Raw genomic sequence first — 63,413 nt, forward strand, 5'->3', positions numbered from 1 at the left:
TCTCTACATCAAGTTAATGTTTTGCATTGGGGAGGAGGTTGGAGCCTGCTCCAGCATGGATTTCCCCTTGAGTTACAGCTTCCTTCAGGCATCCACTTCCTCCAGTGTGGGATCTTCCAGGGGCTGCAGGTGGATCTCAGCTCCCCTGTGAACCTCCATGGGCTGCAGGGGCACAACTGCATCACCATAATCTTCACCAAGGGCTGCAGAGGAATCTCTGCCCCAGCACCGGGAGCACCTCCTTGCCCCACCTTTTGCACGGACCTGATGTCTTCAGGTCTGTTTCTCTCACATATCCTCACTTCTCCTGATGCAATAATTTACCTATATGATTTCATTTTTATCTCTTGAAAAGTGTATGATTTGAAATATTAATGTCAAAAGAATAAGACATTAGATAACAAATGAAGTAAAAAAACAAATACCCTGTTAATCTCTATAACTTTGTGATAACCCTTTGTGCATAGCTGAAGATTTGACTTAAAGCATCCATACCTTTGGAAAACAACTGTATCCCACTCTTTGTCTTTTTGGTTAGCCAGACTCTGAATGTCTAAGGGTTTATATCCAGTTGCTGAGTACTTCAAGGAGAGGACACAAATTTTCCCAGTTTCATACACATTTTTGTTCTGACCAGTCCTCCTCAAAAAATTTTCTGAAAGTATGAGTAACTGTCATCATACACATTGAAGTTTTTGTTTACTAAATTCAACTCTTGTCTCCTTTCTTAATTCCTTAGGATTGGAGCATGAATCTGGTGCATGTAGAGGTGGAGGTTTATTCCAAAGCTTGCGTGAAGCACACCCCTGCAGTAGAGGCCAATGAGAAGCTGCTGTATTGCTTAGGCCTTGCCCAAATTTCAGTCTGGTCCCATGAGAAGGCCTACTGATTGTGTTAGCTCAGCACTGTCGATGATTCCTTATGACTGTAAACAGTGGAAATTGGTGGTAGGAAACACCATGTTTTATGCAAAATATTATCCAAATAAGTCTTGTAAACAGGCTCTGAGATAAATAAACCCAGCAAGACCTTTTCTGTGTAGTCATTACTTCTGATTCTCTGAAGGTTTGGTTGTGAGGTTTTTCTTGTAGGCCCCTCCAACTATAGCATTGTTTTTTCCCAGGATCTGACTTCAGCTACAGCTAAGTTTTTCACCTCTGTGCTATGAGTCTATGAGCCTGTCTGTAAAGTCTGTGCAATAAAGTCTGTGCTATGTCTAATTCAGAAATGGAGAAAATTGCTTGGACAGATATTACACCTTCACCATGCTCAGCTTGAAGTTTCACTGAGAAAACAGTGTCTAAGAAATCTTTGCTGCCTGAGTTTTGGATGTGTTATGTACAAACATGAAGTATGTTTCTAGCTGTAGTCTTTTTTTTTTCACTTGCTTTTTCTTTCTTTATCCTCTTGTCCATGCAGCTTGCTCCATGGAATTTTGCAGAGGTAGGACTTAACTATAAAATGTTGGTGTCAGTCCAACTTGTACCTCTGCCTCACCTAGTAAATATGATTCTACTGCAGTAAAATAGGCAAGAGGATAAGGGAGTGGAACCAAAAAGCAAGACTGGTAGAAAGTGAACTTAAAGGAATATTAAGAGGTTAGCAGAAAAAAACTTGTGTGACTGAGTAGCCTTAGGTGTATAAAGCATGGCAAGCTTGCACTGAGAACACTGTCTTGCCTTCAGCACATTATATACTTTATTAGGTATTTTTTCTTGGTTTTTTCCCCCTCACTTAATCTAAAATTAAATGACAGTGTTCAAGGAGACAAGAGGGAAGTGATGGTCTATTTTCTTCAAAGGGGTAGTGTATTGCAAAGGTTATTATTTTTGCATTGTTCCTATTTTGTAATTGACACAGAACAGGAACATGCTGTTCAGAAGAGAACATGAACAATCTGAAGGACAGCTCCTTCTTAAAAACTCACTGATGTGATTTTGATAGCATATAGTACTTACAGGTTGTTGGGAAATCTAAAGTAAAATTTAGGTACAAAAGTACAGGCTCCAAACAGTTACTGTTCAGAAATTACATCTTGACATTGCAATGAATACTGATAAGAAAACATCAGCTTGATATTCAGTAGTGACCAACAAAGCAAAAAGACTTCAGAGATGATTTAGGGAGAAAGGAGAATAAAAACAAAGTAGGTTTTTTTAATCCATGGTACTATGTTCTAGAGCATACTGCAGTTCTCTTTCTGTCTTCCTTAAACAAAAGGGCAGCAAAATTGGCAAAAGAATGGTGAGATATGAAACAGCTTCCATGTAAGGGACAAAGAAATATATTCTGTTGATACACTTATTACTATCTCAAGAGAAGATGAGCACAGAAAAACATGTGGAGTGTCCTGGAAAAGGTGAATAAGGAGTAACTATTTCTTTCAAGATAAGAACTATAGGATATCTTATGACATGAGAAAGTGTTGATGTATGTTTCCTCAACCTTTGTTTTATATACTCTTATAATGTCTTGTCATCAGCTACTGTTGGAAAGAGTCTACTTTTCTAGATGAACCTCTGTTCTGTATTTTAATATCACTTTATGTTTTTTCTAAAGAAATGATCTGCAAAAACAGTAATGATCATGGTGCTTTTACCTCAGGCTCATGTTTTAGAAGCTGACTTTGAAAAAGTAGCCTGATTTTTAGGATTATTGAGTGTCTCAACCTGAACTTCCAGTTGTTTAAGGTGATGTGTGTTCTGCAGGACTGCAAATGCTTCTCAGAGAATCAAAGGATTAAAATCTGTTGAGCAAACAAATACTTCTTGTTTTTACATTTGGCTATCATTCATATGAGACATTTCAATTCCTGCTTTTTTGTAAAAAAATCCAAAAGGTCAGGATGATATGCTATGCAAGGGACCCAAGAGATAACTCTTCCTGTAATCGTGATTACTCTTTGCATTTGTTCTTTCCCAAAAGGAAAAAGCTTCAGTCAGACATTTGCCTGACTGAAAAAGGGTCAGTCAGCAAGCAAACCCCTCTGATTTTACATACACGTGATTGCTTTGCTACAAAACAACGTAAGCATAACTGCTTTATTCTACAGTATTACTTAAATGTGTCAAATGTGTTTCTGCTGTATTTAGGAGAATTTTTTATAAAAGAGTAAAATTTTGAGGACTATGCTTTGGATGTGTATCAGAATTGAGAGCCCAAAGCTTTGTCCAAAGATTTGCATTAGACAGTTACCTTGTTAAAGAAATGTGCCTTACTATGTTTGATGGGAAGTTCCATTTTGAACTTGATTTTAGTGCTATGGAAATTAATGTTTCCTTGATGTCCTAAAGCTGCAGTTGGCCTGTTATATTTTCAAATACACAAAAGGTATTCCTAGTTGCATATGTTTCTTTTTGGAGGAATCGAGGTACCAGCATACAGGGTTTCAGCACTTTCTGTATCTGTTTTTGGCAACAATTTAGAAGCATTATAGCTTGGTTCTTTTTCCAAAGGTGTTAATGCTTTTTAGATATGTAATATTCCTGAGCGTTTATCCTTATGAAAATATTTATATTTTCTCTTCAATCAGATACATAATAAATAACCATAAAAGCAAAGGACTTAAAATGCATTTCTCTACAGTGAAATTCAGACTGTCTTTCTCTAAGATTAAAAGAATGCAATTTTGCCATGTATCGGGCTTACTAGTACGTATCTGCTAATGTGAATGCAGTTCAGAAATCTGTGGTTTATGCTCTGTTCTTTCTGTAAAACTCACAAAGTTTTAACCAAAATCATTCTCTACTAAGATAAAAACAAAGCAAAAAAATCAGGACATAAATTTATCACATGGAAATATTATGTGCTTAATTTAGAAGCAATGAGATGAAACAGAAATTACCATAGATATTTCAAACAATCTCAAGTGAAGTCTAGCAGGCAATTTGTAGGAAATTATGCATTTAACAATTTTTAGTCTGCATTATGGATTGTGGAGTGTCTCATAATGAAAAATTTCTGGCAGATGCATTGGTCTGACTAGCCTAACAGTGTATCTGGCTAGATATCGTTTATGTTTCTTGACCAAACAAGCAACTAGACCCAGTAGTCCTTATGATTAGGTTTCTGGTAACTCATTTAGCAATCAGCTTCCATCAATATTTACCTTAAATGCAAGACAAATTTGCTGTTACACTTAGCTCGTAAAATTGACATAAATGTCAACCCAATTCACATTAAAATAAATATTGAAGTGACACCTGTCTCAAGAAGCCTTCCCAAGGAAAAAGTGTTTAAATACAGAAGACAGTCACAATCACATGTTTTTAATAACAGTGAACTAAAATGTAAACACAATGAGAAAGTAGTATCCATGTTTCTTAATGTGAGTGAATGGATTGATTTGGTATTTAAAACTAATGCAATATGGATTTCTTGCATTTTATCTTTCATAAAACTGCACTTTAGAAGTGTAAAAGACAAAATACAGCTTCCTTGTACCCATATCTGCTTTGTGGTTTTGCTGGTTTCTTTTTCTTCTTTTTTCCTATTGTCTCAATGATGTACTCCCTTTCATGTATATCTATACATATCTACTTCCCTACCGCTCATTCTTATTTGCTCTTTATACTTATTTTCAACTATTCTTTTAAAAATACAGTTTACTAATTCTCCTTTCACCCTTCAATACAGCCTATGCTCCCATCATCAGCAGAAGTTTTTTAATTATTTTGCTCATTCACTGTCAGAGTCTGATTACAGAGGAGGAAATCTAAAAGCCACTAAAAATGTATCAGTTTTTGGGTTTCAACAGTTTCTCATCTTTATATGACCTAGGATCTTGAAATTATGATGTATTTCTCCATTGTAAAATTTTTGATAACAGCCAAAGTGAAGGAAGAGTAAGACAGGTAGAAATTTAGGCAGAACTCAGAAATAGGTCACACTTTTTTGTAAACATGCAAAAAGCAAATGAGTTGTATATGGGTTTGTTTTGTCGTAAAGTAAGAAAAAGGTGTGATTGTTCAGTGGGCAAGAGAAGATGGTACACTGAAACTATTCCCTACTAAAACCTGGTTACAAATTACCTCTACATGCCCCCAATATGCATTTTAAACTCCCATCTTCTCCCTTAAACTGTTGTTATATTTTGTTACCTGCTGTTAACTTTGGTTGAAGCACAATATGTCAAAGTAAGAACAGGCTTTTACCAAGAGTAAACCTTCCTTCAGCCTAGGTGGCTTTTGTATTATTTCATGAATATAACTTTTTTTTTGGTGACACGGTGTGTTAAACTCCTAGGAAGTTAATTAAAATTCTCTGTGTTTTGTATGATAATTTAAAACACAGCTACTATATGGAAAAGGTATTACCACAGAGTGCCTGGGACATATGCCAGAAAGGCTTAAGTAAGGAAAGAAATATGTACATTTGCTGTCTTGTCTCAATAGACCAGTGGCAATATTTTCTAAATCACAAGGATCTTGATGGGAATTCAGAGATTAGGATATAATTTTAACTAGTAATGGGATATACTTACCACTGCTCCCTCATCTCCTAGTACCTGTTTCTTTTCAAAATGACAAAAGCTGGCTTCCTTCTCTCTTATTTTGAAATCATTAGACCATAGTGATGCCATCAGTAATCTCTTTCAAGTCTATCTTTTGCCATTTTAAAACTTTGGTTTATACGCTTGCCCAAAGTTTTATCTGCTGAAACTCAAAGCAGTATGATGAAAGAAGTCATACCAGATGGAGCTGCGCTAACGCTTTAGTGCGACATTGGGGTTTAATACAGAGACTTCAAACACTCCGGTAATCTCAGTCTGATCTTTTGTATACTTACAGGGTTTTGGGATTGTTTTATTCAAATGCATCCATCACTTGAAAAAATTACAGGTGCTCAGTGATAATTCCATTCTGCAATTACCTGAAAAGAGGTTGTAGTGAAGGAGGGAGTCTTAATCTTCTTCCAGGTAAAAAAGGACAGGATGAGAGGAAATAGTGTCAAGTTGCATCAGGGAGGCTTGGATTAAACATTTGGAATTTTTTTTTTTTTTTTTCACATAAAGGGTTTAAAGTACTGAAACATATTGTCCAAGGAAATGGTAGAGTCACCATCCTTGGAAGTGTTCAAAAGACCTGTGGATATGGCACTTGAGGACATGGTTTAGTGGTGAACATCGTGATGATGCTAGGCTGATGGCTGGACTTGATGCTCTTGAAGGTATTTTCCAAGCTTAATGATTCTATGATTCTATGATCTAGTGATTTTATGGATGACAGAAATTTGTGAATTGCCTAAGACTGACAAGTATGTATTGTGTCGGTTGCCTGAAATATTTACACACACATGAGCACTCATATACACATGCATACATGCATACATATATAATGCAATATATTTAGCTTCAGACTACTTAAAGTATGTAGAAGTGATTCTACTTTATGCTCCTATATAGTAGTACTAGCAAAACATCTACACAGATATCACTGAAATGAGCTTTTTTCAGGCTTCTGGCTGGGAATGTTGATCAGCAGTCTGTGTTTCTTCATTCTGTGTACAAGTATATGGAAAAGTAAATACTCTCTGTTCTTGGACTCCTGTCTTTCCAGTGGATAAGCAGTGCTTTCTGTAACAAAATTGTTTGAGAAATAAGACATTTGTAGAGTCTTGTTCTATTATTTAATGAGATCTGGAAATATATCCTTCTGCTAAAATCACCAGAAGGACATCTTTTGTGGAAGTACTGCATTAAGTGAAAATAATTTCTTAAAGAAGAGGAAAAGCTTGATCCTCAGTAATTCGTGGAGTACAGGGACTACCACAAATTAAATTGCATCAAAATTGTATTACAATTGGCATTCCTTAGGAATAATTCAGTATTATTTTTTGTACAGGATTATATGATGAAGGATAATTGAAAGGGTGTTTTGATATTAAAAAAAAACAACCTTCAGAAGGTGAGACACATCCTAAAACCAGTACAGCTACTACTTATTTGCTGGAATTTCATAGCACACAAATACAGTTTGCCCATGCAAATAGAGAACTGAATCTTCAGTGTCCACTTCATGGACATACATAATATTACATGTGTCGAATGGATGTCCTTTTTAGTCATCAATGCCATGCTGATAAAAGACAAACTGCCCTTCAATTTAATTCCACCCAAAGTAATTGCAAATGTGAATATTTAGTTTGCATGTGTGTTTGTTGAAAAGAGGCAAAGTTTTACAATCACACCTGTTAGAATGATTGTGCTCCTGGGAATCGAAACAAAATTAAGCTAACAAAGAAGGAATAGAAACACAGAGACATGATCAAAGTGAAGATGAAAATGTCTTATTCATACACCTAAAGGCTTTCCTCACTGTAGTTTAGTGAGAAGAGCAAGTTAGGAACTGTCTCAATCTCTTTTGTGTCTATACAGAAAAATCTCTGTCTTGAATAAAATATTACTGTAAATCTCAGTCCTGAAAGCCACGGCCTGAAGCCCAAACTGTGCAGCAGAGCTGCAGGCACAGTCCCCTCCTGAGGTAGTGCAGCTGCTCATCCCCCCGCGGTCCCTGTGCACGGCAGCTGGTGTTCCGCGGTGTCGTGGTTTGGAGTGATACCACCCCGAACCCCGCAGTTCTGGTGAAATATTGCAAGCAATGGGTCTGAGTTTGATCTCCAAGATTTCAGACTAATTCAGCTGATTTGCAGTCTATTATTTAGGCGCTAGATGTCACCATGTGCTGCAAGCACGAGCGGGCTGTGCTTGCTGGTAAACAAAGAGGAAATCGCTGGAACCAAAGTTACGTGGTGCATTGTTCATAGACATATAACCCAATTACCACTTTGTTACCACGTGTCTGAATTTTCCCAAGGAAATAATTATGTTGGCAAACGTTGGCTATTTCCCGACGTATTTCACTGGAGCGTCTCGAATCAGATCGCGGCGTTTTTAATTTTTTTTTTCCGATTTATAATGAGTTTGGCCCAACCTCGTTGCACAGGAAACGGTGGGAGGTCTGAAGCTTAAGACAAGCCCAATGTCAGATCTACATCAAAGCTGACAGCCTGGGAGGCTGAGGTGCCCTGGGGCTCCGGGTCCTCAGCAAAGGCAAGTCCTGGAGCTTCACAGTCCCTCGTAATTTCTAAACCAATTGATGCTCTTTGGTGTGTAACAGTTACAGGAACAGGTTCCTTGAAATTCAGTACATTTTTGGGTTTAGTTTGATTTTGTTTCAAATCAGACACCAAAAAAAAAAAATAATAATTTAAAAAAGCGCGTTGGAATCAGATTTTCCAGTCATCTCTTTCCTCAGATAAGACTGCCCGGACTACGACTGCTGTAAGTAACTTTGTTCGCTCTCCCCGGTCAGCTCAGTCAGCGCGCGTGTACCGACAGCTGCCCCGTGCTTCTGCCCTCTGCTACTGTAGCCTCCGATGCGCTCCATCCTTCCATTCCCTCCCCCCCCCCCGTTGCCTCTACGAGGGCAGCGCACTGTGCCTCTCCCCGATGCCTCCCGCTTCTTCATCTGCTTTTGCACCCCGCGGACCTTTCACAGCGCCCCGGCACTACCTGCGCGCTTATACTGCGGACTTTCTTCTTTATTTTATTTTTAAAACTCGGACATGGGCATTTACCGCTGCCTCTGATATTTTAGTTGTAAATCAGCTTCTCTCCACCCAGCCCGGAGGAGACCCGTAGGTCAGGGCAGGGGTGTAAAGTACCCCTCCACCTCTTCTTTGCCCCCGTAGCGCCGGGTGCTGCAGGAGGCGGGCGGGCGGCCGGGCCGGGGGGATGCAGTCCCGTCGGGAAGTTCCCCGGCCGGGCCGAGGGGATGCAGTCCCGCCGGGAAGTTCCCCGGCCGGGCCGGGGGGATGCAGTCCCGCCGGGAACCCCTCCACCCAGGGCGGGAATCCCTGTGCTCGGCGGAGCGGAGCCTCCGCCGGGCGGCCCCGGCGCTGCGAGGGGCGGGTGGGCGGTGGGGGCGGCCCCGCTCCGCCCCCGGCGCGGGGGCGGTGGGAGCGCGGGGGGCGGGGCCGCGGGGCGCAGCCGCCGCCGCTCGGGGCCGGGAGCTGGGACTCCCCGCGGGGGTTCCGGTCGCTGCCAATTGCGTAAGGGCGGCAGCCGGGGCGGGGAGCGGCGGGACTTGGCGAGCAGTCGGCGGCCTCCCGCCGTGTCCCGGGCGGGGAGCGCCATGCCGCCGCCCTGAGCGCGCCAGCGCCGGGCCCAGGTGAGAGCACGCCCGGTCCGGCCGGGTCGGCGCCAGCGTCGAGACGGGCCGGGCCTCCCGGGGCGAGCGGGCCGCCGGAGTGCGGGCCGGGCTGGGCTGCAGCGCCTGCCGGCGGGGCTCTGCCGCACTGGCCTCTTTTGTTCCCGGGGCCGGCGGGAGGGGAGGGAAGGAAAGTGTGGAGAGCAAAGGGAGGGAAGGACGGAGCGGGGGCAGCTGCAGCAGCAGGCGGCGGCGGGGCGGAGAAAGCCGGGCAGCGGCCGCCCGGGGGAGCCTCCGGGGCGCTTGGCCTGTGCCCAGCAGGTGTGGGCCCCGCGACCCCTCCGCGGGTGCTCGGCAGGTGCGGCGGGGCCGCGCTGGCTGGGCCGCGGCTTTGTTGGCGCGCCCGGTGGGATGCTGCTGGAATCGCAGTGGGAAGCAGCTGGGCTCAAATCAGCATCACGGCAGGGACTGCGCTGGGACTTGGTAGGTATCCCCGAATAATCGGGTTATCGTGGAGTGCCTTCCTGGTGACTAATAACTAGTATCTGCTTTACTTGCCCAGAGGCACGGAAGAAACAGTGGGAGTTGTACATCGTCTCAGCCCTTCCAAGAAAAGAGGGTGTGCGGTGATGAATGCCCCGCGGTTTTGCTACATCACAGCTTAGGTGAGAGCTGTGTGCTGAAGATGCTGTCCTTGTTTGTGCTTTACATGTGAAGTAGTGGGACGGATTCTTTAAAAGGGGGGAAATTTTAAATTCCTGAGTAGTTATAAAAAGAAAATAGCACCTGGGCCTTGACAAAGACTAAATGAAGATAAAGCAGTACTTCGTATTTTTGTGTGACATTAGTCAAGTTTTAATGAATCACAGAAAAATTGTGAAATGATGAGAAATGGCCTATGGGTAGCAGTAGGGAGGAAGGGATGTTCATCTTTGTTCTTAGGAGTCTGTAGCTCTTCAATGTGCTTTGTCTGCATAGATCCTATGCGCTGCCTGCGCAGATGTAAAATCTGCCTGGTCAAGTTTGTTGTGCCTGTGCCTCCTGCTCTCTCCCTACTAATACATACAAAGTCTGTATACCAGGGACTTTGAGCTAGACAAAGTGTCCAGAGGAGTAACAGTTTTATGTAAAGCACTCATAATGCCCCCATCATCAAATTTGAGAAGAAAAAAGTGAGAGGGAAGAGGACAAAGACAAGGGGTGTTGTGAGGTCCATGCTAAATGAGTGTCTTCTAAAATTCAGCATATGATCTGAACAGTAGCTGGGGAGTGTGCTATTTTAAGATGTGGATAGGTGTTTTTCAGTGGCAGACTGTAGGGTTTTTTAATTATGAATATTATCACTTTCATCCCCACGGTATTTTGTGGGGAAAATGGTGGTGAGGGTTGGCTGGAAACTTTTAGCCAGTTCATCAGACTTGTTGCTGGTTGGTGGAGACACTAACTGGTAGAAGATGGTGGCCCCTGTGTGGAAAAGCCATTGTTTTCAGAAAGCTCTGTGAAATCCATTAAAGGTTTGCCATCTGTAACAGGTCCTATGGCTAGAAGAGTTACCTTTTGGTGACACAGCTCACATTTCTTCCAAGTTGACATATCAGGGGATGGAGTAGGGGTACAAAAAGGTTGTTTTTCCTCTAAGGCATGAGTATAAAGATAGGTAGAGCACAAACTGGGGGACTGCCTTGGTTATTTTACAGCGGTTTTTTTTTTTTTTTTAAATTTGAGTTAATACATGTTTTAGTAGCTTGTACTTAAAAGGAGGGTAGAGGTTTTATTTCCTTGAGTAATGAGAGAGTGCAGTGGGACAGGTGCTTTTCAGTCTGATTTAAATACTTCGAAACAATATTCTTATCACCAAAGATGCAAATAAATGCCTGCATGCCTTGGACAGTCTGGATTAGAAATGTTCTTTAATTACAGATAACTTATTAATTTGCTTTTAATACAAAGCACAGTCGTTAACTTCCTTTATTGTATGTCTATCATGTTTCAGAAAAATTCTGTTAAACAGTTTTAGCGTGCTTTTTTCTGTGTGTTTTGAGGTTAGTCAGTTCAGCTTCTCGCCATGGAAGTCTTGTTTCCAGAAAATGAGCAGTGTTCTGCAGGTCATTATTTTTTCTCCATGTGAGGAAAAAAAGATGGACATTAGAAATACCAGGGACCTTACTTGGTGACTCAATTATGTCTTTCTTACCTGTTGAATAGGAGGTAGCCCTTTGCTTCTTTACCTGTGAGATGGCTCTTACCACACTCTGGAGCTCCATCTCCTCTTCGTTTTGCCTTGTACATGAGCTGGGGGCATGTGGGGAGGAGGAGGAACTTGGTCCCCATTGTTTGATGGGGGCTGATGCTGCAGCCTCTACAGCTGTAAGGCTAGACCCTTGCCCCACAGCTAAAGGAGCTTCTTGACTGATGGCCTACGTGGGAAACTTGTCCCACAGTGCTTGCAGCGACACTGTTCTTCACCTGTGTGCTTGAACCAACGATTTAAAAACCTCAGACAAATCTGGTAAATCTCTCTTTCTGTATATTAAAAAATTATAAGAGTGTAGTCTTAACTGTATAAATAAAGTTCATGCTTAGCATTACTAAGACAGTTTTGTAGAATCATCTAACATGTGCATCAAAACATGATTAAAATCTGTATTGTAAATTGGAGTTTCTTGATTTAAATTGTGATTTTTAGACTTGATTCATTCTCAGCTTATTTTTACAAGAACGGATTTCACTACTGATTAATGGAGGTATTTTTGGCAATTGTTTGTAGATATGGGTGTAGAAATCCACTGAAATATTTTCTTGGAATAGTAAAACTGAGAAAGAAAATGGAGAAAGAGTAGAAAACTCTATACCTTTATAAAATATGTGAGGGAGAAAAGTGAGGTGTTTGCCAATATTGAAATGAAATACTGAAGGCATTAAAGAATGCATACTTTAGAACGGATTTTATTCCTTTGGTGTGAAGTAGTTTAATGCAAGAGAACCTGTCAGCAGCTCTTCTATCTTTTTGGTGCATGGGATTAAAGAAGGGAAATGTGAAAAAAAGCGTAGTGCAGTCCTGCAGGATGACCAGCTATACCTGGCAGGATGTTGCAGTACTTAGCGGCTGGGTGCACATTTCTTGGAGTTTCCTAGAATGGAATTTACCACAGTAAGCCAAAATAAGAATGTAGCCACTAGCTCAGCAGAAGGCATACTTAATGGTGGATTACAGGTCTTTGTTTTGCTCTTTGAAGACTTACTTCTGTTTTGGGATATCCCAAATATGCTATTTGTGACTTTTATAAAAGGAAAATAATAGAACATGTTTTTTATTTTATAAGATTGTACAAAAGTTTCATGTTAAGTCAGTGTAAGTTTCAGTGTAAGTTAAGTCACTGTTTGTTTTTCACCAAGCTCTCGACTCACATAGTTCTGTGATTCCTGTGATACCTGAGAGCCGTGGAGGATGTTGGCATTCAGATATACAGGAAGTTATTCTTTGATAGTTTATTGGTAGAAACCCTTTTCACAAGACTCTTCCTTCGAAGGCTTTGTGCCCTGATGGGTTTAGCTGGTATGTGCTGTGCCGTTCTGCTGCATGTCACCATTCCTACAGCAAGTGAAAATTGTACTTAAGTTTCAGGTACTGTGTATCAGTCTGGTGTGTTAATGTAAGCTGTCACGTTAAAGTGTATTTTATGCTGACAATGTCAACAGACAGTTGCAGTGGCTGAGCTGAGAGGGATTTGATCCTTAGAGGAGGAGAGGTGATTTTGGAAAAGTGAAGGCAGAAGACAGTTAAATGAGATCTTAAAGCATAGTAGAAGAGTGACCACATTGTATCAAGCTTAGTGTCCATCCAGGCAACTGCCAAATGTCTAACAATTCTGAGGAAAAGGCGTCTGGTTACTACATAATGATGTTACTACATAATGATGCTACTGCTTTCAACCTCAAACAGCTTACTGCTCAAGGACTTCCTAAACTTGAGGCAGTATTACTTATCCATCAGCCGAGACTGACTTTTCTGCAGTCTTGTTACTCTCTTAACCTACGTAAATTCTTGGAAGTCCATAGCATACAGTACTGAGTCAGGCTCAGAAACCTCTCCGTCTCAGCCTTTTTTTTTTTTTTTTTCCCTTGGAAGAGACATGAACTCATTTGCATTCTTCCTGCTACTTCTGACTGTATGGACCTGTGTCATATATCCTCTCTCTTAGTCATCCACCACCAGGATGAAGAATCCTTTGGGAGTGCAAACAGCTAAGAAGTGCTGATGTCACAGCTGTGTTCTCACTGATATGATTTGGAGCTCTTACTTAATTTTTTAAGGCATACTCATTTACCTTGGCTCCTACAAATGCAAGACAACTTCAAAGAATGTGGGTGTGCAGCTGCAACAGTTCAGCTTTTCAAGCAGCATTGTTTTATTTGTGGTTGATGCACAGTTAAAAACAGTCCCTCAAGTAAGCAGAATAAGGGGTGACATATCATTTACTGAAGGTTGAGTTGGACTGAGAAAAAAATTACAAGAACTTAACAGCTTTGCCTAAGAAGAAGGAAATGCACATGCTGGTATGGAAGAGAGCATATTATGCTACTGATTATTGTTTTAAATATAATTTAAACATGACAACCCTCTGATTATTGAGTGGTTCTGTCAGTACACTGAGGAGTATTTTTGCTTGTATCTGTTGAGCAAAGCTAAGCATGGGATCTGACTCTTTTCCCCATTGCCTGTTATATTCTGTACTGTCATATATGCTTATAATCTTAATTCTTATAATCTATTTATGAGAACTTTTCTAATTTGAAAATATTACTTTCCTCCTCTTTGGAGGACGATTGTAGACCTGAACTCTGTTTCATCAGTGATTCAAGGTAGTGCCAGAACTGGACTTCACCTCTCTGAAGTGTATTACCATTTACACAGAAAACTTTCTGCAGTGAAGTTCTAAGATGTGGCTGTGTGGATGGGATTTGTGTTTTTCTCAAGACTGCAGATAGCTGTAGATACCACTTCTTATTGTCAATGTGAGAAGTAGTTAGGTTTTTTTGCTGTTTTGTGTGGTTTGGGTTTTTTTTCTACCATCATATTCAGGTTCTCTAAGGTGAACACAGCAGCAAATGCATCACTTTCACATGAAGGTGTTGACTTAAATGGAGCTATTAATTTACTTAAAAGTAGACTTGTACTCAGATGCATGACTGAGCTGAGGAAAAATAAAGTGTTTTCTAAACTACCCCTCCAATGTCCCTGTGAGGCTAGTGACCTCTTTTTGTTTCTCATATTACAGCCTTGGGGCTGAAATAAGCTGTGACTCATGCAGCAAGCTAATAACAGATGGGTGATTAAAATGCAAGTTTCCACTCTTGTTCTCTTAGACAAATTATTAAATCTTTCATTCCTGAAAGTATGAAACAGTAAAAATTGTTCCATTCATGTTGCTTATTTCAGCCCATGTGCCGTATTTCCTGGTGTGCTCTCTTGCATCTGCTGTATTTAAGTCGTCAATCAATTCACTTGCATGCAAAGAAACAAGTGATTTCTGCATGGTTTCCTCCAGCAGAACATGCTATTGTTTTAACAGTGAATGAAAAACATAATAGAGTTCCCCAATTTATAAGTCATTTAGAGAGGTTAACTGTATCAAAAAGAAATATAGACAGAAAAGCAGAATTCACTCTTAAGTGTCAGGTACCATTTTAGATACACTGACCATGGTTTGCTGTGGCTTCTCAGTTGTGTTTCTTTGTTTTAGTGGGCAAGACTTGAAAATACTACAGTTGTATTTGAGCAGACTAAAATAGCAGTGTCTTCTGGTCAGTTAAGAATTCTTGAAAGCTTGCAGGACAATGTTTGGAAAAAAAACATGTCCCTGCAATTTCTGCAGTAAGACACATCTCTGCAGAAGTACAAAAATCTGTAAGTTTATACATGAACTTTCTGAAAAATTAGATATTTCATCTGTTGCATCAAATACTCTCCTGACAGTTGTGTAAGTGAAAACAAGCGAGCTCTACAGAGTTTATTCACACAAACTGTGGGTGATGGACAAAAGCCCAGTTGTCACTGGAGTGGGGAACCATTTTTCTTGTACAAATACCCATTTTGCCTCTGATCTTTCAGTCTTATCCCTAATGGTGATCTACCAAACACCTTCACAAGAGGCTAGGAATTAAATTCAGGGCTGTCCTGTATACTGTAAGCCATGAATCTGATAGTGCTTTTGCTTGACATGCTATAATTTCATACTTGTCCCCATAGACATACTTGTATTCCAGAGGCTACAAATTACCTGTCTACTTCCCTTGGGAAGCAATCATCTCACCATCCTCTCCCCCTCACCCTGTCATCCTTTCTAATCCATAGCTAGTAGCTTAATTGTTTTGTATATCGTATCACCTAAACATACATAGTTCAACTTTCCCTATAATTTTGAAATTTGCTTCTGACCTGGAGAGAGACTAGTGTGCTCTAAGATTTCATTGGAGCAGCTGATGAAGATTACTTCTATCTATAGACCTTGTCTTACAGTGTAAATATAATGCATGCTTTCACTTCTGTCTCTTGATACGTGGTATCAGAGTGACTCTGGACTCTGAAAGATTTGTTTTAGGAAACATGGTCCTTGGCTCAAATGGTTGCATATCATGCAATTTTGCATGTTTTCTGTATGCCAAAAAATTAAGTAAAAAATAGTAGTGGTGGCATGCAGCAAACAGCTTGTTTGCCTAGAAGATGTCAATAAGAGTTTTTACACGTTTTTTTTAAGTCAGCTGGGATTTTTCAGGCTGTTATAAAAGTTATTGTCATTTCCAACAATTACTTAACTGTATTAGTGTGTTTTAATGTGCACATATTCTTTCCAGCTTTTGTACACAGGTGGAAAAGTGGGTTCCTACAAACATTGCTGTCTGTGGTCATAGTGAATAGGTAGGTGTAATTTCAGAATAAGGAAGTAGAAGAAAATGTGGAGCCAGACAGGGAAATGTGGAAGCAGATAGGAAAGCATGTGGGCACCCTGTGTATCTACAGGGAACTATTCTTAATGGTGAGGTTGGGATTCATTGAACTGGGGACTTCCAGGGCACTTGAAGCATTGAATTAGTATCTCCATTGTAGTTGACCAGCTTGAAGGCTTGTAAAAATGTGCATGTCGTACTTTAGGTGTTTGGTTTATATCACTTTCCGTTCAGTAATTGTACCTACTTAGAACCTTTTTAATACTGAATTTTTGTCCCTTTTCTTGGGTCTCTCACTGCACTTTGATTTCATACCAGACAAGTGCCTCTACCAGGAAAGCAGCAGTAACCATTGCGGTGCTGTGTTGCATGGGGAATTTTTTTTTTTGTTGGTTGTTTTCCTCCACCTTTCCTCAGCCTTTTCCTTAGTGGAAATTATATACTCTGAAATTAGACAGAGGGGTAATAGGTCAGCACTACAGCTGGTGGTGTTTGATAGCCCAGCTCAACAGAAGTGTGTGATTTTTTTTCTGGTTTCTCTTTTGTTTTATTTTTAAGAGGTATGATCCTTAAAACATACTTAAAGTGAAACATAAATTTCTTTGCACTGCAGGGAAGGAAGCATACTTTCTTGACAAAGTTTTCAGAAGGTGCAGGGGTGTGGGAGTTTTCTAGCATGTTTGATGGGTTTTATTTGACAGCAGAGAAGCGTGAAATATCTTGGAATATTTCTCACATTTTGGGTGGTGTCAGGTGATGTTTTGAGTTATCTGGTGAAAGAATCTGATTACTTTCCAGGAAACCAACCCCAAAATGAGTAATGGATAAAGTATGACACTTGCTTCTCGGCACACGGTCACGTCTCAGGAGGTTCAGGTGTTATTCCTTGGTTGTACAGTGCATATATTTCTAGTTTCTGGCAGTGTGGAACAACGTGGGCTTTTATGAGTGTGATAGTGGCACAGGTTAAAAGTGGTGAAGGAATTCTTGAGGAGACTGGAGATGTTGCAGCCTGTTCAGCAGCTCATTGCTGTCTGCCTGCTGGGGTTTGCTGTCTACACAGCTCAGATGCTCTGTAGGCAGATCCAGACTTGCAGGCATTCACTGTTTTCACTTAGATGCTGTGCAAAACAAAATTTTTTAAGTTTTTATTTTGGGTGGTTTAAGCTGAGTTGGCTGATGATATCAGTATGAGAATTACTTGCTTATGTTTTAGGAAGGGGTGCATGAACAAAAATCTGGATTGTGTGGAGTACCACTACTCTTGCTGAAGAGTGATATGCAAGTAGTGCAGTCATCCAGCAGATGGATGGCGACAAATACTTTGTGGGCTGAAGCATCTGAGATATTCCAGCTGAGTCTGTTCATAAGAAGCTTCCCTGGTACTGATGAGCTGGAAGCACATGTTTAAGTGTGACCTAACTAAAAGCTGTGTTGAATAATGGATTTAAAATCTTGCATGATACCCTGTTGAAGGGAATACTGAATTCCAGTTTGGGAATACTGAAACAAAGGCATACCTGAATGGCATGACAAATAGCATTTGTACAGATTGAGCTCTGTATAACTCTTAGGTAATTGGTTGTATATGGTGCAAGAACTTGACTGTTACTGAAAATAATTCAAAGCAAGCTGCAAAGTAAAATACTGCATTATTCTCAATATTACAGTACAGTTGTAAAATTGCATGGTGTTCTTGTCTGAGGTTGTACCATCAGGAAGAGATGCCCAGATCATGAGCTACTTTAGGAGACCACAGCATAGGCACAGGTTAAAGGGAAACATGGAGAAATTCAGGTGCATGGGAACTTGCAAGGAGATGGGATATTTAGGTAGTTCAACAGTTTGTGGTTTTTTGTCCTGCATTTTACTCTGTAAATGCATTTACAGAGAAAAATTTGTATTTGTGTGGTATTTGTGACATACAGACTGTATTCATGCAATCAAATAATCGCATTCTCTGAGGCATAACTGGACATACAACCAATTACTATGCATGCATTTTTGTGATGCTATCTGAAGGCTTCCACAGAGTGGAAATAAACAAGCCAATAATTTGAATTCAATTATCAATTTGTCTTTTAAAGAAGCCAGTAGCTGCTCTACAGGATAGAAGAGATCCTTTTTCAGCTAGAGAATTTCAAATAATACATGAAGAGGGAAGAAAGTGTTGCAATGGTTACTCCTATTTCAATGGAAAACTATATGGTAATTCTCTAGCATGTCCTAAGTATCTCCTTGTGGCTTTATTTCATTATTTTTATTTTGAAATGGGCAGGAAAGCAATTCTGCAGTCTCTTTTCCACCTGTCTTTGGGGGTTTCCAAAATGAGATTTGCAAACAAAGCAGAATGCTTTGTACAAAACAAAATATGCTTGAAATATGACACAAGTGTTTTCAATGTCTGTTGTAAGGAATGATTTTTTTTTTTCTTTAGGAGTCTGGCAGTACTTTGAGACCTTGATAGGCAAAATTGGTAAAATTATTTTGTAAAACTAAGTTTTGTATGGCCAATCTGGATTTAGATGATATAGCTGAGTAATTAACAAACTCATTAACTCCTTGTGTCACGCTATAATGAACCCTGTAGTTATTTTGTCGGTGTCACAGATAAATGCCATAAATGAAAAGTTTTTAAGTTTAAGGAATAAGGGTTTCAAATCATAAAATAAAATAAATCTTAATGTGGGATCAGATTTCTTAAAACTTTTAATCAACAAGTTAGTCCAGTATTTGTTTCAGCTAGACTGTCTTTGAATTAGTTGAAAAGCTCCTTCTCTGCTTAGCTTTTAACACCACTTCTAGAACATAGAAATGATTGAATTTTCACTGCTGAGAGATGACAAGTTGAGTGTAAAAGCACATGTGGTGAAAGCAAACTGTTCCACTGCTCATAACACATTGGGCAGTTAAGTCTGGGAAGAGAATATTATGTTTGGGAAATAGTTTCTCAAAGAACAGAAAGGAGAGTGGTGAAAATCAATTTGCTGTAACGAACAGGTGCAAGAAACACTGCTGGAGGACTTGGAATAATTTTTGCACTTTGGGATAGCTACTCCAGTTAATGTTTCAGTGCCTTGATTGTCATTGTGTATACATCTGGAGATGCATTGTCTTCCGTAAAAGGATTATCCAGCCTGTTCAACAGTAACAACTCTTTTGCCTTGAAACAGTGAAGTATCAAATTTTGCACCATGAGAGACAAAAGGCTCCTTTGCTACTTCTCAGAATAAGATTACAGTTGTCACATTTCTTCTTCATCAGCGTGCCTGACACTTCAGAGTAACCCTTTTTTAATGGAAGAGAAAGAGGATCTTTATGCTCTTCCATTATTAGTAGTTTTTATTTTCCTGATTCACGTTGCTATTTGATACACATGACTTATGCCTAAATCCCCTTCAGGATTTAGTTTAAAAAGTTATGTTTCAGTTAACTGAAACTTGAGCAGCCTTCTCAAAAAGTTCTATCCATAAGAAATGTTAATAGTAATGAGAAAAATAATCAGGCCAGCTTTGTGAGTACTCTACAACACTGTTGACTGGAAAACCTGAGAAAACAGTCAAATGCAGGTTTGTGTCTCTTAAAGCAGAAAAGTGTGGTGGGTTAGAACTGGTGGTGAGGATGGGCCAGATAGTGATGGCATTGGTAATCATTCTTCTTTGAGTGCTTCAGAATAAAGGTGGAAGCAGTACTAGTAACCGAAATAAATGCAGCACTCGCTTCTGGGTGATAGGTACATTGATATGGAGGAGACATGTTGCTTCCAGGCTTTGTGTCCAAACTCAAGTATCTCAGCAGTGAGGAAAACCACAAGGTTTGCTGAATGAGATGCAGATGGCTCTCTTATAGGACTGTTCCTGAGGCACGTTTACTAGCAATTAAATCCTACTGTAAGTAAAGTTTGTGGGCCCTGTATGCCTCAGCTCATTAAGAGTGTTGACTAAGTTGTGTCAGCATGAATAGACATAAAATAGTATTTTGTATTTTGTATATTTAAATGCATTTTACTGCTGCCAGTGTGGAAGGAAGACTTGTCTCTTTCAGCTTCTTTTTCATGAAGGAAAACAGTGAGGATTTTGTTCAGCTCCTGTGCACAGAAGAAATACATTTAGGCATTCTTTACATAACTGTGGGGAAGCAGGGGTTGCTAGCTTTCTCATTGTTCAGCTTATTTCTTAATCACAGAATACAAGTTAACTGTGAAAACACTCTGAAAAATACCTACTGGAACTATGAAGAAATGGTCTGTGCTTTACTGGGTTCCCACACCAGATGCTTTTGAGCTTAATTTTGTTGAAGATACATGTGCTATTGTTCCATGCTTTTTATACCATGTCAAGCACCCAGTAGCAACTGAGTGACTGATACTTCATAAATAGCCACAGCTTCAGTGGCTGTTCTTAAGAAATGTGGCCTAAAGTTGCCTGTCGTTGTTATTTCTTTTTTTCTTTTATGTATTTTGATCTCTGTTCTGAAAGCCCGTCTCTTATCTTTTCCCTATGTGTGTGTGTGTGTGTGTGTTCCAGTGACTTTATAACATGCAAGACACTGATGCCAGGGGGAGCTCCCCTGCATTCCTCCGGCCTCAGAACGGGAGCAGTCACAGGTCTTCGGGGTACATCCCAGGGAGAATTGCTCCTCTCCGTCCCCCACCGCCCTCACAGAGCCATGCTGCTGCTGAATTTACCTCGGCCAGACAAGAAGCCCGGACAAGACTTCCATCCCTACCAGTGGAGCAGCACCGCCGACAGGCAGAAGCCAACAGGCATAAAAATACTCTTATTTGCTTTGCCATTTCTAGCCTTTCACTTTTTGTTGCACTGGGGATTTTTTTGGGAATAGCTTCAAAATATGCTCCAGATGGTAAGTTCTTTGCAAACAAAATCATCCTAGAAGTTATACTACCTGTGATCATAACTCAGTAATTCAGCATCAGGATTAGTGTTGAAAGTTAAGTGCAAAAATAGGACACTTAGTGCAATTTTAACATTGAAGGAGGCAGTGTTTGGGGCAAAGATCAGCTCCTTTTTATGTTATCAGTGTCATTTTTATTATGCATGATTTGATTTACTTAAGTGAAACAGGCATAGCAGTAAATAAATCTTACTGACTGAGGGGAAAAAGCATGAATGTTTTATAAACGGAATTATTTTTGTCTGCAGAAGCTGTCTCGTAGGTTCCTAAATTGTAGACAAAATGAAATCCTTATCTGTGTAAGCAGTAACTGAAGAAGATAGTAAAAAAGCATTCAAGTAAAAACATTTAAAAATCTGGGAGAACCTATACCAACTGTACATGTTTGCTTTGTTTATACACAGATTGGGCAGGGCCCTTTTTTGATCTATTAGTCTTGATTTATTTTTTTTTTCAGCTCATTTTAGAAAACTGAGCAACTTTTGTGGAATTTGGAGAATCTCTGAGATGTGTCAGTGTCTGTAAAGCATGAACAGGTGATGTGATTAACTGCTGATCACACAGTGTACATCACTCTGGCCAGTTACTCCTTGGAGCTGCTGTGAAGTGCAGTTGCTAGTTGCTAAATGTTGGTAGTATAGTTTGGAGCATAGGTTGTTTTGGTTGTTTTGTTTGAATTTTTAGGGTATTTTTAAGGCAGAAGTCTAAAAGCTAAAAGCTAAAGAGGATTTTGAATTTAAACTGTTGGCTCTTTTAATAACAGACTTCTCACTAGCTTTTGGCATAGTGATTAATAAGATGCAGTTTCCAAAGTCAACGCAACACAGGCTGAACAAGTCAGATAATCAGTTGAAGATTTCAGATGACAGTACAGAATGAATGCACGTATCCATCTGGACTGCTCTTGGTGGTAGCTTGCTGAGATATCTTCTTGGGTGAAGTTACTGAGTATTCTTAATAATAATGAAGGAAAGCAACAAAACCTTAGGGAGTAGTAAATGGAAGGTTATTCCTGTGTTGTGATCCGGATCACTGGTAACGGGTACATATGCGAGTAAGTGCTTCAGTTACAGACACATTCACAGAGGACTGAAGGGTGCCTCACCCAGTTGACTCTGTGAAGTACTTTGAGGTGAAGTCAGGCTCTTCTCAGTGGTGCTGAGCAATAGGACAAAAGTTAATGGACAGAAACTGATGGCACAGGACATTCCACCTTAATATGAGAAAGAAATTCTCTGCTGTGTAGGTGACCATGCGCTGAAACAGGTTGCCCAGAGAGGCTGTGGAGTCTCCCTCACTGGAGGTATTCAAGAACCGTCTGGATACAGTCCTGTGCTGTGAGCTCTGGGATGACCCCACTTGAGCAGGGAGATTGAACCAGATGATCCACTGTGGGCCCTTCCAATCTTACCCATTCTGTGATACTGTGAAATCCTGACACAAGAGAAAATCCTATAAGCACCAAGGAAAGTCTGATTGACGTATGGTTGTTGGAGCAACTTCCCAGAAGTTCTCCAACAAGTTGAAATGTTAATACGCTTAGCTCCAACACAAGCACATGCAGTACTGCACTGAATGACATCAGTTCCAGTTAGGTACGTTCTTCCTCAGGGCTAATTGGAAATGCATACTGTTAGTACTTGTAATGGCTGTTTAAAAGGCAGTGGAGGGAATGTGGCACTTGGTAGTAATTGAGCATAAATCCTAAACCTCTGGCTTACCTTCCCCAAAGGGAAAACGATAGTCTGCATTTCTGTTCCTGCCTGTCAATTGGTTTCTTTTTTCCTCCTTGCTTTTATCATCCTGTCATTTCTTTTTTGAAGGAGTCCTGAACACTGGAGATCAGAAAGAGCACTGGAAATGCAGTTTTCTTCCCCATTTCCCTGGGGTTGTGCTGCATGGTCAGGATGACAAGCTGGGGAGGTTTTCAGTGGAAAGTTCTGCTTTGCCATTGAATCTCTGGGCTGGAGCTTGCCCAGGATAAACAGGATCCTCAGAAAATTTAGCTGCCCAGCTGTGATAAACTTATGCTGAGCATAATATAACACTGATAACTTTTAAAAACTCCAGACAAGATGTCTAAGCAGGTAGAAAGTAACTATTTAACTATATCTTCAGAACTGTTTCCTGCTGTCTTTTCTCCTGCCAAGTTTCATATGCTGGCTTCATGGAAAGTTCTAGAGTTTATTTTTTGTCAGGGTGTTTTCTTGTGGGTGGGGTGATGTATTTTTCCTCAGCAATTTGCAAAAATTTCACTTCCTCCCCCCCTCTATTAGAAGGAACAAAACCTTAAGGAGAGTTGGGTCATTTTTACAGAAATGCACTAGAGCAGAGGCTTGACTTGAAAAGTTTTCAACATGAGTGACTAAATTTGGCAAGGTCATCACTACCTACTGGTTTCTGATCTGTTCTGATTTCATTTAACCTTAACTGTAGAGGCAATGACTATCATCTGTAAGATGTAATCAGTAATTTTGGAGGTAATATATGATGAAGTTCTAAATATTTGATGTTTCTGTGCAGCCCATTGCAGTTGCTAAGGGAGAATTTTAAAATACTTTTGCTGAACACATCTGTTTGCCATGCCCCAGAAGCATGTTTGCATTACAGGAGTGCCCGTTTCTGATTCTGATGGCATTCTTGATGGATTGTAATGTACAATAGATATTAAAATTGTATTTTTTTTTTTTAGTTACTGTGCTATACCCCTTCTTTCTGACTCAACAGAAAAATTTACAGTCACTAGATCTGCTCCTGTGAATCACACTAAGCAGAAGTCATCAGGTTGCTGACTCATGGTTTCCTCACATTGCCCTTTGCTACCCGCCAGGAAATAAGTGTTTCTTCACAGCGCTTGTGTGTGTGGTATCTGGGGAAAAGGGGTTAGGAACTCTGCATGAGTCAGACAGTAGACTTGCCTTTATCTGGTGAGTGCTCAGCAGTCTTGCTAATTGCAATACTTCTTGCTTTTTGGCTTTCCCTTATTGAATTACATTTTCCAAATGCTGTCTTCATAGGATACTCCCAAAAGATTTAATTCTGTTTTTCTTTTTATATTGCTGCTTATATGTCTTTTGCCCTTTCTGCAGTTTGCTAATTTTTCTGCACTGGTAGTGAAATTTTGGTATATGTGGGTTTCCTGAGTTGGGAGGAATTTGATAAGCTGAGAGTTAATACTGAAGGAAAAACATTTCTGTCAGCAAAACTAAGGCTGGCTTGTGTTAAACTTGTGGATAGGTTTTGCTTTCTTTAGGTTTTGCAAGAATGGACTATTGCTAATAGCTTTCTGCCTCTGAAGTTGCACTTCACGTGTGGGTGTTTTTCTTCAGAAGATAGATTGTGCAAAGGCTATTCTGATTGTGACTTTCAATTCGGCTGCCAACATGTTTCTTTTGGCATCTTTTTAGTTGTCTTTTGCATATGAAAAATATTTTTAATCTGACTTTTGGTAACATATTCCAAGGAATATACTTTCCTTTTTATGTGGTATGCCTGTGCTGCTGCATTACTCAGATGCTTAATATGCTAAAGAGGTATGTGTTGTAAATACTACATTGCTTTAACTTCATCTGAAATCACACAAACCTGTCACTTCCTGCTGCTGCCTCTCCTTTTCTGGCCTTGTAGCTTGGTGTTATTGCCTGTGTAGTGCCAGACCTTCAGTGGAGTTTCAACAAGGATTGCATGTGTCTCTACTCTTGTATGGTTTGTAGCCTGATACTTAAGCCGACTTCCTAAGGGATACAAACCAGTAAGTTTAAACCCAAATGTCTTGTCTCCCAGGAAACTGCTATAGCCAGTTAGGTATTGTACTAAATATAATAAGGATGTCTTGTCCCTCTTTTATCCCTTGCCTGCAAACCTACACTGAAAGAATTGATTTGGGTCCTTAAAAGCAAGATGGTATCAGGCTTTCTGACATAGGGAAGGGACCTTGAGGGAGGTGAGATACCTAGATGCCTAACAGCCATGTTAGTTAGCCTAGATAGCTGGCCTAAGACTTCCATTGCTCAGTGTGACTGCTCTGCATCTGATTGCATCCTTCTTGCCTCTTCTCGTCTACTACAGGTGATATAGCAAATAAGAAAAAGATCAGATGGAGTTCAGAAGTATCTATTGTCAACAGTGTGTGGTTATCAGTAGTTTAATACAGTATAAGAAGGCCTTCCTACCCTTGAGAGTTTAGCTACCTTTCATGTGTCTTTTTGGCTACTCACATACAAACAGTGGCATCAGCGGGTGCAGTGTTGTAACCACAGAAAGAGGTGGGAATCTTTTGTGGGTGACTGACTCTCTTACTTGTGTTCATCCTAATGATGCCTTGATTGATGTGATGGTGTTTGTTTTTTAAAAGTTGAATTTCACATTATATTGCAGAGAATTGTCCTGATCAGAATCCTCGTCTTAAAAACTGGAGCCCTGGAAAAGATCCTGAAAAAAGAGTTTTTATCAAAAAAGGGGATTTGTTTCGTCTGAACTCAGATGCTACAGTACACTCTATAGTTATACAGGATGGAGGTATGAAATAGCAGGATAAACACCATGCTTCAGTGTTCTGCATATTTTTTACTTCTGTGGTTACATAAAAATATATTGAAAGTTTACATTGCAGCTTATTGACCAGTTGCTGTGCTTTTACTTTTCAGCCTGCTACCAGGTCAAGTATGTAATTCAAAAGATGAATGAACACTGTAGTATCTTTTCAGTGCATCACTGATAAAGTTTTCTGTAGGATATATAGTAAAAAAAGATTGTTTAGTAGCCTTCTTTGTACAAGATCTGCTTGTCTTCTGCTGGTACCTCTTGTATATTAGTAATTCTACTAAAATGGCAGAAAATAATTAGGAATAAACCAAGCAAATTCTTACAAAGATAAATCACAATTGGTAGCAGTTACTTTCCTAAATATTCATAAATATATGTAAGAACATAACAGCTCAATTTGTGGGTGTGGAAAATAAATCTGTAATTTCTCTGTTGTTCTTGTTGCAGAAGTTTTTTGAGTCTATCTGAATTTTGCTTTGACATACAGAAATATTTTCTTTCCTTTAGGTATACTTGTTTTTGCTGATGATAAAGAAGGTTCTAAAAATATCACCTTGAGAACTCGATTTATCCTGATAAAGGATGGTGGAATGCTTCACGTTGGAGCAGAGAAATGCCGCTATAAATCCAAAGCAACTATTATTTTGTATGGGAAATCAAATGAAGGTGCTGATGTGTTAGAATTTGGTGAAAAATTTATTGGAGTGGGCCCTGAAGGAACACTGGAGTTGCATGGGCACCAGAAGCTATCGTGGACTTTTCTGTCAAAGACTTTGTATTTCTCAGGGCTGGCCTATGGTCCTTATACATTTAAAAAGAATTTTTCCCGAGGATTAAATGTTAGAGTGATCGATCAGGACACAGCAGAGATTTTGGAAGTGCTGAAGTTTGATACTCATGAATTTTCAGAAGAAAGCTTGAAGCTCCAGAACTTACTGAAAAATGGAAGTCCTGGTCGCATTATTGCTATTGCTGTAGGAGATTCTGCTGCTAAAAATCTACTGGAGGAAACCAGAGTGACTATTCAAAATCTTCTGGGAAGTAAGTTTGTCAGAGGATTAAGTTACAGGTAAATAATTTATTTTCCCTTTTGTGCTAAGTAAAGATGAGATGCTGATTTGGGGGATTTGGCAGTGTCTGTTCATAAAGTTTTCAGAGAATTCTCATGTTGTGCATACTGCTGCAGTAATAGTACTCAGTGATATAGTGCAGAGACTGATAGTTACAGATATTTGTGTGACAGACTTTATTACTTGTAATTGCTCTCTTTCACTGTTCTTTACAGAAATTAAAAGTGGGTGCAGCAAGGATTTTTCTGTCATTCTAAGATGCAGGTGGAAAACAGCTGTTAGGTGGAGCTTTTAATGCCTCTGATTTTAGAGAAGCAAGGAATGGAACTAAGTGATTTTTAAGGTCCCTACCAACCCAAACCATTCTGTGATTCTAAGGGATGCTAATCCCGGGTATCAAATACCATCTTACTCATACTCCTGCACTGTTGAAATGGAAGTACGTTACTCCTCCATTGAGTCTGCAAAGGAACTGATCTCTGGAATTTTTTTGTAATTGAAGTACACTTACAAGGTGTTTCTGTATCTTTTTACCATTCTTTTCGATTGGTCAGGATTTGGTTGGTGAGAGAGTAGAAGAGGTATAACAGGAATTACTAAAGCAGGAAAGTTAAACTGCTGTGCCGTTCATTTAGTTGTTGCAAATGGCTTTTTGCAGTGCATGTTTTGAACTTGGCTTTGTGCTGCAGAGGGTTGTTCATGCTACTCTGGACACACAAAGCAACGTACCCAAGGTGGCCAAGAAGGCCAATGGCATCCTGGCTTGTATCAGCAATAGTGTGACCAGCAGGACCAGGGAAGTGATTTGTTCCTCTGTACTGAGCACTGGGGAAGTCACACCTCAAGTTCTGTGTCCAGTTCTGGGCCCCTCACAATCAGAAAGACATTGAGGTGCTGCAGTTTGTCCAGAGAAGGACAATAAAGCTGATGAAGACCTTACCACTGTCTACAACAACAAGAAAAGAGACTGTTAGCTAGGTGAGGGTTGATCTCTTCTTCTAAGCAGGTAGTGACAGGACAAGAGGACTTAATTGCAAGCTGCACCAGGGGAGGTTCAGGAATTCAGCAGGAATTTCTTCATGGGAGAGATTGTTAAACATTGGAATGGACTGCCCAGGGAGATGGGAGGATGCCCAGGGATCCCTGGAGTTGTTCGAGAAATGAGTGGACATGGCACTTAGTGCCGTGGTCTAGTTGACAAGGTGGTGATTGGTCTCAGGTTGGACTTAATGATCTTAGAGGTATTTTCCAGCCTAAATCATTCTATGATTCTGTGTTGTCGATACAAGGGAAAGTATACCCAGTCTACTAAGCGACTGTCAGTCTGTTCTTCAGCTTCCATTGAGGCAATGTTGTATAACCTCTCTGTTTTGTCCAGTATTTTCCAGGAAATTGGTCATTTAGTTTTTCTGTTCTATTCTTATCCCTTACTAGCCCCTAACATCTGGATTCCTGTTAGTTTCCTCCCTATACTTTGGCAAAGGCGGGCTGGCGTGTCAGTCAGGATGGCATGTTCTGACCTCAGTTCCTGTCAGGAATACATTTATGTCACTGACTGTGTAAGGGTGGGGTCATGGAATGGAAAGCACTTGCAGTGCTGCCTCCGAAGCAGTTTGGTCAGAGATGCTAAGACCTGGATGTCCTAAAGTAGAGCACCAGTTCTGAAAGCAGCAAAGCCCCTGTGGCTTTGGGTTGTTCAGGTTGTGGTGCAGCCAGCCTGACCTGTCCTGAGAGGTGTAGATTTGTGGGGTTTGTCTCTGCCTGTGACCTCCACACAGTTTGTCTGAAATGAGGAATTTCTTCAGCCTGCAACTGGGAAGAAGCAACCTTTTTTCCTTCTCTGCTGAACTGATTCTTGTCTGTTTTCCATAGTCAGTAAAGGCTCTGTAAGCACATAAAATTGTTTTGTTCTGCTGTGGAAGATGGGCGAGAAGCTCTCCCCGATGGCTCACTGAGGGTCGTTTTGTTAAACCTGTAAAGCTAGTGAAGAAGATTTCAGCATGGAGGTGAATACTCCATTACATCCCTCTCTCCTTCTACCTCTTCCTGCAAAATAACATGCATCGAAATACCTTTATTTTAAATGTTGATATGTGAAACATTCAGATTGTTTGCTGCTGCTGCTGAAAAGCTGAACCAATATGTACTATTCCTATGAACATGTTAATGAATCCCAATCAACAAAAATATCAAGAAGGGACTGAAATAAAGGCAGCTGGATTGAAGGTGGTTTTAATATCTGCCTTTAAATCAATCATTAGCAACAGACTGTATTCCAGATAGTTGAGACTGTTTTCATTTAGGGTGAATGATTCAACTGTAATGGTGCAAAATTGTCCAGCTTTTTTAGATGATCTCGACTACTTCCTCTGTACACATGATTATGGCATTACAGAGGACAGCAAAATAGACTTGTTTTTTTGAACTTGGTAACAACTTTCTGTGGTGTGTTGTTTGCTTTTAATTTCCAAAAGCTTAGATGCATTGAGCAGAACCATAAGAAGGGCAAGTACATCCAGGGCAGTTCCCTGCTCTGTGCTGATGCTCAGCCAAGTAGGTGTCCAGCTGAGGGGTGGGCTAGGGAGGAGTGAAAAACAACGACTCTAGGTCTCAACCTTCAGACATTTTGTTGATCTCTTGTGCAGAGGTTGTATAACAGCATGTGGTTCCTTTTCTGGATCTGAGCATCCTGAAAGATTCAAGAGCTATTGCCTGTCCATCCCAGTAGCCAGTGTCAATGGGTGCTGTTGGCCGTGTCCATCCCTCCTGGCCTGATGAACACGTGGTCCCCTGGGAGTCCTGACCACTCCTTTGGGATGCTGCTGGCTGATGGCAGCGGTCCATGGCAGGAATGTTGGCACTGGCTCCTGGTCCTCCTGCGCCCTACTAATGCTTTTTGGGAATAGGATGCTGTATTGCTTTTGTCTGTCGCTCATCTCTAGCGATTTTTGCTTTTGGAAAAAAGTGTATCTTGTTGAATGTTTTCCTAAAAATGTATATGGAAGTCTTCTCCAGTGAGAGCTCTTTTATTTGCCATTTTGTATATAGGACATCCAGTTATTTTAAACAATTTTTCTTTTCTATGAGGTCTGCCCATTTTCTTCTACATTTTGAAGTTGCATTTTAAAATTAATTTAGAAGAGCAGACAAAAGGGGTTCTTGACTTTGGTGCTCCTTGTCTTTTCCTTTTTTTGTGAAGAATTTGTTAAAAGCCATTTTATTTAAACATTTACTTTTGATTTTCACAGGCAAGCGTGGGCTTTAGTTGGTGTTATAGGTGGTGGAAATTCTTCCTGTAATGAATCAGTGAGAAACTATGAAAACCACAGCACTGGTGGGAAAGCTCTTGCTCAGAAAGAGTTTTTCACAGTGGACGGGCAGAAGTTTGTTGTGAGAGCTTACAGCGAATGGAATGATGGTAGGAAAGTGTTTTTTGAAATCCTACAGTTGGAGAAGAAGAAAAATATTATATATGCCTTTTTTTTTTTTTTTTTTTGCTAGAGATGTTGGTTGCAATTTAAATTTTTGAGTGCTACTGTAAGTTGTTTTTGCTTGCTGCGGATGAAATATGAGCACACAGTTCTTCAGTGCTACCTGTTTTCTTAATCTGTTTGTATAGAGTATGTGATCAGTATCAAATATTAAGAATCTTAATTTTTAGTATATTTAAATGGAGATAGGAGTGTTATAAATGCTGATGCTTTTTTAAATTTATTTTAGTAATTTTTTGGCCATGTATATTTTAAATCTAAGCTTTCAAGATGTTGATTGTAGTGCTAAAAAAGAAAACTTGATAGAAGCCAAGAGAAGTGTTTTATTCTTGCTACAATTTTCTCTTGCTGTTTGAATGCTTAACTTCAGGCAGCTGTTCTCATACAAAGTTGAATCTCTGCTGTAAAAAGCTAGAAAGCCTATCACTTATTTTATCCTTTATTAATTTTTTAAACTTAAGATAGCTTTGATCTGAGGTTTTTATGGGTAGTTACCTTTTTCTGGTTTTAGAATTATTAAGCAATATAGTGTTTTCCTCAAAAGAATTTTTTTATGGTAGTCATGTGTTTACTTGTTAGGCAATTAAGCCATTTGGTACTACCCTTTTACTGTTCATTATGGCCCTATGAATATGTATAGACTTGTATTTTTGTGGATTTTTTTAAAAATATATCTTTTACTTGCTGGTGCTGTAGAGTTAAGTTCAAGAGTTAGCAAAAGCAGCTGAACTTATGCAAATCCATCATAAGCTAGTGAAATATCATATGTGTGTAATTTAGTCTGCCAAACTGTTCTATTAGTTGTGCTTAAAAAAAAAAGTCCCTCTACTTTTTTTTCCAGGGCCTTGATTACATCTACAGAGTTTAAAATGGCAAATGTCACTCGAAACAAGCAGAGGTAGCTGGACCTACAAATTGTTGCCATATGATATTAGTTTGTGTGGGTTTTTTTCAATCATAGATTTTTCCTGTTGCTGTTAGTTCTGACTTTTCCCTTTGTTTTATTTGAGATCAAATAAATAAGCAGGCTGTAAAGGTATGTCACAGTGGCATGTTTAAGGTCAGAGTTCTAGTTTAGAGGGCTTTGGAGCTTGCGAAATCTCATACATATTTTATTAGTATCTACTTGGTTGGAGAATGGTTTCATATAAAGGTGAATATAATCTTATATTGTGTTTACTTTTTTTTTTCCTTAATTAGGTGTCCCAGTTTCAGGCTTCCAGGTCGAAGCGGTAGGTGGAGTAATACTGAATCTTCTGGATGATGCTAGTAGTTGGGAGCCTGGAGACCGGATTGTGGTTGCAAGCACAGACTATTCAATGTATCAGACAGAGGAATTCACCCTCCTTCCCTGTCCAGAATGTACCAAGCATCAGGTTAAAGTCAAAGGTATGAGAGCAGTCCCCAGTTGAAGGCCTGTGTGAAATACATATTTGTCCATGGACAGTCCCTTGCAATGGGAGCAGTAAAGAACAGCCTTTTCACATGTCCCTGTGTGACTTTGTTGTCATATGCACGAGTGTGTAATTCTCTTTGCTGCAAAATGACTCTGTATAATGTCAGGTCTGCCTCACAGCTTACCATACTAACTTTTCTTTCTAGTTTCTTCCCAGGCTTCTTGAATGCCTTAGTTTTTTTCCAAGAGGATTATGCTTGTTTTCTTTCCCTTTTCACAAATTCTCTTTATGTGTGCTTGAATAGCTGTTATGATCATTACCATTTCCTTTGCCTTTAGTGTCCTTCCCATCTTTTGAAATGTTATCATTATAACTTTTTCTGTTGTTATTAAAAAAAGAGAAATAAAAAAAGAAGAAAAAAGAAAATTGCAATCCTTTTTTTCTCAGTTTCCTCGATCTCCTTTCTACCCCCCACCAACAAAATGGTTATAAAATAAGTGGCCCTTCCAAGACTCTGCTCACACAGAATATCCCTGAGTGGTTGCGATCTGTTTTTCCTTTGGGTGTGATGCGCACAAAATGATTGTGTGTGCTGTTGGCCATTTCCTTTTTATTATCTGAATCATTCTGCTTGACATCACAAGAACCTTCCGGGGGACTGACTTGCCAGCTATGCTGGCTTCTGTGTTTTCCTTCTGCTGCTCCACACCCACTCCATGCCCTCCTTCTTGGTGGTCCTCCAGCTTCTGGTCTGGAGCTTTCCCTCTCACTCCTTCTGGTGGGCTGCAGCGTCAGTCGGTAGCACAGACTAATGAGAAGTGTTTAAGTGTTTTTGCAGTGTTAGTTTGCAGCAGCTCGTCAGTGCTATTCTGAATGTGGTTTGTCCCATTTAGTCTCTGCATGGTGCGACTTCCTCTTCAAACTGCCCTTCACTTTGTTCATTCTTGGAAGCTTTCTGTGCGTGCCCTCAGACTTCCCTATTCCATTCTGCCATAAGGGACTGCCAGTCTATATGTCCCCTTGCAGTGAAATTTGCTTCCCACAGCATTTGTTAGCATGTGTCACATATGTTTTACTGCACTGAGAAGTCCTGAGTATGGAAAAAGCGTATCTGAGTTTACCTTATTATGCATTGGAGAATGCCAGACTGCATGAAGTTTTGGAGGTATCTTAGTGCCATTGAACACAATACTTCCTTGTCTTTGTTCTTAAATGTCATGTTGTGTGTTTTATTGAGCAGAGTGTTTTAGGGAGCAAACTTAACTTGAACAATGCAGTACAAAATTTAAGAAGGTTTTTGTCATGATTGAATAGTGTATGTGCGAATTCTGTTTCATCTGGAAATAGTGTGTGAGAAAGCAACTGCTTTTGAAGGTTTTTAAAAACCCCGTTTTCACAAGATTTACAGTATGGTATAAAATACAAAATCTTGTCTCTTTTTGAAAATAAATCCTATCTAAATTGTTTATAGATCTTTAGAAGGTGTTAAGGAAGTGAACTTGCCCATTTGGGGTTTTTTTCACTCTCAGTAGGGTTTTCTTTGTCGCAGTAACATATACAGTTTAAAAAAATCCCCAATCCACCCTACATATTTGTTCTATGAAGAAAGAATTTTCTGTGGAATGGTAAACTTGACATGCTGAAGAATGTTCCATTTTTTGAAATTATTACTTGAAGTTTTTGCTAAGCTTTTAGCTATTTTCACCTCTTTGTAGTAGGAAACCTAAAAAGTATTGTGTTGTAGGAGCCCTCCTTGCTCTTTCTTCACTTGAGTTATATTTGCTAGTTAAATATAGGGGAAAACAATAGGTAAGCCTTCAGGGAGAGGAGTGCAGGCCCATTTGCAGACATCATTTGTCTTTTTAAATGCTCAACAGCAGATCCAGAGTTAATATCACTCTTAGTTTTGCTTCTGTGGTAGTTTAGGCTTTTATCCTTCTGTAAGCCTTGAAGGGATAGTGACAGTCTGTACTCAACAATCAATAAAAGCATTTTTTAAGGTTTGCAGGACTAGATAACTTTCTCAGTTCAAATAAGAAATTAATTGGTTTTTGGAAGAACAGTATTAAACCAGAGGTTCTTCTTTATCCTGTTATTAGTTTATGAATACTCAGAATAGCTATCTAGGAAAGAGGAAATATAAGTAGGAAAGCAAATCCTTTTTTCTTTTAGGAGAGGATGAATACAGTATTTTCTAAAGGTGTTTGGACCTCATTTTCGGTTCTTAATTTGTCTTTTAAACAGGTTAAGTAGCCAGCATCTTTTTTTCTTTTAAAGCAAGTGTGCACCTATGTTTCACTAGAAGTTTTCTAAATACATTGGATTAATTTAAACTTTTCTTTGGTTTTTTTTTCCCCATCCTGTTCACAAACTACTGGACTGAAATTAAGACACATTTGCAAATAAAATGTTGATATTTGTTTAGGATTAGTTTCTTATTAAAATAAGAGATACATCTACCATAAGAAAAGCTAAGAGAGAATAGTGTGGTAAGAGGAATGCATGGGTTTTGTTGCTGTAGTTAACTTGCTTATTTATATAAGTTGGTTCTGGTTTTAATCAATGACAACTTTTTTCTTTTTTTCCCCCTTCAAAACTTTTGTTGGACAGAAAATCCTCAGTTTCCTCATGCAGGAGAAGTTATTGATGGAGTGGACATGAGAGCAGAAGTTGGAGTTCTTACAAGAAATATCTTAATAAAGGGAGAGACAGAAAATACCTGCTACCGTGAAAAGGAGTGTCAGTTCTTTAGTTATGATACGTTTGGTGGACATATCAAGGTTTGAAAAATATTTTACAGTAACTTTCTGTCATGCACATCGAGGACAAAAAAGAATGTTAAACTGTAAAGTACTTGAAAACTTAACATCAGTTCATACAGTTCCTTTGTTCTCAGCTTTCCCAAAAGTAGATTTTGCTCCTCAAGACTTAATTATGCAGAATTGGAGGAAGAGATATCAATACACAAGTGTTATAGAAGTATCCAGCAAATAGTGCAGCTTTGTGTGGCAGGAGTTAAACCTTTAAAGTGATGTCCATGTGTGCATCTGGTTATATTAGAAAATAAAGTTTGATCTCCCTCTTATCTCTTTTTCCTCCTTTCACTTCCTTCCTCCCTCCCCAGGTGATAAGCACTGAATCCTAAATATCTGCCTCATCTGAAACCGGGCACTAGAGAGGCATGGAGAGAAAAGAAACTCTGTTGGACCATGGGTTTTTGTATTTAATTTTTTAAAAATTTGAAAGTACTAAGGTTATATAAAGGAAAATGCTTCTGATTTCTTGTATTATAAACATAATACAAGAAAGTGGTATTATAGAAAGTAAAATTTAAACTTGTGTTCACTTACATTTTTAGATGAAAGGTTTGAGCAGCAGTGCTTCACTGATGCTAGAGAAGTTTGAGGCCTCATATTTTAATTGCAAATGTATTTGGGCTCATTATATGGTCATCGCAATTTAAATCTCTTTCTAATATATTTGAATCCAGATTTTAATTTTATGCCGGTGGACATAATAGTGAGAAAGAAAATATACCCTTTTCCTACTGTGTGGCAGCTTTTGTTTTGTGGAAGAAAGTAGGTGGACTCAAAGCACTTCTTTATGTTTAAGATAATATAATGAAAGAAGATAATGACAGGCTGCGAATCTTGCAAAGAGTACCTTGATTGCCACAAAAGTGTAAATACAGCAGACAAACATTTTGAGTCATTAAAGTTGTTAAACTGTTTCCAGGGGACAGTTTAGAGTAGTAGATGGCTGCTGCTAAACCTAGACTTAGCACTGAAAACATTTTTAGCTTATGCTAATGTTGCATGCCCAAGCAGAGGAGTTCTAGACACTTAAGAAATGTAATAGCTCTTGATCATCCTGGATTTCCTACTGGTCACTAGGACAATAGCATAAAGGAGGCTTAGAGGCAGTGAGGGAGCGGCATTGCTTTGCAGTTTTGGTGCTTTTCAATGTTAAAGAGTCAGAGATCAGAGATGTCTGTATTTTAGGCATGAAAACCTTAGGAGTTCATTTAGTGGAGGAGGGGAAAAAATGTCCATATGGCTGATTTTCCTAGAGAAGAGTACGTATGAAAATTTTTGATAAATACTCAGTACAGGTAGGTTAATGAAATTAAATTACAGACAAAAGGCAGGGTCTGTTTTGGTTTGGTTTCTTTTTTTTTTGTCGTCTTAGGTCCTTGCAGTTTAGTTGTTGCACTTGGTTTATGTTTTCTTAGCAGGTTAGGTGGAAGAAAATACTTTCTCTTTCCTTCATTACTGCTACAGCCCCATCATGATTTTACTTTGTACTCAGTAGCTTTACTGTAAACTTATATGATTGTGAAGGTAATTTTTTTATCCTTACTTAATAAAGAAGTTCCTTTTGAAGTGCTGTGTCCAGTTTTGGATTCCCATTGCAAAGATGATTTAGATGGACCGGGGTGTCTCCAGGGATGGTGGTGTGTGGCAGTAAGTGATGATGAGTGAGGAGGAGCTGAGAGGAGGGATCTTGTTACTGTCTTCAGGCACTGGTGAGGGTTCTGAGAAGCCAGAGCAATTCTTGGAGGTGTAGAGGACAAGAGGCAATGGGGACCAGGCTTCAGCAAAGCAAATAATGCTTAGATACTGGGAAAACGAAAGGGCAGAACCAATTTGTATCTCTGTGGCTGGAGGTATTCTCTGAGCAATGTGCTCAAGGCAACTGTCTTTAAACTGACCCAGCACTGAGCTTCCTATTGGACTAGGAATCTCGTCAGGTTCCTTTGAATCTATTATTCTGCATAGCTGGTTTTTATTCAGCTAAGCCTGTACTAGGTGGATTACACTGGTGCAGCTTCAGTACAGACAGGTTCTGATGTGAGTGACTTCTCTGTTTGGACAGTACATGTAAAGAATATGTAATGTGCCACCTGATAAAGACCGAACAGTAAAGTGTGGCAACATGTCTGGTGAAAATTCCTGTTTTAGCCATGTGGAAGTTAAACTTTTCAACTTATTTATGAAGGATACTGTTTTGTAAGGCATTCTGTAGAGCAAGGCAGTAATGATTGTTCTAACTTATTGTGTTGTTCTGTGGCAACTGTGTACATCTAACTTCTCTACCTCTGGTGCAGATGATGTATCAACTTAAAATTTCCATTGGTTAAGAAGCAAATAATTGGTTATTCACTCTGGACTTCATATTTTTAGATTTTGAAGAATTTTACATCTGTTCATCTCTCCTACGTGGAATTGAAGCAAATGGGCCAGCAGCAGATTGGAAGTTACCCTGTTCATTTTCACCTTTGTGGAGATGTGGATGAAAAAGGAGGTTATAGTGTTAAAACTTACTTGGAAGGTCTTTCCATTCATCACTGTTTTTCCAGATGTGTGACTATTCATGCAACTAATGGCTTGCTGGTAGGTGCAAGGAGAGTAAAACATACTGTGTTGGAATAAATGTTAAAGAGCATTTAGACCCCAAATTAGTCCCATCCCTTTTGCAATTTTAGTGCTCAGTGATGTTTTTCTTATTTCAGTGAATAAATGAACAATTGCAAACAGTAATTTATTTTTAACAGCTCTCACCATTCTGGTTTTTTTGATTCTTCCAGACAGCTAAGCTCTCCAGACGTAATAGTGTGTTTGTAAGGGATAAATAAAACTGGGTGTTTGACTCATCTGAACTGCTAATACTGAAGCTTCACTCTGCAGCTGTATAACTATATGGTATTTGTCAAATAAATCTCAGTAAATGCTATTACTGCTGACATAATGAACTTGTATTTCTGCAGATAAAGGACACCATTGGCTACGACACACTAGGTCACTGTTTCTTCATAGAAGATGGCATTGAGCAGAGGAATACTTTGTTCCACAATCTTGGGCTAGTCACAAAACCAGGCACTATTCTACCTACAGACAGAAACAGCAGCATGTGTATTGGTATTAGGGATAAAGTGTATGGAAACTATGTCCCAGTGCCAGCCACAGACTGCATGTGAGTATGTCATGGTGAAAAACTAAAACCAAGCCAGCTGCAGCAGTTAAACTGCTGATGATCTCTTGAAAAAATACAGATGGGAACATTTTTAATTATAATTTAGTGAATGCAGACACCTTACATATAGTTCACATAGTACTGGTGTTTAAAAACTAAGAATAAAAAGTAGCATTTAGTCTTTTATAAAAGATAAAACAATAAGTTGTTTTATAGGAAGATTGTTGTTCCTTGTTATACTAGTGGCCTTAAAAGCCTATTGAACATCTTTATTCTGTGTAAATGTATACATATTCTCAAATTCTCACCAGTGGAGACATAAGTGATAGTTATTTCTTGTGAAAGCTTCTTAAAATAGTTTATCATCACATGGGATATTTGCACAACATTAAATACAATATTAGGCATTGAACTAAAAAAAAAAGGCATTTTTGTCTTCTAAATGTGGGAGGTTTTGTGGTTTTTATTACATATGTGAAGCAGTGACTTTACCAGTTTAGCTTTTTCTGATGTGCTTGTTAGCAAGGGGGAATTTTTATTGGAGCTAGAGCTTTTCTGTTTCTGAATAATATTTCAGAACAGTAACCTGTTTCTGAATAATATTTCAGGGCAGTTTCGACATTCTGGATTTCTCACCCCAACAATCATCTTATAAATAACGCAGCAGCAGGCTCACAGGTGAGGCATATTGATGTCATATTCATGTAATTCTTCACAAACTACTCATGTCACTGGCATTTGTAAAATCTGTAACATTTACATTGCCAGAAGTGCATATATTTTTCTTTTTTGTGTATAAATGTGTTCTTATGTTTGGCAGTGTATTGACATTGAAGGTGCAGGCTGTGTCTAGATGTGCATTTGAGAGATGCCAGAAATCTTTGTTCTGGCCACAACAGAGGAGATCTCTTCCTCTTTGTAGTTAATAGACCTGACAATAGTGTTGATGTGTATATGTAGAAATTCTTTTATTTTCACAGAACTAGCACATTTCAGTTAAGGCTTCTGTATTTTCTGTAGGTTGTCATGAGTTTAGTGACAGCTCTGCAAGATCTGTCTTTATAGCTGTAGTCATGGGAATGAAATGACTACGAAAGGGTGTTCATTGTGTAAGAAACAGCTGAACTACTTTTTCCTGTCAATGTTTACTCATTTGTTTCCAGTCAGTGACTGCTGATATGGGTTTGCTTGTCCTTAACCTTATATTAGTGCAGATATCTTGTTACAGCTGCTTGCGAAGTAAAGCTGAACTACATCGTACAGGTTGTGGAGGAGAGGGGGGCTGGAGTCTTTTCTACTTCTGCGTTGGAGGAGAGTCTGAGATGTGTATGGTTTTGAGTGGATTTTTTTAGAGAGATCAGTGGGATGGAAAACAGGAAAGATTGTTGGTTGTTGTTGCAAAGGTTCCAGTGCTGGAAGAATATGAGTGTGTTTTTAGGTACAGATAACATAATAAACTGTTATTAATAAATAGAATCAGATCCAAAATATTTAACTGAGTTGAAATATCTAAGGTATAAAAAAAAAAAATGAGAAAATTTTGTTCCTGTTTTTGTGTGGTCTGTTTTTTGTTGGTTGGGGGCTTTTGGGGGGTTTTTTGGGTTTTTTTGTTTGTTTGTTTTTTGGGGGTTTTTTTGAGTTTGGGGGTAGTGTTTTTGTTTGATTGTGTTGTTGTGGGTTTTTTTACAAACTTTTCTATTTAACTCTCTACCACTAGGAAGGATTTAGACTCACCTACCGAATTAAATCAGTTCTTTTCCTCCCAACGCCAAATCTTTCCATTTTGCCTGCTTTATATAGGCTAGTTTTAGCGTTGCAGGCTAAGTTAAAGACAACAGCTTCCTTGATCTGGTGCTTAAGTCCTGTAAGGTCTGTTTCTGCCTCCATAGAGCATCCCAGTGGATGTTATTTCCTTTTCTTACCAGAATGTGCCTGATCAGAGCAACCATTTCTGTATGTTACGAAGTTTTGCCACTCTGATATACCTCCCTTGCACCAATGTAAATGCATTAGTATAAAGGGACTACAGCTTAATAAGTTTCAGAAATAGAATGTTTCAACTGTGTTCATACAAACTCTACACTGTAGAGCCTTTGCTAATATAAACTATAGCAATTCCTCCCCCCAGCTCCTTCATTATACAATGAAGCCCATTGGAAGGGTGTATTGGCAATAGATGTTTCTTTTGTTTTGGCTATGTATGAGAGAGAGGAGGGAAGAAAAAACCTTTTCATATTTCTGAATGATTTCAAGTGCTTAAGAAGCTTTTAAGTTTCTTTTACAATTTTTCAAGCATCAGGATGTGTTTTGGATAAAATTTACTGCCAAACACAGAGCTGTATTTAATTATATAGGAAGTAAGGTTTTGGTATTTTTTATTAATGGAACATCCACATTTGCTTTGTAATGTTTAGTCTCTAGAAATGTTAAAGTGTGTCATCATGGTGGATGGGGAATGTTGTTGTGAAGCAGAATTTCCAGGTAATGAAAAATGAGCATATTCCCAGAGTGGTATGTTTGAAATCTCTTAAACCAGGGTGAATTGGCTTAATCCATGTTTCTTGAAAAAGATGATGACTGTTTTTATAAGATGGAACATTCAGTATGCAGTGTTTCTTTAGCTACTGTTTAACCCTTTAATGTGCTTTATGTGAATTTTTTTTTTTTAATGTTGTAAGGGCATGGAGTGTATGGTCAGGCAAAATTTTTCTTTTTTTGTAGGTATCTGCTATGCAGGTGTTGTCATGGTGCCACCTCTTGTGAACACAGATGTGCTTGAAAGGGGCAATTTTTGTGGGTCTTATTTAATAGATAAATCCAGCTTCCTTAAGAACAGGGATGTTGAAGTAGAGAAAATGAACAGATACTGAAATTGTTACTGTATGTTATTGGTACAGTGCTCTGAACTGGCCAGACTTCTTGATATTCTTTTTTTTCCGTTCCTCTGAAAGATCTTGTGGATTTTTTTGGCTGTGCCATTTAAATTCTGATGTGAGCAGAGATGAACTACCTTTAGTCAGACTGTAACAGTAAGGAGAGAAGGAATGGTTTTGAGTATTTTATTGTGAATAGTATGATTTATTACTAAAAAAAGGAAAATCAAGTGTGTGGGATGACACGTAACTGAAATGCAAAACTTGCTTACATTAGCCTGGACACTTCCTTAAGTATTAGAAGATCTTAAATGTGTGGTGTTACATGATTTCAGTCAGAAGCAAAACACTTTTTAGCGCATATTGTTCACTAGAATATAGACTAATTTGCAAAATCCTACTTTCTCACCGGGAACTTGTTTGGAAACTTTATCTAAAAAATATATTCTGTTGGGCACTGTTGGTTTGGACTATGCTGTTACTTGCTTCTTTACTTAAAATGTCCAAGTTCAGCTTTGCATACACTTACTTTGTGAACAGATGTATCAGAACCAATAGTTGTATCAGAATCACTTATAAGTAGTGTTATTCTCTCCTTACTTGCAGGATGCTGGAATATGGTATTTGTTCCACAGGGTTGCTACAGGAGATTCTCATAGTTTAGCCATTGAAACCAAATCAGAGCTTACACCCCTAGGAATCTTCTATAACAACAGGGTTCATTCTAATTTTAAGGTAATGTATTATCTCATTAAAAAAAAAGAGTGAAGCTATTTGCAAATATTGTATATTAGGACTTGTCTGTTTACATTTTGAGCTGGTTAGATGATAGATTTGTGCTGTGTTTGAACTGTATTATAGAATGGTTTATAATCAGTATGCATATATTTTCTTGCCACGTTTCAAGTATTCACTGTTTCGTATCCTCATAAGGCATAAACAACTAAAACCAATTAATACTTCTAATAAAGGACTTTTTCTCAGAAGTGGCGCTTCAGGTCCTACTCTTTGTAGCTTTGTTTTCTGTTCTGAAGAAAGCTGACCCTTGAAGAATCAAAGTTCATTATAGTTATAATTCATCTAATAGCTTCCTGGAGTAGCTGTTTTCCTGAATCTCTAATGTGGGGTAACTCAAGTGTTTGCACATGATGGCACAGTCTCTGGCTAAAAATTAAGCTTCAGTGTTACCTGCAGGAGCTCAGTTACTTGCAACAGTTTTTTCTTACAGGTTCTCAGCCTAGACAGAGGCATTGATGATTGTTTTATTCACGACCTTCATACTTTTTCCACATTTTAACTTAAAGTATTTCATTTGATATCTACCTGCTCTCTGTGTGGGGGTGTATAAATATAATGACATTTACAAAGCCACCTAGACTCTAAATCCTTATTGATGTTTAAAATTGCCTTATAGACATTCTCATAGTTTAGCCATTGAAACCTTATAGAATCACTCTTGGCTTTTTTTTGCCAGGTAAACTGATTTTGCTTGACAATTAGTTGTCTGGGATACCAAGAAATGATGCAATGTTTTATGGAGGTTGTGTTAATGACCTCTTTGATACTGTAGGGCATTTTGTTCAGATTGGAATGAAAACATACTGGATACAAGAGTGCAGTAGGAAGAAAAAAGTTTCAGCTATATAGCCAGTATCATCTTTAAACACAATTTGTGCACTAAAATTCCATGTTAGAAGAGAAAATTCCACTAACAGGTTTGAGAATATACTTGTGCATGAGACTTATTTGTAATCATAATTTGGATCAGAGGTGAAAGTATTTGCAGGTATTTTTATGGAATTCAGGTTAAAGAACACAAATGCTTCCTCCTTTTATTTTCTCAAGTACATTATATGATACTGGATTATAAATTTCCAACCTGATGATTGCGTAGACAAACAGAGTCTTTAGTGGTGAGGGTAGTTTAATTTTAAAGTGAAATACAAAGGATTTTTCACCGTGGTTTGTGGCTTTTCTTTTGTTTTATTTTTTTTCTTTCAGTTTATGAGATTTGAATTCCAATGGTGAATTTGAATTATGGTGAAATTATGGTGAATTTGAATTCACCATAAGATTGGATTCCAGATTTTCCAGAACACCATCTGGAAATAAATGTAAAACCTCAAATAGATGTTGTGAAAGAAATCCGAAGTTAATTTTAGTGATTTTCCATTACTTTTTTTTTTTTTCAATGCCAGATAGTTCGTTTCCTCTTCCCAAATTAGCACAGACTAGTTTATTATATTATTTAGCTAGTTTTTGCATAGATAATATGCCTGTTAAGGACAAACTGAAAAATATAGGAGTTTCTGATCTGTGTATGGAATGCAGTGTTTAAATTTTATAAATTCAGTGTTTCTCTATCTTTAGTTTTGGATAGTATGAATTTTCTTTCCTTGCTTGTTTCAGGCTGGTTTGTTCATTGATAAGGGTGTTAAAACAACTAATGCTAGTGCTGATGATCCCAGAGAATATCTTTGTTTGGACAACAATGCAAGGTAAAGGATATTTTCTTTTAAATGACTGAAAAACGGTGAAGTTTTGAGGCTGCTTTTACATTCACATGAGGAAAAACACTTGTAAAACAATACAATAATTTATAAATTATAACAGAACAATAAATTTATATATTTTCTTTTCCCTCATTTGTTCATGTTTTGGGAAGAACAGGGATGGAGTATCTTAAAGGATTTGTCTGTTTCTTCACAATTCTTACTCAAGGTAGTTTTCAGGCTCATGGAGGACATTGTTTTAAATATGCCCTACTGTCACGCTTAAAATGTTTTCTGGAATTGCTGCTAAAAGGAAAGGTTTCCTTTCAAATCTGATCATCTGATTTATGACTCAGTTTTAACTAACTGTTAGAAAAAGGCTTCTGTAGTACATCCACTTGCCTTTCCTGCTGCTGAATGCTTTCTGCCGTATGTTCTGGACTTTGAGGTCATAGCTCAGTGGTGCAGTTTTACTAAAGGCTGTTTGCAGTCAACCAAATTTTCTGTGGTTTACAAAGTGAAAGAAAGCAATGAAGAGTCTTGGAAAGTTTCAGTTTGTGCCTGGGTAATCTTGTCCTGAACTTCAAATAAAATAGCCTGGGATGGTGATTAAATGACAGTATTGGATAACTGTATCTCATCAACACTTTATTGTAACAATTAAGCATTAGGACTGAAAATATGGTTCAGTTGGCCTGTGTTTAAGACAAGGACAGTTAAGTGGCAGATGCATTAGTTCTTAATCAGGTGTTTCTTCCTATTCTTTAGACTAGATTCCAACCATAATTTACTGTGTGAGACCATCTTGTTAGCGATGCAGACTGTCTGGATTGGAACAGAAAAATATCTCAGGAGTCCTCATAAAAGGAATATTCTTTTATGTCAGAAAAGTTTGAAAGATTCGAAGGACCAGTTAGACAAATGTCCAGCCTATTTTTGCACAGTAAACATCAGCCCTGTGAATCCTTCCAAGGAGCTTTAATTCCCTTCATCAAACTTTTACATTAATGTTGCAGTACAAGTGAGGAGGGCAAAAATAAAAAGGGGATAAAGGGAGATGAGATGCAGCTAAAGAAACTCAGAGACTGAGCAGAAGCCTGTGAGAGTTACTGGAAAAGAGAAATTTTATATTTCTGCTTCGTTATACCCAGAAACGTTTTTCTAGTAATAACAGAGCTAGAGATGCACCTGAATTTGACTTCTCTCATTCCAAATGTGAAGTAGAGTGGACTTTGCCCATCAGATGAGCATGAGTGTTTATCTTTAAGGCTTACCTTGTCCCAACATATATGACACGTGAAACAAACAGTTTTCTTCTGCTGAATGTTTGGATTTTCATCTCTCCCAGGTTTCGACCTCATCAAGATGCAGACCCTGAAAAGCCTCGAGTTGCTGCCCTGATTGACAGTTTAATCTCTTTCAAAAACAATGATCATGGGGCCTGGGTCAGAGGAGGGGATATCCTCATTCAAAACTCAGGGTAGGTATTTGGAAGCAAACGGCTACATGATGTTACAGAGTTTCTGTAAATTACATTACAACAGGGTTGTTAGGAGGATTGCTGGTTAACTGGAGGAACTGCTCGATACCATGACCAGCTTTCACACCATACTTGAAATGTACAAGTTTATATGTGATAAGAACCTGCCTTAAGCTGCAAAAAAAAGAAACTTTGTAATAAAAAGAACTCTAAAAGCTGTAGAGACCGTGAATTTAGACTGAGGTATTTATGATTTCCCTGAAGGTCTCATGTCCTGCTTAAAATGTGTAGCAAATTATTTGATTAGCTTTTAGCGACAGCATTTTTAGAGAAGTTAGGTGTGTGGTTGTTCTAAGTTCCACTAAGAGAAAATTTCAGGCTTTTTTTCAGTCTATAGCAGGATATCCTCTTACGGTAGCCTATTGTAGGGTAATCCAGAAATAAACCCTGATGTTTTGAACTTTCTTTTAGGTTTGCTGACAATGGAATAGGTTTGACATTTGCTAGGTGAGTATTTTGTTTCTGTATTTTCTTGCACAGAACCTTAGAAAATCTACACATATTTATTAAAATTAATAGGTATACTTTCATAAGGCTGTAGTTTCATTTCTGGGTCTGGTTCTATTACCAGTGGTACAGATGAAGTTATAGAGGCTGTAAACTGACATAGCTACCAAAGCTTGCACTTTAATTTAACCTGTACTTGGTTTACACCAGAGTTGGCTGCCTCTTCACCAGAAGGGCTATGTTTATCCAGGTGTTCTTGGTTTTGTATGATTCCTTTAGGCAGTTTTTTTATTTACCTTCTGAACAATTGAAAGTGAATAATGGAAAGAAAGGGGATGACCATTTAGAGGGCGTAGAGTCTCTTTCTAATGAAAAAAAAACAAGTAACTTACTTAGGTATTAAACCAAGATTGCTACCATTTAGGTTATGACAAACTGTTTCTAGGATTGCCAAAGGAAGAGTGCTGCATTAGGAAGGGAGTTAGAATTTTTAATGTTCAGCTCTCTGCTGAACATTTCAGAGAGTGAGCTCTATTATGATTTGTTTATAATACACAGATTTAATAATTAAGTCTAGGAGGACTGTTACTGAAGTAAAAGTAGGACTGCCCCTTGGTGTATTCATCTGCTGGAGAGCCTTGGCTAAAGACTGACCTCTGATGTTGCCTTGATAGTGATGGGAGCTTCCCAAATGATGAAGGTGCCAGCCAGGAGGTATCAGAGTCACTGTTCATAGGTGAGAGCAAGAATTATGGATTTCAAGGTGGCCAAAATAAATATGCAGGAACTGGAGGAATAGACAACAAGGCACGCACTCTGCCTAGAAATCGGTAAGTACGTCATGAGTGAAGGAAGTAGAAATACAAGAAACATTCTCTCTATCAAATGTAAACACACTTCTTGGTTGAACTGTGAGAGATAAAGACGTCATTGAAGAATGGTTTTGTTTTCTTTATAATGCTTTGTGTGCTACTGTGTCACTCACCTTTTTGCTGAGGAAGTTTCATCTGATGCTACTTCAGGTCACTTTTCTGTAGCAAGTTAAGTTATTGTACTTAAATGAAACCTTTGTCTTAAAAAACATTTGGGTCTGGAAGAGAGAAGGAAAAAAGCTTTCAGGTAAAAGAATTTCAAAGGTCAGTTTGGGGCTAGAGACTGCAATCTGTCAAATCACAGTATGACTATGATCCTTTTTTGTTTTTGTCATTGACCTGCTCTGAGGCTTGTTTAATGTAGGGTCAAGTACTTACCACAGAATAGAAAAGAAGACTTTTGGGGTTTAAGGCCAGCTGGAAATTACGTCCCATGAGGCTGCTCCCACACTCTCGCCCCCAAAGGTGAGAGAGACAAAAGGGAGAGATCCTGAACTGAGATAAGAACAATTTACTGGAAACAGAAATGAGATAAGAAAAAGAACAGGAACAGCAGCAATATTAATAACAAAATTATACAAGAAGAGGGTGATTTATATGCAGAAAAAAAAAAGTGCTCACTGACTGACCTGACCCATGCCATGCAGCTCCCAAGACAAAGAACAAAATTGCTGACAGACCATCCATGGCTATGTCTTTCCCAAGACAATGAAAAACAATGGTGGACAAACTCTGCCGGGGACCAGTGTTATGCTACCCGCACCATTATGCCACGGCTCTGTTTACCCCTCGTTCCCTGGAAAAAGGGGGTAGCAAGGGAGAGTCCCTTTCCCTTGCTCCCCAGCTATGATGAAAGATGGTATTGAATAGTAGAGTATCTTGGCCATGCCCACAGAGCTCCAGGCTCCACCCCCTCATGTCCTTGGTCAAAACCAGGACGAAGGGTGAGTTAAGTTTAGGCCACCCTGGTCTTTTGCTGCTTGGCCATTTAAAAGAAAGAAGTTAATGTGACAGTAGTAGATGAGGCATTCAGTCTAGTTGAGGGGAATCACAGAACATTTGAGGTTGGAAGGGACATCTGGAGGTCGTCTTGTCCAACGCCCTTGCTCAAGAAGTGTCACCTAGAATTGGTGTTCCAGGACAATGTTCAGGTGGCTTTAAGCCATCCCAAGGATAAATTCTCCGCAACTTCCCTGGGCAACTTCTACCTGTGCTCAATCAAACTCACAGTGAGAAAGTTTCTCCTGGTGTTTAGGAGGAACCTCCTGTTTCTCATCTTATGCCCATTGCCTTTGGTCCTGTCACAGTGAGAAGCCTGGCTCCATCTTCTTTGCACTCTCCCTTCAGATGATATTATACCTTGAGATCCCTGTCTAAGCTTTCTCTGCTCCAGGCTGAACAGTGTGAGGTCTCCCAGTGTTTCCTCCTGTGGGAGATACTCCAGGGACTTGTCATCTTTGTGGTCCTTTGTTGGACTCTCCAGTATCTCCGTATCTGTTTTGTACTGGGAAAAAGTAGGTGTTGCTTCACCAGTGCTGAACAGATGGGAAGGATTACTACCCCTGGTTTGTTGGTAATCCAGTGCAGCCCAGGATACCTTTCGCCTCTTTGTGGCAAGGGTACGTTGTTTGGCTTATGGTCAACTTGGTTTTCATTGGCACAAAAGGTGTTACTTCCAAGGTGCAGGACTTTGCACTTCCCTGTGTTGGACTTCATGAGGTTCCCATCTGTCCATTTCTTCACCTGTCAGGGTCTGTCTGGATAGCGACACTACCCTCTGGTATGTCAGCTGCTTCCCTCAGCTTTGTGCCCTCTGCAAACTTGATGAGACTATACTTAGAGTAATCATGCAGATCACTAATGAAGATGCTGAACAAGACTGGATTCAATACTAACCTCTGGGTTACACCACCAGTACACCTCTAAGTAGACTTTGTGCCAACCATTCAGCTGGTTTTCAGTCCATCTAACTGTCCTCTCATACAGCCTGTACTTCATGAAGGTCTTATAGGATCTTTCATAATGTCAAAAGTCTTACTGCAGTTTTGGTAAACCTTGTCCACTGCTCTACCCCCAGCTACCAGGCCAGTACCAATTTTCACGTTGGTCAAACATGACTTCTCCTTGGTGAATCCATGCTGATTACTTCTGATAACTGAAAATAGTTTCCAGGATTAGCTGCTCCAACATCTTCCTGGGTATCAATCTGAGGCTTACAAATCTGCCATTCTCTGCATGTTCCTTCAAGTTAGAAGTGACATTTCCTTTCCTCCAGTCTACAGTCCCTTCTTCCAGTTGCCATCATCAGTCAAAGAGCAGGTGGTATTACTTTCCTGCTGTATTTTTCGTATTGGAAAAGGGGCACAATTGCCAGTGGGCAGTGATAGCTCTTCTAACAGGAAAATTTAAGAGTGGGTTATTTTTTTGGTTCATTAGAGAAGTGCAGAAACCCTATTTCCTTTACTAAGATCTATCTTGTGAGTCATTCTCCTAATGTGCTTTCCTGATTCCTCTGTGAGAGGAAATGTATTTATGACACAGATTCAGGCATATCATGGTTTTTGTTACAGGATGGTATAAATATTTGCTTGCATCTACAGGACATTTCCAATCAGAGGCTTTCAAATTTATGATGGACCTATTCACCTTACTAAGTGCACGTTCAAAAACTTTATGCCAACTCCAGACAGATTTACCAGTGCAGTTGGGTTCTTGATGAAAAATCCATGGCAGATGACACCAAAAAATAATATTTCTCTTGTGAAGTTTGATCCAAACGTAAGTTTATCACAGATTTTCCTTTAGTATTGTAAATAGTTTTCTTGTATTTAAAATAAGCAGACAAGGGCCCTAGGTCATCTTTTCCATGCATGCCTACTCTAGAGTTTCTTTCTTGGTTGGCAGTCACTCAAGGTGTATCCTTTGTCTCCTGAGCAAAAAAAAACCCAACACAAACAGAGGAAGGATACATTATAATAAATGATTCATGACTTTCTGATAAAGCTGAAAGGGAGGTTTTGGTAAGATTTTGTAAGATTAGGTATATCCTTAGTAATGAATTTTCAGTTGCAAATATTAACACTGTTCAGGAGCAAGAGCTGGCCTGAGCCCATTACTTAAAAACAGTGTGTCTGGTTTGCAAGATTCCACTGTCTTTGCTGTAAGGTTTTTAATCAGCTGTCAAAGTTCTGTGTTTCTGCAGGTGTGCAAGTGTTAGTCTGTGCTTCACTTGAGGAAAAAAAATTAAAATTTTAATTGTTGTTGTCAGGTTTCTTTGAAAGCCTTCTTTGGAAAGCCTGGTCCCTGGTTTGAAGAAGGAGATCTGGATGGTGACAAGAACTCAATATTTCATGATCTAGATGGTTCAGTGACTGACTACAAGGATACCTATGTGGGCAGAATGGATAATTACTTGATTCAACACCCCAAATGCATTAATATTACAAAATGGAATGGAGTAGTTTGCAGTGGGAACTATGCACAGGCTAGTACTCTTGGCTTTCTCTTTGGGGCAAATCTACAACATGAACTACTTGTAGGGTCACAGGTAGTACAAGAAATACAATATTCCATATCTTTAGATTTCAATTTTTTTTTTTACTTTTTGAAGTTCTTTTATGTATATTACACTTTTTGGCCAATTGTATCTTGTGTCATGTTCCCTTCAGCATGCGGACTGGGAGTCCGTTATTAGATGCTGCAAGGTAAAAGTAAATGTGGATGCTTGCCTGGAGTTATATGTTGCAGCCCTATAGGCTAAAACATTTTTGCATTGGAGCTGTTGTCTTCCACTCGGGTTCTGTCTGCTTTTTTTTTACAGAGCAGATTTTAAGGGTTTATTTGGTTGATTTGTTTTCTGGAGATGTTAAATACCATCTTCTGAATACAACTCTCACAGGTTTGATTCCCATTCTGGTTCCTGATCTGTGTGGTCAAGTATCATAGCTGGTTCTTTTTTTTCTTTTTTTCTCCTCCCTCCCCTTTTTTGTCTGTAAAATGGGCAAAATCTACAGTAGTTTTTCAAATAGTACTTTTATTCAGGAGATATTTGTGTATTACATAACTCGGAGTATCAAGTTGTAGCATTTTGGTCAATAATGTACTGATTGTGCTTCGCTATTTCATTTCTTTTTGCACACTGTCCAAATCTTCCACTTTCTTTTCATCCTCTTTAATATCATACAGGTTTATGTCCAAACCTGGAATGGACAGAATCTTTCCATGACTATCATCCGAGATGAGTACCCAGCCAATCCCATGGTTCTTCGAGGTATTAATCAGAGAGCTGCCTTTCAGCAATATCAGCCAGTAGTGATGCTCCAGAAGGGCTACACAATACATTGGAATGGAAAAGCTCCAAACGTCACCTATCTATATCTCATTAACTTCAACAAGTATGTTTACTTCTTTTCATGTCTGTGATCAAAAAGGCACGTTTAACGTGTGTGAGAGTTTGCAACCATGAAGAAGACTGAAGCTGAGGTTAGGGTTTTTTTCTTAATTACAAATACTAAAGTATGAAAAGCAAGAGAATAAGCAGTAGACCTCCAACTGAAGTTAAATATTTGTCCAGTACGCTGTCTTTAAGAAAAAACCTTTAGAGAAGAAAATGTACAAATAGTGAAGTTGAGCAGAATTGGGGTTGAATAGTTTATCATACTTGATTTTGTTGTCAGATAAACTTACTAAATGTCTATGAAGTATAAAAAAAAGGGTTCTGAGAGAATCAGAGTTACTGTAACATTTAATGAAAGACTGTGCATAGAGGGAAAGAATCACAGAATCAGACGGGTTGGAAAAGACCACTGAGATCATCAGGTCCAACCCTTGATCCACTACCACTGCGGTTACTAGACCATGGCACTAAGTGCCACATCCAGTCTCATCCTTAAAACCTCCAGGGATGGTGAAGACTTAAAGTAGAGAGGGGAAGAAAGATCTTCTGGTTGAGGGTTTGGGAACTTTTGTTTTCCTGTTGCTTGTTTTTGAAACGGTCTGTTTGCTGTGTTTTGACATCTAAACTGTTCCTACAATGATTCATACGTTTTACTTTGTTTTAAGGAATGACTGGATTCGTGTTGGTCTTTGTTACCAACCAAATGCAGATTTTGTTATAGTTTTGGAAACCTTTCAGAGGCGGTCATCTGCTCTGTCAAGCAAGGTAGAGCGCTACGTGCCTGTCTCTTCGATTATGGAGCTTGAAAAGAATCGATCAGACAAGAAGTTTTACTTTGACAACAGTACTGGGTAACTCCTTGCAACTTGACCCTACTAGAAGATGTTGTTTAACCTTAAAATGTCCAGTTTGATAGTGTTAAAAGCAACTGATCAAGACACCTGCATAAGAGGAAAGCTGTAATGATGGAGTCTAAAGCCTCTTTGAAAGAATATTTCTCTTTATATGTCTTTACATCTCCAAAGTGCAGTTGTTGTCATTGAAATACTTTTCAAGAGAACTGCAGTTGCCAGTGATATTTCCTACCCCATGTCTGGGGAAAATGTGATATCTGGTGTGCTGCAGAGCAATGCCTTTTAGGAGCTAATTTTTTAATCTCAAAGATTTGTGCCTTCTTGTTAAATTGAACATTCTAGAAATTTCCAAGAAGCTTTCTCTTCCAAGAAAGATTCTGAAAATCCTAGTCTGTTTTCAGGTGTCTCAAAAGAACATAAAAAACCTAGTCTCTCTTTCAAAAGTAGTTCTGACAGTGGCCACTGAGATCCTTCTGAGAGGTTTAAGATATGGTCAGCTTTCAATAAATGCAGTCCTGCGTACATCACTTGTGTGTTTTGCAAACATCGATCTTAGACTTTTAATTTGTTCTCTCATTTATTTTGTTCTCGTCTGCTACTGTGTGTTTAATACATATGCAGATGAATGTAGTTTTTGAAAAGACATACATGTTCTTTGTTTAAGACCTGCAGTGATAACTTGAATATGTAATAGAAGAACTGCCAGTCTCTGTGTACCGTGAACATACTTGACTACTATGCCCTAAATTGCATTTCTAGGCACTTGCAAAACCACAGTTTTGTCCAGTGCTGGTACATGAAGCTGAATATCCAAGCAATTACTGCTGCATGTCTGTAAAGATGTTATGATCAAAGAAAATATTTATGTTCTGCAGTTTGGTTTTTGTATCCTGCAAGCCACTGATTTGAGGACTTTGCTTCTTTGTAAAGCATCTGCATTCATACTGATGTCTCCTTTAATTGTTGGAAAATTCAGGTATATCATTGGAGACTTCCTAACGCAAGTAAACTGTAAATACTTTGAAAAAGTTTGGATAGCAGTGCAGAAAGCAGTGCAGAAGTGAATACTGTAGTTTCTGTGTTTCTGAAAATCATGAAATATAGCTGTTAAGGTTTAAAATAAATACCCCTACTTCCGCTGGTTAATTTAGATTATTTTTCCTCTTTTTGTTAGATTACTGTTTTTATTTCTTCAAGCCAAATATAATAGGGATGGTCACAGTTATTGCTCATCTCAGGGATGTGAAAGGATCAAGATTGTGACCAAAGATTCAGCAAAAGGGATAAGTAACTGCATGGCAAAAGCTTACCCAAAGTACTACCAAGGACCAACTATCATAAAGCAGATGCCAGCAAAAACTACTGTACCATGTACAAAATGCGGCACAACTCAGGTAAAATAAAGTAAAACTTTTTGTGAACTGTAGATGCTCTCTACTCAGTTTTAGTCCAAATTTCAGTCTTTCATCACAGAGTACTGAATTTACCAGTTTGCACTGATCACAGTATTAATCTCTGTATGCCAGAAGGTGGGAAGTCCATCGTAGTTTTTGTTCTTTTTGTCTTTTGTTCACCTCTCACTCAGTGCTACAGAGGAGAAGCATAGGTAGATCTGATGCCTTGCACTTCAGTATTGTCTGTGCTCCATGGAGGATGTAGACTAGGTTTGCTGCAAAGATCTATGACCAACCTTCCTCCTCTATTTTTGGATCTCTGCATATTAGGATGAACTTGAAATTGGATTACTAGTACCATAAATAATGCCACTGACATATGGATTCTTTTGCTTTCGAGCGTGGGCTGTCGTAAACTGGCATGATAAAATGTTGAAGACACATCAGTAATTAACTGTTTTGTTTGATATCTAGATGGTATTCACCAGTGACCCTCACAAAAACTACCTCCTTGTGCAGATTAATTCGTGTGATGCAAAAGAATCAAGCAGGGGTCAGCAAGCATTTATATCTGTAAGTATTCTTTATGGTTTTCTTCTTAAATATCATTTTAGCAGTTTATATTATAACAGTTGTATAGCTCTACATAATGCTTACCTCAGTTTTCTTCACTTGAATGAAAAGATGGTTCATTGTTTAAAAACCAAACAGTCAAAAAGTTGATGTTTTACCTCAGAAAGCGAGGCTTCAAAGCTCCATTTTGTATTTGAATCCTTTTCTTCTGGAGAGAAAAATGTTCCAATAAGGGAGAGTTTTAAAATTTGAAGTTTCGTATTTAAGTCTGTGTGTGTATACATTTATGGCTGTTTTGGAAATACATGAAACACACAACCTAACAACTTGTTTGTTAAATCCATGTTGTTGAAATTATCCTTGTGCTGACAGATTAGCGAGTTAATGGGATGGGTCATGCAAGCCACTAAGCTTTGCTAAAGTCCTCAAAATGACAATTACTAAAGAATCTATAGAGGTTTCTGTATTTGTCCTAATGTGGCCCCAGTAAGCCTAGTGAATGCAATACTGTATAAAAAGCAGTTGAATTTGACTTTTCCATTCGCATGCTGAAGGAGATACTTGCACATGATGCTGAAATAGCATTTGCAGACACCCTTGCACTACAGAGCTCAGTCTGCATGTGCCTTTCGTTCTTCAGCGTCAGTGCGTTGGCTTGGTTGAATTATCCAGGCAGACAAATGTCATGTGAGTAGCATAACCTTAGCAACTGCAGACTTCTACAGGAATGTGTTTGCCATATCCAGAGCAGTAAGAGCACTCACTAGTTAGTGACTGGGCTGTTGAAGGGACCAATTAACTGCACTATTGTCCAGAAGTCCAGGTGGTTCAGAATCTGAATTTTATCTTCCTGAAGCAGGAGCAGTGATGGAGGCAGGTATCAAGTCACCCGAAGTATGCAATATCTCTGTAGAAGCCAGGGACTTAAGGCTCCTGTGTAATTTTAGAAGTCCCACTGGCAGCGTCCTCTTGAGGAGAAAATTGAAGAGATGTTAGGGAAAACAAGTATTTGTAAGGAAATTAGTATACCACTGTAAACATCTGAAGAAAAGTACCAGGATCAGTGTTTACAGAGCCATTGTGCTGTCTACTCTCTTATACGGATCTGAATCATGGGTCATCTACCACCACCACCACCTGCGTCTCCTAGAACACTTCCATCAACGCCGCCTCCGTACAATCCTAAACATCCACTGGTCAGATTATGTGACCAATACATCTGTTCTAGAACAAGCAGCAGTCACAAGTATTGAGACCATGTTGCTGAGAACACAGCTGCGCTGGGCAGGGCACGTCTCCAGGATGAAGGACCACCGCCTCCCTAAGATCCTGTTTTATGGTGAACTTGCCACTGGCTGCCACAAGAGAGGAGCCCCAAAGAGAAGATACAAGGACTCCTTGAAACAACATCTCAGCCTTGGCCATACTGATCATCATAACTGGTCTAATCTGGCCTCCAATTGGGAGGTCTGGAGACACACCATCTATAACGCTGCTGATGCTTTTGAGAAAGCACACAGGATCACTCTTGAGGAGAAAAGACAACCCAGAAAGAATCATGTCTTGCAGAATATACCTCCTAAGGAGTCTTTCTGCTGTGCCTTTTGCAACTGGACGTGTCTGTCTCGTATTGGCCTTTTTAGCCACCAACATGCTTGTAACAAACGTAGGTAAAGCCCTTCCCAAATCTTCGTTCACGAAGCCTGGCCATGATGATGATGATGAGTATACCACTGTGTCTAAACTAGAATAAGATTAACACTGAATGTAGTAGAATTGCTCTTTGACTCATATTAACTTTAAGAAAGGAAGAAAAAAGTTATTTTCTCTCTGTTTTTTCTCCCATTCAGGTCAATGACACCATGTTTTCCTTCAAGGATAATGGTATACTTACTGTTATAATAGATGCCTGCGCTGGCACAGTGTTGGGAAACAAATTATTTTCTGGAATAGACATTAAGCATGTAGGTGGATATTTAAAATCTGGAATTCCACAAAGGTATGCTTAATGACCGTTTATTTCCAATATGTCCTGCACACTGTAGCTCTGCTCTCTGATGAGTATTTAACATAATGGTGTCTATACAGAAGCACCGAAAGTGAGCAAAAGAGATATATCTAGGTTGAGGGAAAAGGGCAAACACAGGAGCATGTTAACAGACAGTTTAGCCTTATTTAAGAAAATAAAGCAAATTTTGAACATTTTTGATTTTGTGGTGTTGCCTGTCTTTCACCTTGTTTTCTTAAGTAAACATCATGTAATAATGCTTCTTTGTGTAAAACAATAACTTTTTGTTTAATAAGGACACTGGCAAGGACTATGTGAAAGATATCATATTGTTCTGTCCCCATAGGGAGAAAATTGCTTATCATTAAAGAAAGATAGAGAGTTGGTGTCAGAAAAAAAATCACCATTCTAATATGCTAATTAGGGATTAATATCTAAACTTAATTTTTTGATACAAAATATTAAACTGCGTTTAAATACCACTTTACAGTGATTTTGAAGTTACATTTTAAAGTCAGTTTAAAAATGAAAAATTTTAGTACTACTTTCAGAAAGGGTTGGCTGTTTCCATGTCATGAGTACTCTTAAAGAAGTGGACTAAGAGACCAGCTAGCTGTAAAGGCATGTAGCAGAATATTAAAAAAATGTTGTGTTTATAACAGCTGCTGTCTCTGCACTGTTTCTACTGCAGGTCTATTGTTCTACTGAGCACAAGAGGTGATTTAGAAATTCCTAATAATTTGGCAGAAGCCTTAATGTCCCTGGGGACAGCGAAACCACCTTATCTTCAGAGCAACGGTTGGTGGAAATTTTGCACATTTTCTGTGACACCACCTTGGTCTGTGTGTTTATGTTGGCGTAGTGGGTTTCTCATGGGGTGTGTGTAAAGGATGCAGCTGGTGGTGAGTGGTTGCCAGTTTGCATTGGTGTGGGCTTCTGCAGAAACAGAGAAATGACTGTGGCAGTTCTTTGTGCCTGTGGGTTATATAGAAAGAGTCCTGGAGTTTTTTCATGAAGCCTGTATTTTGTGCCTCACCCAGCAAATCTGTTTTTGAGCAATCTCCTGTGCCTGGCTAGTGTTTCCTGTTGTAACAAAATTTGAAGCTAGAAATGAACAGCTCTTGGTATTTTGAGGAATGATGACTTTATAAAGCCACATGGGGTAGCTCTCGTCCGTTCAGAGGCTTGGCACAAGTTGTGTCTCAGAAAGCAGGTTTTCTAGCTGTCCAATTAGCTGTGTTTTCAAATTAAGATTTCAGACTATACTGAAATCTTTCAACACTGTATATTGAAAAAGTAAATTGCGAATCAGTATTCCCTTGTGAGGTATGTGTGTAGCTGAGAGTGGATTAATGTTCTGAATAATGCGGGGGAGAGAATTTTGAAGGAACATGCCCTTTTCTTCCTAACCGGTTGTGTATTGTGCTTCAATGAGCTTGGCTGGTTTAGTAATACTGAGCTGTTTTTGTCACAGGAAGCCTGGCCTTCCTGGGCTTCAGAGGAAGCTTTAAGCCATCCTGGATTAAGCTGTTTACTGGTCCTGCTGGGCATGGGCTCGTTCAGATAGAAAAGTATATCCCTTTACAACTGGAAGAGTATGGCTGTGCCAGAGCAATCAAAAGCCGACGGAAAGACCTCGAGCTTCTGAAGAAGGCTACAAGATCTCGTTAAAGACTTAAGATGTACATAAAAGCTGGGGAAAAAATGTGAACTAACTTATTTTTTAATTTATGACATTTAAAACTATATTGTTATCCAAGTAAATCATGTTGTTGTCTGACAGATGTTTGCCAGCATTGACTGCTTGAATGCCAATCTGTGCACCTTCTAGTTGTATAAAATATTAAAGAATTTATTAGTATTTGTATAAACAGGTTTCAGAGATTTTTCAGATGTTTGTATTTACTGTAAACAATTTTGTTCTGTTTATTACTCCTTTTGTATGTAAGACGGTGTTCATAAAAGCCTTAAATTTTTAATAACAGATGTTGGAGTGCATCTTGGATTACTTGAATGATTTACATTAATGCTTCCATAAGCAGCTTGAATTGATCATTATAACTTACACATTTTCCCTCAGCTGTTTAGGTGTTTTTTAAGAGTTAATTTAGCAGTCAGCTTAGTTACATTCTCAGTCTGCTTTCCAGCATGTTAAAACCCAATTTCCCTTATGCAGGTAGCTGATTTAAGGGGTTTTAATTGCAGTAAAATTTTTACTTTCTGTGTGAAAGATGGAGGGGGAATTCAAAGATCCAGCCTGGGGCTGGGTGAGGATTGTGTACCATGCAACAGAGTTTTTACAAGGCTATGTGTACCAACATGGCATGCAGAACAGGAAATTACTACTGTTCTTTAGGATCATTGTTTATTATTCCCGCTGAATACACAGGTGTGTCTGTGAGAGTTATTGTAGTAAATAGTCTAGATTTTAAGGCTGCAGTCTCGAGTACAGTTTGACTTCGGCTTAGTCTTTTAAAGCTTGTAGCTAGAAGGGCAAAGCTGAGATTCTGTTAATCTCAATTTGTTAGGAAACTGTTTCTACTCTTGCAGTGATTTTTCTTTTTTTTAATTTGATAGGCTATCCCAGGTTTAACTTATAAATAAACAGAAAGTGCTCTCAGTTCATTCAGGCATATATCTTCAGTTCATTCAGGTTATATCTTTTGCCTTAACTTTGATCCTTTTAGTATACTCATGTTGTTAATTCCTATTGACTTTATATTAGGTCAGTTTGATTTTTTTCTGGTTTTGTTGCAATTATTTGGCCCTTCCTGCAGATAGTGTGAAAATCATTTAGATGAACAGAGGCACAGCTGCCCCTTTTCAGGATCCTAGTCTTTGAAATTAAATTTCAGGGACTGTAAAGATGCATTTTCAAACAGGGAACAATAGGTGCCATAGAGCTAAAATGTAACCCTAGTTCTAAAAAAACTGACATAATTCCTTGTATATTTTCTCATTCATTTTACATGTATCTACCATTCAGAGACTCTTTGTGCTTTGAATTCAAAATGCAGTGGCTGTTGCAAATGAGCTATATGCCTGTCTTCTCCAAAGAAGTTAAAAAACTGTGGGGATTTTTTTTTTTTTTGTGCTTTAAAGGAGAGGAGGCACAGTAGCAGACCTATTATTCTGTTCAGTTGAAATATGCTACCTCAGTGCTACAATTTAACTGCCTGGTCTAATGTAGTTTCCTAAGTGAGAAGGGAGGGGAAAGGAGCACAACAAAAGAGATGAAGTTAACGAATAGATTACTGACATTATTTTTGTTGTAAAACCAAGCCAAATGGATGATTGTGTATTTTGCAGTTGCTTTAATGTTCTGAGTACAAGTTGGTCTTGTAATGTTTAAAAAAAAAAGATGTCATTTTGGTAGGGGAAGATGTGGTAAATCTTTGACTAGTTATAATGTTTGGTGTTATTAATGCAGGGGAACGTGATTTAAATGCTCTGAGTGCAGTAGTGGTAGTGTTTGGGGATTTAAATGGCTTTAAGACTTCCTCTGTTTTGTGGGTTATGCTCAACAAAGAAATAATGATGAGGTAGTGACCCTCAGGCTTGTGAAGTTGGCCATTATTTATGAAATTCTGCTGTTCTAAGCTGTCTAGTAAAAATTGTCCTTGGAAGTCTCAAGAATATTCTGATGTAGGGCTTACTGATGAATAATTTGACCTGAAATTGAAGTATTGTCTTTTGGTGTAAATTTAAACACTTAATAAATGACATAAATAAATTCTTACATCTGACAAGGCAATAAAAGTTTAGGTGTCTTCTATTCTTGTATCTAGTGATTTTATAATATGTGCTGTGTGAATAAGATAAACTATTTTATTTCGAACACCAATTTACCTATGAAATTTTGGAGCATATCCTACTCTTCTTTCCCAGTATACCTAACTTGTCTCTGAATGGAGACACTGATGGTGACTGAAGGCATCTCTTAAGTCTGAGCTGCTGAGTGTAGAGTAATATCAGCTTGCAAGGGCGAGCGGAGCAGCACTGTTATTGTCTCAGGGGCTTCCTGTCCATGTCTTTAACTACCTGGTAGGGGAGCAAAGAAGATGGACCCAGCCTATTCTCGATGGTGCCCAGTAGAGAACAAGAGGCTGTGGGCACACACTGAAATGCAGGCAATTCCACAAAAACAAAAGGAAAGTTTTTTTTATTGAGTGGGTGGTCAAGCACTGGAACTGATTGCCAGAGTGGCTGTGGAGGAGCAGCTTTAACTAACCCTGCTTTTGGACAGCTCGTGTCCTGGGCCCTCTCTAGCAATGCCTGCCAGGCTGATGCTGTGGTTGTGGGCAGTAAAAATCACTAATATGCTTGGCCTCTCTTTTCAAGCACTCCAGCCACCACAGTCTACAAGGGCTGAGCCACTCACTTTTCATGTCTGAAACTCAGTGAGACCTTAAAAGTGAGGCATCTCTGCCCCAAACCCATTCCAAAAGGCATTGTAATTTCCTCTTCATGCTCAGGTTTTGTATACAAATAGATTGGTTTTCATTCCTTGCTCAAATGGTGTCATCCTGCTGTAAAGAAATTAAAAAACAAGAAACAACAAAAGAATAAATAAACTACTTGGAGCAGGTACCAGATCAACAAGGCTCTCTCTGGACAAAGGCACTGCTCAAAATTCATTATATGAGGAATGGGGAGACCTATCCCTAAGGGGCCAGGATTATGGCAAGGATGTGCTGTAGTAAAATACAGATTTAATTCTGCATATTGTGGGACTGCAGTGACAGCTGAGGTCCCAGATAACTTCTGACACATGACATGAAAATAAGTTTTCCTGTTTGGGGCAAGTCCCATCATTTCCTCTGCTTCTCATCAACTCCTTTTCACATTATGTAGGAAGAATGTAGATCTAAGGATAGTCATCCAGGTCTGACTGAAAAGCATACTAGCTGGGTTTGATGATAGCTGTATCTTATGGTACACTGCTCAGTGAAGGTCTTAAAACAGTTTGTCGTGGTTGTATTTGTTTAAGGTAATCCTTAGTGACTGAACATCTGTGAAATGCAACGAAAAGCAGTAGCATTTGAACTTCAAAATTGCATTTATGTGAGCTTTTCCCAGTCATTACTTTTCCACCTCTTCTGGTCATACTTGTTCTAGCACTTAAAGAGAAGGTTTTATCCTGGATGTGGCACTTAGTGCCATGGTCTAGTAACCACGGTGGTAGTGGAACAGGGGTTGGATTTGATGATCTTGGAGGTCCTTTCCAACCTGACTGGTTCTGAGATTCTGTGATTCTATGATTCTTTCCTAGACTTCACAAACATATTTTTCTTTTCTAATGCCTTATCATTGTCCTGTGCCTTGGGCTAGTTAAAACTCTAAGATAATACTCAGTGTTCAAGTATATGAGACCACCTTCGACTTGAGAATTTATGAGCTTTTTAATTTTATGGCCTGGGAATACTGCAATTTTGCAGATTAAATTTGTACTAACAATTGTAACTTAAGAAAAAAAAAGCTTGTCTGGTCACAGAATTCCACCTCTACTTTTTTATGTGATGAAATTCTGAAAAAAAAATATTATTGGATATAATGGGAAAAATTTTAGAGAGAGGAAACATTATTGCTGCCTTCTAGTACTTAAGGGTACAGGAGAGCTGAAGAGGGTCTTGTACAAGGGCACATAGTGATAGAACAAGGGGGAATGGCTTTAAATTGAAAGAGGGTAGCTTTAGATCAGATATTAGGAAGAAATTCTTAATTGAGCAGGTAGTGAGGCACTGGAACAGGTTGCTCAGGGAAGTGGTGGGTGCCCCACCCCTGGAAGTGTTCAAGGCCAGGTTGGGTGGGGCTTTGAGCAACCTGGTCAAGTGGAAGGTGTCCTTGCCCCTGGCAGAGGCAGTTGGAAGGAAATGATCTTTGAGGTCCCTTCCAACCTAAACCATGCTATGAATCTATGAATTTTGGGAGAGAGCAATCTTGGGATCTCCGGAAATCAGCATAGCCTTTTCTGTTACATCATCCTGTGTTTTTTTCTGAACCCATACTGAAAAAATTCAGAGAGACTTGTGCTCTTCTTGAAAGGTTTGCAGCTGTCACATTTGGTGTACTAGTGAGAAACTGGCTTGATTAGATCACGGAGAATTTCGAAGTGATCAATCTGTATAAGCTTTCTCCTTAAAGGCCAACTTTTTAACTTTTTAACTTTTTTCTATTGTATTTAAGAGTACAAAGCAGACTTAATTGCCTTGCCTGGGAGGCAGATTCTCTGTTTATCTTATTCCAGGTTGAATGGTTTGACAGATGAATATACTAATGTATAATCTTTTTCTGAGGAAATGTTCTTAAAACACGTGAAGACCTGTCTTTAAGTATAGTTTCTTCTAAATGGAAAATAAAAACAAAATGACATTTCGAGACTATTTTGTGTGTGCAAGTATCTAAGTAATAATGCTGTGATAGACCTGCTGTCATGGCTAGGCTTCGCGAACGAAGATTTGGGAAAGGCTCTATCCACATTTGTTACAAGCACGCTGGTGACTAATAAGGCCAATACGAGATAGACATGTCCAATTGCAAAGGGCACAACAGAAAGACTCCTTAGGTGGTATATTCTGCGAGGCACGATTCTTTCTGCATTGTCTTTTCTCCTCTAGAGTGATCCTGCGTGCGTTCTCAAAGGAAGCAACAGCGTTATAGATGGTGTGTCTCCAGACCTCCTAATTGGAGGCCAGAGTAGACCAGTTATGTTGATCAATATGGCCAAGGCTGAAATGTTGTTTCTGGGAGTCCTTGTATCTTTTCTTCGGGGTTCTTTTCTTGTGGCAACCTGTGGCAAGTTCACCATAAAGCAAGATCTTAGGGAGGCGGTGGTCCTTCATCCTTGAGACGTGCCCTGCCCAACGCAGCTGTGTTCTCAGCAACATGGCCTCAATGCTTGTGACTGCTGCTTGCTCTAGAACAGATGTATTGGTCACAGAATCTGACCAGTGGATGTTAAGGATTGTATGGAGGCAGCGTTGATGGAAGTGTTCTAGGAGTCGCAGGGGGTGGTGGTAGATGACCCGTGATTTGGAACCATATAAAAGAGTAGACAGCACTATGGCTCTGTAAACACTGATCTTGGTACTTTTCTTCAAGTGTTTATTACGCCAGACTCTTTTATGGAGTTTTCCGAAAGCACTATATGCCTTTGCAAACCTGTTGTCTATTTCTCCATCAGTCTTACCATAGGATGGTATCTACATTCGATACCGTACTGATGGAAGCCTGTTCAACCTAAGATGACTGAAGGCCCATACCAAGACCTTAAACCATCTTGCCCGGGAGCTGCTTTATGCTGATGACGCCACCCTTCTGACCCACACAGAAGCAGCTCTGCAGTGTTTAACATCCTGCTTTGCAGAGGCTGCTGAGCTCTTTGGTCTGGAAGTCAGCTTAAAGAAGACAGAAGTTCTCTATCAACCTGCACCTCGGGAAGTCTTCCATCATCCCCATATCACCATTGGCCAATCAGAGCTCAAATCAGTCCAGCAGTTTAATTACCTAGGTAGCCTCATCTCCTCGGATGGTAAGATTGACAGAGATAGACAACAGGTTAGCGAAGGCATATAGAGCTTTCAGAAAACTCTTCATAAAAGAGACCTGCTGTAAACAGTTAGAAATACAACTGTTTCTTTCTATGCAGAATTTCCAGGGACATTTTCAACAGATAACACTAAAATTATTTCAGGATGTGTTTTGTGTAATTGGTAGCTTTTAGGGATGGATATCAGACGATGATATCATCTTTTTAATATCCATGAGGTTCTTCAGCAGAAGATGGTTTATTCCATCTGTAGGGTGTGAACTATGATCTAATACTTTTCCTTCCACTCTGGTGCAAATGTCTGGTGTATGTTCTCAGTAACAGCAGTCAACACTACAGTTATCTGTGGTCTCATTCCTATTTCTGAGAAATTATTCTATGATGAACATTACTCAGTAGTCTATATTGCACATTTCTGCTTTTTAGTTTTTTAATAGTGTAATACAAATTTCCATATGGCAGCATGCTTTGGTTTTTTTTTAACATTCATTTATTGCTATCATATTTTTCTGTCTTTCATGAGAGTGAAATACAAAGTGTTAGAAGGTATGAGTATCTATAATCACATGAATCTTAGCAGCATGCCCAATTGCCATTGGGTTCTTTTTGCAAATGAGCAGATATATAAGAACTCATATCAGGCTTTAATAGCTGGACATGAAAGAAAACAAATGAAGATACAAGAAAAATTTGTTCACAGTCTCTTTTCTTTAAAAGCCATTCACATATTTTTCCTTTTTCTTTATAGGGAGAGGGTTCTCTTCACCACTTCCAGTTCTTAAGGGCTGGGATGCTACTCTGCTTAAGCATCTTATTTCTATAGAATTTTCCATTTCTGATATTTCCAATGTTTTGCTGCCTGTGAATTTCTCTGAGTAACTGTCAATCCTTCTTTTCCATTAAATCTGTTTCCAAACTATCTTAGAGA

At 39.0% G+C, this 63,413-nt stretch overlaps 1 protein-coding gene across 5 annotated transcripts; it reads left to right on the top strand.

Annotated features, from left to right (window-relative positions):
• Window positions 1-8,133: 8,133 nt before the first annotated feature.
• On the top strand, window positions 8,134-57,780 carry CEMIP2 (cell migration inducing hyaluronidase 2). Of its 5 annotated transcripts, XM_032675275.1 has the most exons (25): window positions 9,101-9,170; window positions 9,712-9,814; window positions 20,624-20,960; window positions 25,389-25,529; window positions 26,064-26,625; window positions 29,875-30,044; window positions 31,318-31,506; window positions 34,125-34,294; window positions 36,698-36,907; window positions 37,282-37,487; window positions 38,096-38,165; window positions 40,967-41,095; window positions 42,770-42,858; window positions 44,201-44,332; window positions 44,804-44,839; window positions 45,514-45,669; window positions 48,312-48,489; window positions 48,980-49,195; window positions 49,897-50,105; window positions 50,773-50,958; window positions 52,136-52,355; window positions 52,830-52,928; window positions 54,779-54,927; window positions 55,628-55,734; window positions 56,411-57,780. In XM_032675275.1, the coding sequence occupies exons 3-25, from the start codon at window positions 20,636-20,638 to the stop codon at window positions 56,605-56,607; spliced, it is 4,146 nt and encodes a 1,381-aa protein (XP_032531166.1). In that variant the 5' UTR covers window positions 9,101-9,170; window positions 9,712-9,814; window positions 20,624-20,635; the 3' UTR covers window positions 56,608-57,780. The 5 variants fall into 5 exon arrangements, with proteins under 5 accessions (XP_032531167.1, XP_032531169.1, XP_032531168.1 ...); XM_032675276.1 differs by lacking the exons at window positions 9,101-9,170; window positions 9,712-9,814 and adding an exon at window positions 8,134-8,281; XM_032675277.1 differs by lacking the exon at window positions 9,712-9,814 and having other exon boundaries at window positions 9,082-9,170.
• The last annotated feature ends 5,633 nt before the right edge of the window (window positions 57,781-63,413 follow it).

Source organism: Chiroxiphia lanceolata, chromosome Z, assembly GCF_009829145.1.
Source record: "Chiroxiphia lanceolata isolate bChiLan1 chromosome Z, bChiLan1.pri, whole genome shotgun sequence".
Lineage (NCBI taxonomy): Eukaryota > Metazoa > Chordata > Aves > Passeriformes > Pipridae > Chiroxiphia > Chiroxiphia lanceolata.

What these genes read in the sequence shown, in the direction of transcription:
- CEMIP2 (XM_032675276.1), top strand. Translation starts at nt 20,636, where the DNA reads ATGCAAGACACTGATGCCAGGGGGAGCTCCCCTGCATTCCTCCGGCCT. An exon ending in TTCAAAATATGCTCCAGATG is followed by an intron (nt 20,961 to 25,388) that starts GTAAGTTCTTTG and finishes ATTATATTGCAG; the next exon opens with AGAATTGTCCTGATCAGAAT. An exon ending in CAAAATGCGGCACAACTCAG is followed by an intron (nt 52,356 to 52,829) that starts GTAAAATAAAGT and finishes TTTGATATCTAG; the next exon opens with ATGGTATTCACCAGTGACCC.